Source organism: Mytilus edulis, chromosome 3 (assembly GCF_963676685.1).
Source record: "Mytilus edulis chromosome 3, xbMytEdul2.2, whole genome shotgun sequence".
Lineage (NCBI taxonomy): Eukaryota > Metazoa > Mollusca > Bivalvia > Mytilida > Mytilidae > Mytilus > Mytilus edulis.
The window spans coordinates 13,838,427-13,889,803 of record NC_092346.1 but is presented as its reverse complement, the minus strand read 5'-3'; the positions used below and the strand labels follow the sequence as shown (position 1 = coordinate 13,889,803).

The 51,377-nt window shown below is 32.5% G+C and overlaps 3 protein-coding genes across 4 annotated transcripts in view; 2 read left to right on the top strand and 1 right to left on the bottom strand.

Annotated features, from left to right (window-relative positions):
• Nucleotides 1–6,322: 6,322 nt before the first annotated feature.
• On the bottom strand, nucleotides 6,323–16,933 carry LOC139515847 (tight junction-associated protein 1-like). 2 transcript variants are annotated; one of them, XM_071305575.1, is made up of 9 exons: nucleotides 16,839–16,933; nucleotides 14,650–14,768; nucleotides 11,869–11,909; nucleotides 11,103–11,267; nucleotides 9,861–9,927; nucleotides 8,633–8,740; nucleotides 8,333–8,416; nucleotides 6,867–7,202; nucleotides 6,323–6,420 (listed from the first exon to the last, which is right to left on the bottom strand). In XM_071305575.1, the coding sequence occupies exons 2-9, from the start codon at nucleotides 14,725–14,727 to the stop codon at nucleotides 6,409–6,411; spliced, it is 891 nt and encodes a 296-aa protein (XP_071161676.1). In that variant the 5' UTR covers nucleotides 14,728–14,768; nucleotides 16,839–16,933; the 3' UTR covers nucleotides 6,323–6,408. The 2 variants fall into 2 exon arrangements, with proteins under 2 accessions (XP_071161676.1, XP_071161675.1); XM_071305574.1 differs by lacking the exon at nucleotides 6,323–6,420 and having other exon boundaries at nucleotides 6,662–7,202.
• Nucleotides 16,857–34,567, top strand: LOC139515846 (F-box/WD repeat-containing protein 7-like). The gene is made up of 12 exons (XM_071305573.1): nucleotides 16,857–16,959; nucleotides 19,763–19,910; nucleotides 20,244–20,368; nucleotides 20,822–20,974; nucleotides 21,820–21,938; nucleotides 22,340–22,494; nucleotides 24,753–24,825; nucleotides 25,308–25,419; nucleotides 28,331–28,455; nucleotides 31,158–31,233; nucleotides 32,024–32,139; nucleotides 34,008–34,567. The coding sequence occupies exons 2-12, from the start codon at nucleotides 19,777–19,779 to the stop codon at nucleotides 34,134–34,136; spliced, it is 1,317 nt and encodes a 438-aa protein (XP_071161674.1). The 5' UTR covers nucleotides 16,857–16,959; nucleotides 19,763–19,776; the 3' UTR covers nucleotides 34,137–34,567.
• An 8,142-nt stretch (nucleotides 34,568–42,709) lies between these two features.
• LOC139515845 (extracellular tyrosine-protein kinase PKDCC-like) overlaps nucleotides 42,710–51,377 on the top strand; it is a 10,111-nt gene continuing 1,443 nt past the window's right edge. The window contains exons 1-6 of the mRNA XM_071305572.1: nucleotides 42,710–43,025; nucleotides 44,434–45,440; nucleotides 47,068–47,184; nucleotides 49,930–50,138; nucleotides 50,434–50,684; nucleotides 51,036–51,215. Of these exons, the coding sequence (XP_071161673.1) occupies nucleotides 44,922–45,440; nucleotides 47,068–47,184; nucleotides 49,930–50,138; nucleotides 50,434–50,684; nucleotides 51,036–51,215 (1,276 nt within the window). The 5' untranslated portion in view covers nucleotides 42,710–43,025; nucleotides 44,434–44,921. The remainder of the gene's footprint in view (nucleotides 43,026–44,433; nucleotides 45,441–47,067; nucleotides 47,185–49,929; nucleotides 50,139–50,433; nucleotides 50,685–51,035; nucleotides 51,216–51,377) is intronic.

Here is a 51,377-nt window from a genome sequence, read left to right as displayed (position 1 = left end):
AAAACATAATGGCAGTTAATGGGGCATAAAAATAATCCTAACGACTTCTATGAGTGCAAGACATCTGTAAAAGAATTGTTATAAATACAACAAACAGATTAATTTTAATTGCATGATGACAATTAACATTATAAGGACACGAAACAAATTATATGTATCTTTTCAATTTTTTATTTTAAGACATATTAGATTCAAAACTGACAAATTTTTAATTGTTCTATCCATAATAACACAATTCAGACAAATGATCAATATGACAAACAATGTATTATTGCTATTTTTACAAAATTTTCCTTTGATCTTACTGACTGACAATTTCCTTTCTCAGCACAGTAGTGATAAAAAATTATCACTAGAAACTAAGAGTGCACATGACGTTGTCCATGAAATTAACAACGTCATAGGTAAAATAGCAATAAACAGATAAGCATTGTTCATCTCACCTAGATTGCTTTTCTCACTTTCGCCCTATCAGCTCAAATGAGAAAATCAATCTCGTTGAGATGACCAACGATAATCTATAAATAGTTATATTATCAATTATAAACATTATAAACCTTTTAACAACCAAATCTGTATCCGTCACCCTGTGGATAAGTCATTCTTGGGGGTCTCATTGGAGGGTTCCAACCCCGGATCCCGCTAACTGTTTTGTCAGATTCCCGTATCCCGCTTACACTATGTACGTAAGCAATTCTCATTTTTTTGTCATTTCCCAGGTACCGCAAGACCACATTTCTCGTTTTAACAACACAATAATTTGACTTTCACCTGTCACGCTTACAAAAAATCGGCAATCCCACATCACGCTTAGACCCTAATGAGACCCACATACTTGATCTTGGACCTGTTTACTAATACTTCTTCCAAACAGATTGATTGATTATTAATTGTTTTATAGTAAAATGTCTACATTGCAATGAAACATCAAAGAAAGAAATGTTGAGTCATCTTGACCTCAGACAGAATTGTATATGAGGTGGGTCAATAGATGTAAGAGAATATTGGAAACAAGAGTCAGTGACTCAGGAGGTAAGAATAATCAAAGGAGATTAAAAAACCTGGTATCTATGATGAGTTTATAGGCATATCCTAGAAGTTTTACTAATAAAATAATGGATTTAAAAAGACCCATGATAAAAATCTGTATCTGTAGTTTCAATTCTGGCTTTAATTCAACAGGATAATAAAGAATTTTATTTTTTATAAACAATTCAGAAAAAAATTAACTACTGTCCGGATCAATAATTTTATGCTGGCTCAGTGTCCTTGTAATTGATGCAAGGACCTATCAGATTGTTTGAGATATTGATGGTTTTTATAATGCAATACAATTTCAATATTGCTTCATTTATGCATAATAGGCTAGCACTTACAGTAAGAACATTTTTTAAAGCTTCTTGCATATAATGATGGGTACCAAGAAATGGCTATAGCTCAGTTAGCCGATATTGAATGTGTCATAAGTCAGCCTCAAATAAACCGACAGTTATTGCACTTGTTTCAGGAGTTCAAACTTTAGGTTAATGCATTTCAGAGTATTTATATAGTAAATTCATAAATTTCATGTCAATAAAGTATTTGTGGAAAAAAATACAATACCACAAATAATATGATTCCCTTCCAAAATTTTAAAAGAAAATTGATTACATGACAAAAAAAACCTACAAATGACAACATTTTTTGTCAAAATTCATAATGAACCTTTTCTTCAGTTTATGTGGTACAAACTGTATAATAAGCAATTACTTTAAAATAAAATTACAAGAGCCATCGTCTCTTTCAAAAAAATAAATCTTCAAGATAAAATATTCAGCATTGTACAATGTACCAGAACCTTTGATTAATTTTGATTGTAAAATTTGTTGCAAAAAGAGCCCCAATTGTTATTTATTAGAAAATGTATACATTTTGCACACTTTGAAAAAGATTTCACCAACCATCTGTTTTGGTAAAAAAAAAAGTTTAAAATTAGAAGCAAAATGAAAATACTGCATTATACAATTTTGATTAAAACACCTATTCAGTTTACCTTGAAATTGTGAGAAATTGACCATTTATACATTTGCCATACTTCACATTACAAAATATATTCTAGAATTCAAAACAACAGCAAATCTGACAGCAACAAAAAAATATTGTGTTATGAAAACTGAAGTGTAACAAAAAGTATAAATCATTACATTCCATAAACTAAAATTAGTTCCCTATCACAGGTCAGATGCAGAAATATTCAAATAAAATGTGAAAATCAATACATTCAAACTAAATGTGAATCAATACAATGCATGAATACAACATGTGAATCAACACATTCAAAGGCATTATGAATCATTACATTCAGACAACATGTAAATCATTACATTCAAACACATGGTGAATCAAAACATTCAAACATGTGAATCAATACATTTCAAGAAACATGTGAATCAATACATTTCAAGAAACATGTGAATCAATATTTTTCAAGCAATATGTAAAACAATATATTTCAAACAACATGTGCATCAATACATTTAAAGAAACATGTGAATCAATATTTTTCAAACAACATGTGAATCAATACTTTTAAACAACATGTGAATGAATACATTCAAACCCATTGTGAATAAATACATTCAAACACATTTTGAATCAATACATTCAAACAACATGTGAATAAATACATTCAAACACATTGTGAATCAATACATTCAAACAACATGTGAATCAATACATTCAAACACATTGTGAATCAATGTTACAGAAAAAATTAACAGCCTGATTTCAGTTTATAATGGCACTAAATGAAAAACAGTTATGACAGATGGAAACCAAAAACCACTGAATGAGCACTAATTTTAACCTCCAACTTATGTGAGAGAAATGAATAGTGTAATAGTACTAACACATTATATTTGTTGTAGTTATATTTATCGCTATTTTAAGAAATTCCTTTGATCTTACTGACTGATAATTTCCTTTTTTAGTGATATGAAAAATTATCGTAAGAAATTAAGGGCACACTTGCCTGTTGTCAACGAAATCATCAACATCGCCATTTGTAAAATAGCGATAAACAGATTATCATTGGTCATCTCAACTCAATTGCTTTTCTCACTACAAGCGATATAATCAATCTTGTTGAGATGATCAACAATAATCTATAAAAAGTATTGTAAATAAACTGATCTTTCTAAGTACTTTTTGTGTTTGACCCTTTTTTATCAAATTTTGTGCCTATTTTTTGTTTGTGATTTTCATTCACATATTCAAATAAAAAAAATCAAAGTTTGACATTTTTTAAATGATTTATTTTCTACTTGCAATGGTTGAGTAAATATATCAACCTGAAAATAAGTTGATTTACAGAACAGGGCCAGAAAAGATGTCTAAAAACAGTGAAGCCATACGTATTATACACCCCTTTTTCAAAAGTCTATACCATAGTAAAAGTCTCTGTACCTTATACACCAAAAAACAGTGTATTTGTATTAAAAAATACGTAATCGTGTAGGCATATTTTCTACCTAAAATCTAAATTGATGTCAGTCCAGTATGTTTGATATACATTTCATACACAGCCAATTATACACAATGATATACATGTATGTATACACAAAAATTATAAACATTAAAATATTTTTTGGCACAAAACTAACAAAAGTATCAGAATATTATGCGTTAAAGATATGCATTGAATAAGAATAATTTGATAATAATGTATAAATTAAAAATTAAACTTACATGATGATGAGACAATAGTGATGTACCTGAGCCATCACACAGGGTATACCTCAAGTAAATATAAAATAAACCGTGGTGACAAGAAATTTTTCTTTTTAAAAACTGAAATAATCAATAATTACCTTTTATTAATGGAAATCAAATATCATAGAACAACGTGTAAGATTTCATGTATGATATGTTACAGTAATACACCCCCTTTTTTTCCAACAATGCCCTTGTCAGTCCATAAATCTGTCCATCAAAATTTCCAACTACATATTACTCAGCTTATTTAATACAGGTGTACTGTGTAACTCATTGTCAATTCTGCCAACTTATTATTAAAATTTCCTACAGATCTGACAATGAGTTACACAGTACACCTAATAATAAGTTGGGGTTCAATATATGCACAAAACAGGGTACAAACCTGTGTTTACTGTAAATTTTATTTCATGTAGAGTAGAGTAAGAAAATATAACAGGGTTGTTCAATGGAAACATATATGACACTGATGAAGGCAACCAAATGTATAGGTCAGTGTTTTCAACTACTTCTCAAAGTATAAAGATATTAAAAATGTTAATACTTCAATTTCAATTAAACATCTGTTGTTATTTTTTTAGTTTGAATGGTGCAGCCATTCGGCCTTTCCCTCATAAACACATGTAAAAACTAGCTAGATACACTGATATACTTAACATGTAAAAACAGAATATAAAATTGAGTATATTACAACTTATACATATATTATTTCATAAAACATCTTAAATCTAGTTTTTCATAATCTAAAATAATCAAATTTAGTAAGATTTCTATTAATCAGCATCAATGAACTTGAATTTTACTTGATGAACTGAGGACAACAAATTAGTATGAAGTTTGATTTACCCTCTCAAATTCAACCATATAAGACATTCAATTTCTCAGCATAGACAAATCTTAAAAAGTTAGTAAACAATTGAGGATTACAAATAAATTTTCATATTTGATAATAAATATTCCTATTACTAGCTTTCTCCAACAGGATCAGTAACTCTGCCGATATGACAAACTGGTGTGCTTATATTAAGGTGGTACCCAACACTTTCACTAAAATTAATTTGGCTCGTTTAATTTTCATTAAATGTTGTCAAATTATTTACTTTGACCCTTTAACAAAAATATAAAAAATAACAAATTTTGAACCAACCGTTTTGTCAGAAAAATTACACTGGTTATATACTGATATAGCAGTTTGACAAACACCAATTTTGATCATTGAGAAGCTTAATATTCCCTTTACAACACAACATAATTAAAACGTTTAGCTGACTTTACAGAGTTATCTCCCTGTAGTGTTAGGTACCACCTTAAACTGAAGACTGACAAAAAATAAGATGTAGTATGATTGCCTATGAGGCAACTCTCCACCAGAGATCAAATGACATAGAAGGGGTGAGAAAAAAATGATTCTTTGAATAAAATTGAATTAACGGTGAAGTAATTTTTTCAAGCCTGTTCAGTAACTTCCCCTGTTAATAAAAAATACTTACAAAATTAACATGGGTAATAAGAAAACAAGGCATTGATATACCTTATGACACCAACATTCTCAACAAAGCAATTATTATCACAATCGTCAAAAATAGTTAATATTGTTAATATCTTTATTGCCGGGCTATTAAAAAAAATAATTGATTGATTAATGTAAAATACCACTTCCAGCACTAATGGCTATTTCATAGTGGTCAATTTGTATTGGTGGAGGAAGCTAGAGTGCCTAGAGTGAAGCAAAGTCTTCCGTGCAAAAGCTGACAACCCCTAGGCAATAAGATTGGAGTCAAACACACTCACCGCGAGTGGGATTGGAACACACCGTGAGTGGGATTGGAACTCACCACGAGTGGGATTGGAACTCACCGCGAGTGGGATTGGAACTCACTGCAAGTGGGATTGGAACTCACCGCGAGTGGGATTGGAACTCACCGTGAGTGGGATTGGAACTCACCGCGAGTGGGATTGCACCGCGAGTGGGATTGGAACTCACAACCTTAGTGTTGAAGGTTAGCGAAACTGTAGTTGAACGAATTAAACCACTCAGGCACATTCTTCCTGACAGGCCCAGAGTAAAATTGGCAGTATTAAATATAAAACACATTTATCCAAAATGCTTATTAGAACACATATTAAAATACAGAGATCTAAGTCATAATTACAATCTTCAAACACAACAATTCAATTTTATAATTTCATTGGCACCATTTATCACGGAGTTAAATAGTCGGTGACCATTCTCTGATACCTAGTAACAAAGTCATGAGAGGGGAGTTCGTTAACTTGATAATTCATTTTCTAAATTCTTTAGACCATTTTTCTCTTCGTTATCTATTTTGCACATTATATTTATATTTAAGCTCCCCATTATTCTCTTTTCTATATAACATGAGAACCAGCCTCATTCATAACTGCATGATGGATTAACCTTTTAAACCAAATTTCACTAAAATGAAACATACAAAAAAACACCCAATACATCTAATTTCATATCCTGATGACACTGATATAAAAATGGGTTAAACTTAATGGTGGCTACCATTAATACAATATTTCATTTGTGAATGCACCATATACATTTTCTTTTCTTTTTATCCATACACTTGTTGTTATGTGTGCTCCCATTGTTCCTGATGACTTGGCCATTGCTTGCTACACTGTCTTTCAAATAATGTCCTTAAAAGAAAATACTATCCAATATAAAAAGTCTGGTGTAGGTGTTAAATATTTGCCAATTGGTACTATTTTATGAACCAAAAATGTTTAAATCTTCTTTTTTTGGTACATTGTAGTAAGACATATCTGTACTTTAAATAGCAGGATAATGTATATTAGTTTTCATTCATGATGAGGAACATTCCAGACAACTTCTGGTACCTATCATCAATTTTAGGAAGAAAATGTCAACTCAAAGAGTATTTCTATTTCACGTTGATCCTTCTATGGTAAAAACAATCTTTGATCATGTGCAATCTCAGTTAATGCAGTGTTCAGTGGAGAAATTCTATAACATATACATAATCCAAAATAATAAATAGCTTGTGTCAAATATCTGTCTCTGCAGAATTAGTACGTACTCTAGCATGAGGTCTATGTACTCGTGAGTTACTATGGTTACTTACTGAGTCACGTGACATATTAACTTGCACCTCTTTATCGTAAAATGTTACATCATCATTACATTTGACACACAAGTAAACTCGACGAGGTTTACGGCGAGGTTTATTTGGTGTTAAAACTTTGGTAATGAGATTCATTGGTACTTGGCCATTCGTCTCCTCCTTTTTCTCGTCCTTAGTAGGATTATTAATAGAATACACCATGGCAGTGGGCGGGAATGTTGGCATAGGAACACGGATTAATTGTGTTGATTCATCTGATTTCGGAGCCTCTTCACAATTCAGTCTTTGTTCTTGGGTCATGTGTTTCTTTACTCTTTCTTGAAATTCTATTGGAAGCTGTGAAAGTAAAATAATAGTTGCTTCTTTATTAGGTTAGAAGCTAAAGACAAGCATGGCAATTTAAATTGCAATCAGATGATACATGACAGGGTTAACAGGGGTCCCTGATTCCCACTTCCCAGTAACTAACCCCCACTTCCACTCCCCTTATCTCAGTCAAATCATTTTTCCCAGAATATCCAAATTGTTTACTCCTCCAGTATCCTCCCCTTTTTCTCACCCCCCCCCCTTAACTATAGCTTCCTACCACCTGACATGTTCTTTTACCCCTGTTCAACCCCTCATACACACTACTTTGTTTTTTTTCATCACCTACCTACTTTTCCGTATATTTTTTTCGCACATTGTCTTCTGATAATAAGTACTTTTTTGATAGTTGTGCAATCTATCTATCTATCTATGCAAATGAAGAACTTTCAGTGAATGAAAATGTATAGTAGAGCAGAATAGTAGTGTTGAAAGGTTTATTAAATTAAATAATCAAAAAAATTATCATTGATATTTTCTAAAAGGTGCAATTTTTTTTTTGTAGACAAAACATATGAACTAATTAATTGTATATTTCAGTATAATAGAATATTTTGATAGGCTTTCATCAATCTCCCGTCATTCTAAAATTGACCTTCATTTCAAAATAAAATGTAACATTTGTGATAACATGAGCTTCCATATGAAAGTGACAGGTAATAAAAGAAAAACTTTAAAGAAATTGTGTTTTCTGGATCTTAGCAAAAATATGTAATTATAAGTATTGAATGCTTTGTTTAGTAAATTTTTAGGGTTGTAAAAGCGTTGCCCGTGCACCATTTTTATAATAAAGCGCTGAAGGGTTTCATACAAAATGTACTTTGGTCAACGCTTTTCACCCTTATAAATTTACAAAAAGAAGCATTCAATTTTTAAATAAAATCGAACTAAATATAATATAATTGAAAATAAAGGTTGAAATACAAACATTTCATACCTCAACACCTATTATATTGGGAACGAAGCATATTGTGTGTTATGACACTCATCATATCCATGTAACTTTATATGTAAAAAAAACACTTATTTTAAAGCCTGTAAACAAACATGACAAAAGAAGCTGAAATATTTTCTGCACATTTGGAGTAAATGTAACTTACCGTATTTAATTTATGAGATATAAAATTAGAGGGTCTACATTGTAACAACTGAACAGCTATATTGCAATCTGTTCTGTAACGATCCTGGAAAAAATAGAATAATATGGATATTCAGTTTCAAGCTTTTAATGATCAAAGTCGGAACAGAGGTATGATTTGTACATGCAAGGTTTTAATGGTGTGGTTTTCATTTTGTATAACTAATACAATGACTCTACTGAAACTTCTTTACAACGACATTCATGGTAAACTTGACTCAAACTAGAAATGAATTTTACGGTAAACTCTAGTAAAACTTACATTTTCTTCCTCCATTTCTGTTACAGCTAGCCTTGCTTCTACTAGCTTAGATGTCACTGAGGACATTTCTTTTTGTAATCCCATCTTTTCTGATTCGAACCCAGAAACCTTTAAAAAAGAAATTAACATTTATACTTCAGAAATTATATATAAGATTTCATTAATGCAAATATTGCAACTGGGCGAGTATCAAAATTATAAGAACTCACATTTTAATAAGTGGGTCAAGATGCGTATTAGTTTCTCCATAGGCGGTAATGGTAACGTTTTCTTCTGTTGCTCAGTCCATATCATTAACTTGGATATGTGTGATGGCTCGTTTCAAAGCTGAGACATTTTGACATATGTGGTTAAATTTTCGGGGTACGAGGTGAGATTACTTTTTCTGTAAATTAGCAAACCCCCAGTATCCTTTTGTGATGCAGCTCCTCGTGGTAAAAAAATCCCATTTTTAACACAATAAGGTCTTTTAAAATTTAATACTTTGAACACATTTAGAAGCTCCATAGATTTTACACATTTATTCTGTGTTCCCCTACTCTCTAAATCAACTCAAATGGTTAAGCTCTGTCACTTGTTTATCATAGAAAAGTTTCAAATATCACTACACAGGGGTTTTTGTTTACACATGACTTTTGAGTTCCTCATTTCAAGGAGCATTAGGGATATTGTCCCAAGTGAAACAGATAACTTAATATGCTTAATGCAGATTTTTAGAAAATCAAAATAATTTAGACTCACATTTTTCCAATTGTGAAAAATTGCAATTATAAATGCATGTTATAATTTCTAAATTTACACTTATTAAAGTACTGTTGGAAGTAATATTATCCTCCACATTAAAATGTCAGATTTTGATTGGTTAATAGAAGGGAGGTATTCTACTCTATCCCTTATATCTATCCCCATTCATGGAGACACTTGATCAATTGTGCACTTAAATACATTTTATGGTGGTTTAGTATGTACATGACTTCAGAGTTATTTTTTTAATTTTCAACTCAAAATTCAGAAGACAATAATAACAGAGCATTCAGTAAAATAAATTAAATAATTTGAGAGGGAGAAAGAACAGATTATTACTCCTTAAAAAACACTGTCAATATTGGCTCTGCCTCAAGGCCTACATGCCTGGAATATTACCTGTATAGTATTAGTGAATTTAAGGGGTAAATTCCCTGAAAACAATCTGGTTTACATACACAATCAATAATAAAATAATACTTACAACTTTGAGTAATTTGTCTTCTAGGTTATGATTTACTTTCTGTAGTTTCTTGTGACTTTCATACAATCTGCAACAAAATTGGAAAATATTTTTTTTAAACTTTACAGTTGACTGAGCTCTGTCAATTAAAATTGCCAAATATAAATATTTATTCTCCAGCCTATAATCCAGTGGCTAATTGTTGTTCATTACTGTAACTTAATATATTTGTTTAATTCAATATATCGGTAATGTAAATTCAGAAATTTTTGAGTGCATTTATATTTGTAATTTTGTCTTTTGGACTAAAATGCAAATTTAATTTTTGCGATATTGTGAAAAATCCTATTTAATTCATATGAAAAAATTCAAAATGTGAGTTTAAGTTATTGCAATTATAACACTGTTTTTTCGCAATAATAAACCCATTGCAATAATTTCTAAATTTTCAGTATACAACATATCTCCCTATTTCACATGATCTCTTTTAAAATTTGTTAACTGACCTCTGTTCTCTTGGTACATTGTTTCTAATTTCATTTTTATTTATAATTTATCTATAATGTCAGACTCTCATTTATTTTTAATTTTTAGCTGATTTATATTTTTCATGTAGGCTGAATATTTTTTAAAGTCAAGGTGTAATTGCTTAATCTCAGTTCTACTTTGGTCCAAATTCCATTGGAATGAAAAATTTTCAAGCTTAATTCTCTAAATTATTCTAATTTTACATTAACAGTTGTGAAAATAAATGGGGAATGTGTCCATGGGACACAGATGATGCCCCTACTTGCATACAAAATTATAAAAATACATAACTTAAGAATAGTAACATTGACACTTTCTTAATTCAAACTTGATCTGTGTATTGTGGTAATAAACATTGTGTATAAGATTCATACATTTAGTTGAGTTGAGGCAAACTAAAGTTACAGAACAGAAACGGAAAAATCAGCAATTTTCCCCTTTGTAAATGGACATTACTCTAGTATGGTAAAAGTCAATATTTGATTACCGGTATGTCTCCAAGAAAAAACAGATCTTTGAAAAAGAAAGACAAATCTTGACTACAGAAATGTATCATCATTTAGTTATTAAAGAATAGATTCCACCAAACTTACTTGCAATTATGTGATAAGATATTTCACAACTTTTGATCTATCTATACATCTACTTTTAGTTTAATCTTATATATCAAACTGTCCTAACAGGAGAAATATTCTATACATGGTCAAATCTATCCAAGTATCCTAGTTTTCCTACCTATCATATCGGTCCCTCAGTTTGTTAAGTTCGTCTCTAAGTTTGAGAACTTCACTCTCAGCAGCTACTTTACTGTATATTAACTCATGCTCAATCTCTGAGAGTCTAGTATTACTCTTTCGTAACTGGCTCTCTAATCCTTCAATCTGCTGGTGCATGTCCAGACTATAATAAGAATGAAAAATACATTGTCAACAAAGAAATGCTTTAAGTTTTTCAAAGTTAGTATAAAATCTCTGTCAATATACAACTTTTGAGTTGATGCATTTCTGTAGAAACTTTGGTTTTAGTGAACATCATTTCATGCATTTAGGGGCATCGTCACTTCTGTTCCTCTGTTGAGCAAGTGGTTGGAAAAATATGATGCTATATTGCACTACTTGTAATAATTAATTATTTATCAAATTAAATTCCTATACGTGACAACAAGCACTGCTGTCATTAGGAAATTGTGATTAAGTACCTACAGGACAAATATTATTTTTAGAAAGTTTATCTTTCACAATGACAATCACTTAAGACACTGGATAGTGCAGGTAAACAGACTCTATCTGGTAAATGACGTCATAAAGGTGCACATAATTGTGAGGAAACATAACTAGAGAGTGGTCTTTTGTTGGAAATCTTTGAAGAAATGGTTCTTGTCTCTTTTTTATTTTTGTTTTTCATTTTTTCTGTTGTTTACATTTCCGAACTTAAATGATTTAGAGCAAGGTGCTTTGCAAGTACAATATAACTTTATGTTTTTTTTTTTTAATTTAATTACCTTGAATTACTTGAAAATCCATTACATGTACAACCACATTCCTGAAATACAATACAACTTACTTTAAATAAAGCTAATACTAACCATGACCACTGCCCTTTTCTCGATCTTGATATCTATATCACTAATGGAAAGCTGAATACTAAAATTTATGATAAAAGGGATGATTTTTCATTTCCTATCGTTAATTATCCGTTTTTAGATGGTGACGTTCCCTTGTCACCATCTTACGGTGTTTATATATCTCAACTTGTACGATTCGCTCGTGTATGTAACAATGTTTTAGATTTTAACGAGAGAAATTTATGTATTACTGAAAAATTATTACACCAAGGTTTTCGATATCACAAACTAGTCAAAACATTTACTAAATTTTATCATCGGTATAAAGACATTATTCGTAAATATAGCTCAACATGCAGACTTTTAATATGTTCAGGTATTTCACATCCAATTTTTTATGGTAATATTCTTTATAAAGCACAAAGGTGTCAGTATTCACCTCAAAAACTTACAAAACCTTTGAATAGACTTATTAAGAAGGGATATAATTACGATACTGTTGTCAAGTCATTAAAGATTGCATATTTTGGCGTTAATATTGAGTCACTGATAAGGTCTTTGCATCGGAACTAAACACATTTATTCTAAAAACAGTTGTTGGCATGACACGGGTTATGTTCTTCTCATATATGTTATGATGGTATGATACTAAACCCCTAACGGGAAGGATTGTGCCTGATGTTCATATGATGAAATCATAATCTTTCAGTCAGTTTAGTTGAAGTCTGGAGCTGGCATGTCAGTTAACTGCTAGTAGTCTGTTGTTATTTATGTATTATTGTCATTTTGTTTATTTTCTTTGGTTACATCTTCTGACATCAGACTCGGATTTCTCTTGAACTGAATTTTAATGTGCGTATTGTTATGCGTTTACTTTACTACATTGGTTAGAGGTATAGGGGGAGGGTTGAGATCTCACAAACATGTTTAACCCCGCCGAATTTTGCGCCTGTCCCAAGTCATGAGCCTCTGGCCTTTGTTAGTCTTGTATTATTTTAATTTTAGTTTCTTGTGTACAATTTGGAAATTAGTATGGCGTTCATTATCACTGGACTAGTATATATTTGTTTAGGGGCCAGCTGAAGGACGCCTCCGGGTGCGGGAATTTCTCGCTACATTGAAGACCTGTTGGTGACCCTCTGCTGTTGTTTTTTATTTGGGCGGGTTGTTGTCTCTTTGACACATTCCCCATTTCCATTCTCAATTTTAATGTTTAGAATACAATATAAAATACATTACATTTGTACCTTCTACTTTTGAGTCAGAGATATAAAAAAAAAAGGGAGATATGGTCATGATGGTACAATTTCCAAGAGGCAATGCCATTACTATGGATTCATTATTATTCGTTGGATACCAATTTTTGTGGACTTCATGGGTATAGGTGAACCACAAAATTAAATGTCCAACGAATGACAAATTTTCTAAAGGCTTGTATAAAGAATTCTGCAATACCACGAAATAAAATGTCCATGAATATGCAGGTTTTCTGTCATCCGCGAAAATTGGTGCCCATGAAAATGAATGAATCCACAGTATCTCCATGCATAAACCAAAAATTATGGATGTAATTAACTACAATTATCTTACAGCCTTCAACAATGACCAAATTATATCATACATATACATGTAGTAAGTCATAAAAAGCCTTGTATGACAAATCTAAGAAATAATGGTTTCATGTCATGCACTATGCTCATTTTAATAGGTAACTACAATGTAACAAGATGAAGAGCGGATAACTTGCAATAGTACAAAAAGTCAGAACAAATTATTAATTGTACAAAAAGTATGTACAAATTATCAATTGTACTAAAAGTCGACTCTGGACAGATTATCAATTGAAAACATATCATTTTCTTTCTTCATATACATGTTTATATATGAATATGTTTAAACAAGAAAGAGTAGAGATTGGGACGATATATATTTATCAAAAAATATGAAATTGTGTATTTCCCATGTTTTGTATTTTATGGTTTGTTTTTTTTTATATTGCAGGTCAAGAGACCAGCAATTTTATGATTGTTTTGAAGCATTTTTCAGCATCATTTTTGACAATTTTGTTACAAAGAAAAACAAAGATATATACACTTGACTGGACAAATAAATAAGTCTTTGTTTCACAGACTCAAATACATTCAAATATACAATCATTCTTTTATCCAATGGTACACTTGATTAAAATAACACATTCACAAAATTAATATGCCAAAAATAATAGACAGCTGCGCCATTAGCTCATGAAACGCCTGTCATCTTGTGTGTGAAGTTTTATGCAATAATCATAAATAGTTTCTGAGATACAGTCATGACAGTGCGACATGTGAAAACCCTTCCTTTCACATAATTGTTCACAATAAACTCAATAACTCTAAAATAAAATTTTGAATCATCACCAAAAAGTATACAGATCTTGAGATTAATATAACTAAGAAGTGTGTAAAGTTTTAAGCCATAATCATAAATTATTTTCAGATATGGCGCAACATGTGAACCCCCCACCCCCCTTTTTTTTTACAAAAAAACTCAATACCTTTAGAATAAAATTTTGAATCATAACCAAAACATATACAGATCTTTAGATTAATATAACTAAGAAGTGTGTAAAGTTTAAAGCAATACATGTACTCATATATAGTTTCTGAGATTAGGTGTGACAAGTGAAAACTTTTATCATGGTTATTGTTGTAATTTGTATTATCAAAAATGACTTACTTTACAGGCTTTTGACATTTCCTGTGGCTGATTAAGACTACTAAGTATTAAATCTGCTGATTGTTCTCTTCTATGCATTTTTTAAAACTGAACTTTGAAATATCAATAACCACTCAGATCTGTAAAAATAAAAATAAATACTGTAAAAATATCTTTCTCAAATTTTTGTGTTATTTTCACATTTTTTGATCGGTGAGAGAAAAAAAAATTCTCCTCACTAGTGAAATATCTTTTCTCAGCAAATGACTGGTCGAAATTTAATTATGCTGTCAAATTTTCTTGGTTTCTCCTGAATTTTTTTCTATTGTGTTGACGTCATGAAAAAAGTTGACTTTGTCAGACAAAAAGTATTTGATTTAAAAATTTTAAATATAAAAATAGACAATATTATACATGTACATTGTTATATTAACTACAATAACATAAAAAGTACACAACTTTCTTCCAATCTTTAAAACAGAAGAATAAAAATTTGGAAGAGTTCCACAGAACCTAGTGTCTCATCTACTTTTGCTGTTAGTTGCAACTCAGTGGCGGATCCAGAAATTTTCATATAAAGTGGGGGCCCACTGACTGACCTAAGATGGGGCCTGCTCCAGTCACACTTCAATGATTCCCTATATAAGCAACCAAATTTTTTCCCAAAAAGGGGGGGCCCGGGCCCCCCTAAATCCGCCTCTGCAGCTTGCAGGCTTACAAAAAATAATGGGGAAAAAATTATTAAAAATTTTCCTCTAAATACTATCTTTTCATTCATGTCATTATAAGAAGCTACTATCCAAGTTTTAATTTAAAAATTCATATATATTATATTATATATGGGACACACTAAAATTCTTTTTCTGGCTAACAATGGCATACATTTTACTTTGAAATGCATTAACGTAACGGTAGACAGAAGTATTATTATTACGTATTAGGTTTTCAACATAATTGTACCCATGCCAGCGCCTTTTTTTTTAGCAGACAATTTGCAGAAACAGTTTGTTTTTTTATCTTAAGCTAGAGTGGGGTGCTCATTTTCGCCGGGGACACAATTTCGCCGTTTAAGGATTTTGAGGTGTAAAAACTTCAAAGGATGGCTGAAATGGAAGAAATGTACCCGTAAATTATATTTTTATAACAAATATAATATTTTTTTAAACTGAGACATAATTGCGGCTCCTACCGAAAATGACCCAAAAACGGACAACGATTTTCGGACAATTTTCTGAATAAAAAACACGATTTCAAAGAAGTATTTCTAAGTAAATATTTGACTGAATGCCCTAATTTTGAATTCTTTATACCTTTGAAATGTCTACTATTCATCTATAATGCAATTGATTTGATAAAAATTGTTAAAAGCTGCGGTTATTTGGTTTTAAATGGATGTGTAAAAACGGCGAATATGTGTCCCCCATTGACAAAACATCCGGAAATTTCAAACACCCTTTAATCTAACTTTTCAGATGATTTTCTTAAAACAAACCGGTTTTCAAGCTTAAGTATATTTTGCATTTGAAGTTATCTTCATATAGAAATACCAGTATACTTCAAAAACATTTAGACCTGAACATAAACTGTAGAAAACATGGAAAGATGTGGCGAAAATGAGCACCCCACTCTATATGTTTCCTGTGATTATTAAACTTCATAAAGTGTACATCATCAGTACAAGTAAGTTGTAACTACTATAGCTAACTGTAAGTATAAAATAGCTACAAAACCATACCTTTTTAGGTCCTTATGTTATTATTTGACTATAGTGAGTATTTGTCGACTATAGTTGTGTGTGTGTGGGGGGGGGAGGGGGGATGTAATTATAAGAGGGGTCTGGATCCCAAAATCCAAGGCTAATTAAACGAAATCCTGAGATCCTGAATTTAAATAAGTTAAAATCCTGACATCCCAAATATCGTAATAAAGTTGTTTTTTTGTACTGGTATCTTTAGTCTTTGATTATTAAACTTCATAAAGTGTACATCATCAGTACAAGTAAGTTGTAACTACTATAGCTAACTGTAAGTATGGATAGTAAACCCCACATTGACAGAAACAAGTGCCTGTGGAGTATGACGCCCGACGCTAAAGGGCATTGAAACCCTCCCTCATGTCATAGTTGTTACTACTGTAGCTATTATCTAGTGCTCTTGATTAACAATATCAAATAGAAACAAAGTCAATCTTAATGATATTATGTTATTTACCAAATCTGACAGATGCCACGAACATCATCATAAATAAGTTATTTCCCTTGGATCCACACTGCATTTCCGCTTTGTTTCCCTCTCTAAAAAGAAGGTGCAAAGCGTCATTAGCAACTTAAAGGTGCGAAAGATAAAAGTTACAAAAAGTGTCTTCATTTAATATCCCCCCCTTACAAAATGTTTATGCCTTTGCAGATTCACGTTTATATCAAGGGTTTTGTAAATGATTAAGGTTAAATTATGGTCCGCAAGTTCACAGTCGTATCGACCATAGTTCACATTTTTATTCATATTGTACCATATGCATGTCTTCTTCTTCTTCTTCTTCCATATATAAAGAGTTGGGTTCCTTGTGTAATCGGAGAGCATGTATCTACTCTACAAATTTATATCGTCACCACCAGGATTCAAACCCTGGTTGCCTGTGTGATAGTCAGTGCCTTAACCCACTGAGCCAAAGAATAGATTCCCTAGCTCAGTTTATTTAGACTGGCTTTATATGTTCGACCTGTACTAAGGAGTGGAAGCAACTCTCTACACTATTCCCCCACCACAGGGGCGGATCCAGCCATTTTAAAAAGGGGGGGTTCCTAACCCAGGACAAAGGGTGGTTCCAACTACATGTCCCCATTCAAATGCATTGATCGTCCAAAAAAAAGGGGGGGTTCCAACCCCCAGGACCCGCCCCCTGTGGATCCGCGCCGGCACCCCAAGAGTCATCCTATCCTTATATATGACTCTTACAACACAAACCCTGGCTATACTCCAGATAACCATCGTGGATTTTTTAGTCGGGTGCCAAATGTAACCGGAGAGCATGTATCTACTCTACAAATTTATATCGTCACCACCGGGATTCAAACCCCAGTCGCCTGCGTGACAGTCAGTGTGTTAACCCACTGAGCCAAAGAATTTTTCCCTAGCTCAGTTGATTAAGACTGGCTTTATATGTTCTACCTGGACTAAGGAGAGGAAGCAACCCCACTTCACTTGAATGAAACGTTAAACTCTGCGGGACTACACATGGTGACATTACATATCTAGTCCCCTAAGGCTATATACAGTATTTACAATAAAATCAGGTTGTTATGGTTATACATGTACGTACCTGGTCAGAAGTATACGTTGCCTGCATTTATTTGCTATATATATATATATTTCATAATTCATATGCTAAGATTTTTACTGCACATATGCTGAATAACTTTTATAAGCACAGAAATTAAACTTATTTGTGCACCTTTGAAAAAGTCCATTTGTCATTTGATTCTGTTATTACACACTTTTTAAACAAATAACTTCCCTTTATCAGTCATAGACTGATTTTATACCGGACAAAATTGGCTTTTGCAAATGCAAATAGATATAGGAAGATGTGGTATGAGTGCCAATGAGACAACACTCCATCCAAATAACAATTATAAAAGTAAACCATTATAGGTTCTATAAAGTGAAAGTGTTGTATCAGAGGTTAAACTAAAATTTCATGAAAAATATTTACTGATTTCAAAAATCGTTAGCTTAACAACAAATTAGTGTAATTAAAAGATTTGAAAACCTAAAGACTACTCACATTACGCACAGTTAAATTTGCTCTTCCTACTAGCTCTCCATTGTAAATATAAATGAATTTCCCTCATAAGGGAGACAACTAAAAAGGGGATCTCTAATAACAGGGCCAATCACGGGAATTGGCAAATTAGACTTGATGACCATGCATTTTATCTTATGTTAATAGTGTTGGTTTTTTTTTAATTGATAATTTTTTAAATTTTTGTTGATTCATAGAATTTGAAAAAAAAGCTTTATAAGGGGGATAACTCAAATAATTTAGTTTAATATATTAAATTTCTGTCCTGCATATCATTTTGGTGTTCTTTTTGTTTGAAATCATTTCATAAAAAGATATCAGCTCTAAATTAATTCTGAATTCTACTTCTATTATTTCTTGTCATAAATGATGCATTTTCCTTGTAATCCTTGCAAAATACATGTATGAGATGTTTTATAGTTTTTAACATAAACTACATTTTGGATAAGTTAAAATAGGTATGCTTTGTTGTTTTTGTTTACAAAAACCTGTTTAAACTTGTCTCTGTGAAAAGTAAATACACCATTCTTGTTTGAACAAGGCCCTAAATAGCTTCAACTAGTTTTGAAAAGTTTTGTAATTTTATCTGGATAGTAATATGTTGCAATTTTTCTTTTCTTTTGTAAAGCTTCATACTAACTACTATAGTTTAACAAAATTTTAATGATACTTAAAGAAGCTACATGTACATGTAGCATGTGGAAAACCAACAGGAAAAGTTATATGATACTAGTACACGCTAGATTGCAACTAATAATTTAGTAAATTACAGTAGTCAGTTTCACAAAAAAACTTGCATCTAAAATATTATGTAATGATTGTAAGTATATATTGATTTGTTCATGACTTATATATGATCAATCTTAGTCATAATATTTTTTTATGAAACTAACTCCTGGACCAGTACTTTATGATAAACTACACTTTTTATGCCTCCCCGTAGTGAAGAGAAGACATTAAGGTTTTCCATCTATCCCTTCATATGTCCTGAAATTGGTTTCCATTCTGTAATGTAAGTTGCCTCAATCAAATGTTAGGAAACTTTATATACACAAAGCTTATTCTTTACTTCAAAACTCAGACAGATATTGAATTTGGGTGGTTTCACTTTTATTTTCCATTCTGGAGTTATGTCCCTTTATATGAATGCTAGGAATCATCTGTGTCCGATGGACACATTCTTGATTTACATTTTAAAAGAACAGATTTGTTTTTCAAATATAAAAGCTAGTGTATACATGTAGTCTCTAAAAAGCCCACGAAACACAGCAGATTGACAAATGAAGGCCTTATTAGCAATTTTAGCATAAAGAAATTACATTTGTTTTTGTAGAAAGATGATCAGAAATGTCAGATTTTACCAGATATTTACCCCCCGAGTTGATAGACAAAGTTTTGTCCTACCTGAATGTAAAGGAGATTGGATTCTTCTCACAAGTCTCTGTTAATTGGAGAGAAGCTTCAAACAGGGACTCGGTATGGTAAGTAAATTGAAAAATCTGTATTACTTGCCAAAGTTGGGGGGGGGGGGGGGGATTCCCTCTAACCGGGACTCTGAATGGTGAATTTCTCAACAAATCTGTTTGGATAGGCTGAGTTATATATAGTAGATGAACTGCTACGACCACTTTAAGTCACTGAGACCCCTTTATCATGTTTTTATATGATTAGAAAATTTAAAAAAAATCAAGGAAAAATGGAATGTCACAAACTTTAAGGGAAATATCATCATGACCAACTAAATAGCTTGATTTATTTAAAACTACTTACAAAAGATAAATGTGAATACATATGATGTATGATTTTTATCATAGGCTCCACCATTGTATGAAGAATGGTTGGATGAAGTATGGTATTTCAGGCAGCATTTTACATGAGGAACCCAGTGCTAAACCAACAACTAATGTCTCAGGAACTTCTCCCCATTTTGATCTTTATGGTGAGTATCTTAATTTATTATGACCCATGATATATATGATATAAAACGTTTGACTGCATGATCTATAATATGAAAATAAGAAGATGTGGTATGATTGCCAATGGGTCAATTTTTCACCAGAGACCATATGACTTTAAGGTTAATTAAGATTTAATTGTGTAAAAATTTTAGTTGTGTGTAAATTTTGCATTGGGATTGAAACTGTATATAAAATCTTGATATACATTGTTAAAAAGACAACTCAGCTGTAAGAAGACTAAGATTCTTTAATAGCAGAATACCACAGTGTTTTGCCCAGTGTCATTGAGCATCTTAGTAATTTGGCATTTATTTTAGGTCTTTTTTTAAGTTAGTTAAATAAAGGGGGGCTGTTTGGGGGTGGGGGCGAGGGGTGGTGTTTGTAGAGGGAAAACAAATCTTTGATGACACAAACCTATGTTTATTTCATTTCAGTGCCATTTGATACTCGCTTATCACCAATATGTAAATGGAAACATGTATACCTTAGAATGTACCATTTGACCAGAAACTGGGAGAAAGGAAGATTTTATGTGTCCCCTACCTTACGTGGGCATAGCCAAAGAGTAACTGCAATAGACAGCAATGGTAAGGAATTTTAATATTTAATCAAGTAGTACTGCCTTTTAATTAGGATTTGCTCAGCAAACCTGACATTCAGAACATTAATTATATAAGGGCTAATAAAAGTGGCTTAGCAGTCTATCTACTGCTTCTAGTGACACTTTACTTTGATGAACAAAATGTATTGTAAGATATACATATTTGCTGGAGGTTTGTGAATTAGCCATCGTCTTAGTACCGTCAGCTAATAAATATGGCTGCTCAAATGTTTGTATCCACATCTTGAAATTATTTTGATGTTCTATAAATTCAATTTCTAGTACTCAACCTGGATATAAATCAAAATTTGATAATTTTTGTTAAAATGTTTGAAAATGAACAAACATTTTCCCTGAAGCAAGAAATGTTTATAGATATATCATAAATAGATATAGGAAGATGTGGTATGAGTGCAAATGAGACAATTAACTCTTCATCCAAGTCATAATTTTATAAAGTAAACCATTATGGTCAAGGTACAGTCTTCAACACTGAGCCTTGGCTCACACTGAAAAAGCAAGCTATAAGAGGCCCCAAAAAATTACTAGTGTAAAACCATTCAAATGGGAAAACCAACGGTCTAATCTATATAAAAACAAATGAGAAACGAGAAACACTTATGAACCACATCAACAACAAGTATAAATAAAGGTTTAATTTCTGATTATTGCAAACAAAATATGATGCTTTTGTATTTTTTTTAGTGTGTTTAATAATTGAAGTCTTTTAAAATGTGTAACACATATAGACAGTTACATAGGTCTTTAAGTAAAGCTTATTAATAATTAGCTGTAAATTGTTATTAACTAAGATACTTTTTTCCTTTTAAGGTACCTGCTTAGTGAGTGGTAGTGAAGATAAAACATTAGTTACTTGGAACATGCATACAGGTTCTAAAATATACAAAGTACATGGTCATTCAGATGCTATTACTGCTATTAAAATTCAGGTACAATGTAATCCAATTCTTAATAATTTGTTTACTAGTCTAAATGAGTTGAATGTAAGCAATTAAAGGTTATTGAACAACCTTCAACAATGAGCAAACCCCTTATCATGTAGTCAGCTATAACAGATATGACATAAAAAAAAAGTGTGAAACAGTTCAGATGAGAAAATCAATGGCCTGATTTATAACAAAACAATGAACTAAAAATCAATGACAACCATATAATTACAGGCTCCTGACAGAACTGGCACTTGCATAATATGGCAGGTTTAAATATGATTAAATTACATGACTTATATTAAACAATTTTAGGAAAAATACGACGGTCTGTTCTATGACAAAACAATAAAAAAAAATATGACAAAGTGAAACAGCAATCTTCTACTTTGTTTATTTTTTAGGGTCATTACATTATAACAGGCTGTGCAGACAGTGCTGTACGGGTATTTAGGATAGACAATGGTGATCTAGAGTTTTCCTTGTTTGGTCATAGTGGTAGCGTTGATCATCTAGGAGTCATAGATCATGATTATATTATCTCTGCAGGATCGGACAGGTTAGATTAACAAATTGTGCCACTTATGGGCTAGGATAGTTCTGGAATCAAAATTTGTTCTTGACATGCCAAAAAAAAAAAGACACCATACATAATTATTGTATATATTCTCTATTCAAGCAGCCTTTAACCCTCTCCCTTTCACACCGGTACAGCTTACAGGTGAAACCAATTTCAAGATTTTTTTGGGACATTTAGACTTGTTTAAACGCCATTTGCTGACGTACAGATGTCACCGTCACAGACAGGTTAAGGGCTCAAATTATTCCTCAGATAACCAGCAATGCGATTTCATATGCATCAAACCTCTATCATTATTAGTTAATAAACAAGTCGCCCCTTACTGATGTGTAATTTTTCTGTAAAAACCATTTATTTTTCTTTGAATTTTGAGGAATATTCTCAAAAAGAAGTGCAAAGAAAACTGTGCTTTTAAGAGGATTTATGACTTTTTTCAATAACTGTGCAGTGAGGTTTTGAAGAATAGTATTAAACTAATAGTTCTAACTTATACACTAGTTGCAAATGTAATTTTTAGTGTAGCAGCGCAATCACAAACTTGAAATACGCTTAAAATCTGAAGTCATTTCTTAAAGATATTATGAGAAAAGAGACAAAAACAGCTAAAATATTCTGAATTTTTTTGGCAAAGTTGAAATAGATGTAACAAAACATGGTTTCGTAAGTGTTGTGGTATACTAAAGTTGAAAACAGTTTTGTTTGAATAAAGGAACATGTATATTTCAATGATAAAATGACAGTTTAAAGAGTGGATTCCTCCTAGATTTGCGTAAAAATCATGCATTTGGCAACAAAAAATTATCATCTGAACACGTAATTCCAAAAAGAAAACAAACTGGGTGAGAATCTTTATATCACTTTTTTTTTTTTAATTTCTCCCGTAGTAGAATACTTAAGTACTTAAATTTTAATAAATTCACTACAATGCCAGTGGCGCAGGGGTACGATGATCTATCCCAAGGCGCTAAGATTGAGAGTTCGAATCCCACTGCCGGAGTTGGAAAATTAATTTCCTATATTAAATGTAACTTAACTTAACTTTACTTCAATTTCAAAAAGGAAACCTACGAAATTTTTTTAAAAGAATGTGTGTGCAAAATTGCCTCCCCCCCCTTTTTACCCCCTTTGCTCCATCGGGCTCTGTCAAGGGTGTCCCAGATCAAGCTAGCATTGGTAATTCAATGAATTTTCCCTTGTAAAAACAAAGTTTAGGTTGCTGATTGATTAAAAACGAATTAGACAAATAACTAGGGTCCAAGTTTGAAATCGGACAAAAAGAGCGTCTAAAATCAATTATTTTGAATGTTACGGACATCGATATTTCAAGGCCTATAGCACATTATGCATCTATTTATACCACTATAATAACTTATATGGCTTCAACAGACTCGAGGCATTGTGTTTCCACCAAAACCTGACCCTATTAGCACACCAAGATGTCTCTGCATGTTTTTTTGCCCAAGGATTTCGTATTTTTTCACTTTTTCTACAACAGTCACGTGACTTTTAGAAATATACCACGTGACCAAAAAATGACGAATTATCTTCAAACTTAATTTTTTGAAATATTTTATCAATTATCTTTCATTTGAGCCCAACATGACATGTGTATGACCATTGATGCGAATGCTGTATTCATTTAAACTTCGATAATGTATTTTTGATAAGTAAAGGTGTAAAATGCATGAAAGGGAAAGGGTTAATGTCTTGCAATCATATTCTACAACGTACTGTCATGGAAAAGAACAAAAACCATGAAAATACAGACAACTCTCAAAACACTAATAATTTAGAAAACTAAAGACTGAGCACTAAAACCCCACCAAAAACCAAGGTGATCTCAGGTGCTCTAAAAGGATTTACTAGATTCTTCTCCACATGTGACACTTGTACTATCATATTAAATGACTTATTTAACTTATTTCACCATAATCTTTAAACCTTTAAAAACATCAATGGACATATTTTTTTCAGACTACAGTCAACCAATTTGTAATCTGTATTCATAGATAAATCATGTTTTTAGGATAAGAGAGTTAGATTTAGCAAGAACATGTTTAAAGCCATCATATTTTATGTTTGTCTGAATCAGATAATCTAGTATTGTGTTGTTTTGATACATGTTTTCTCTTTTGGATGCAAAAGTTATTAATAATTGGTGCCTAGACATTAAAAAACATCTTATTTGTTAAACAGTTTTGTAGTTTTAATGATTTGATTATTTTTAATCTATATAGAACAGTGAGGGTGTGGTCCTCTAGTGAGAGAAAGTTAATTAGGATGTTCCATGCTCATACAGATGAAATAGAGGTATGACCAATACTTTAAAATGATCCTCATCAAAATGTATAAAGATACAAAAATTGATTGTTTATTACATAATATTTTAAATCACACTATCCATCATTATTATTAATATATCCTGTAGAAACAATAATTATTTCTGAAAATGAGCAAGTTCAGTTTAACCCTTAATTGATGTGATGTACATATTTAGTCTTGGAAGATAATCTTTTTCAAAGTGCCTTTTATCAATATTAACTATTTTAAATATTTCGTCTTCAAAATATATATTTTTAATTTCATAATAGAAAAGAAAGGATATGGGGTATCCATTCATGTCACATTATCAATAAAAGCACAACCAAAAAGTCAAAACACAAAGGGTCTTTGCTTGTATTGCTGTTCTTAGTGAAGCATTAATTATAATTCAATATGGCGCAAAAAACTCACCTCAGTCTAAGACAGCCCAAAGCAGTTCTTTCCATGATATTACTAATTGATACTTTCAGTGTATGCATTGTTGTGGCCATATGATTTTAACTTGTTCCTGGGACAAATTGATGGTTCTGTACCATGTAGAAAATGATAATCCAATCCAAGTCTTTGAAGGTCATTCTGAAGGTCAGTATAATATGCAGTCATGGATGTATGGTCATATTTTTTTAAGTGTATGTTTTGTTGCGTCTGTAATCTGAAAATTATGTTTTTGTTCTTGTATGAAATAAAATGTGGGGGAAGGTGGATACCAAGGGAGTTACTATAAACTGTCCATTGAAAAAAACCATCAAATCCACAAAAGAAAAACAAGAAAGAACTATCAAGTGGTCCGAGAACACAATTAATTCGTAGTGCATTTCTTTTAGAACATAAATGAAAATAAAAAAAATCCCACCTGCGCTTTCTCAAAGAAACTTTTACAGTGTGTTGTACTACTTTTGGGACAAATTATATCAAATTTATAGAAAACTTCATCGCCTCTAACTCAAAATATGGCCAATTTTATGTTTAGGGCGTCTTGAAATCTTTTGACAGCTTCCGAAGTGCTCATTTTCAACCTTTTTCAGCTGGACCAAATCACTACTTTCCTTTAAAATTCTGGACCCAAATTTTTTTACAGTGTAATTTCAACCCCCTTCTTGCAATTTGAGGCAGTGAACATGGAGAAATAAATTTGGAAGGGGTATAAAAATTAATGGCAAGTAACCCACTGTCAACACTAGGGACTATATTTGTGAACAACGAAAATCAAGGGACGACAATGGTGGTCTCGGACCTAATAGGGTAGAAAGAGTAGACAAATCTTAAAAAAACTTGGTATGAACAAAGCTTAATGTATTATAACACTACTTACAAAGTTTCATGACAATAGGATGTATATTATAGACATTAAGTTTAGTTCTATACTCATCTTTGCGTGTAAAATTTTGACGTTAAAATTGAAAAATTTCAACTATCAACATTTGGGGCTTTAAAAATTTAAATATTGCAAAAAAATACTTGTTAAATGCCTTAATATATAACTTATCATGTACTAAAAGCAATAGAGTACTCATTTGATTTATCAGACTTGGCATAATTATTCATAAGTCAAATTTATATGAGCCTGCGCCTAAAAATTCAGGTTTTTCAATGAAGTGGAGCCTTACATGAAGATGTAATATTTTCCAGCAATTTTAAATTTGTGAAGCTTTTTGGTTATAAATAATCCTTACATATGTATTTAAAGTACTTTAAATGGAAAGAAAAGTTACAAATAACATATCATATTAGTTTAAAAGGGTCTTAGGCCAAGTAAGACTGGAAAAAATTTAGGGTCAATTAAGGCCGTGCCACATATTTACATTTAAAAATGCATATTGAGGCTATAAAAAATAAAAATGTGTGTCTTTTTTATCATTTCTATACTCATGTGACATGATACAACAAATCTGAGCACAAAAAGACTCTTGCAAATAACTTTTCTTACAAGCAGTATGGGCTGAAACAAAGATTTTTGCCTTTTTAGGGAAAAACTTTCATGCAATTTATTCTCAACAGGCTTATATTTAAACCACTTGCTATCCTACAGAAGAAAAGAAATATAGTATGTGAAATGGAACAGGTACAATAGACATTGTAAAGTGCATTTGATACAAATTTAGTGAAGTCTCTAATATGGACATCAAATTTTATATACCAAGCTCCCCACTATTGCCTTCATCCAAACAAGGCGTTAGACAAGGGTCATTCATACAACACATTTTGCACATTTTATCTGAGATAAACTTCTTTTCTGTAGATTCAGAGTTCATAAATAAGTAAAAGAAGCAGGTAAAGGCATAGAAACACAAATATTGACACATAAAAACCTGTCAGATAGAAAGTCAGGATGCCATTTATGCATCAATATTGAAAAAGTTATAAAATGCCTATTTTGACCATAAAATGTCAAAATTGGTCGTTTTGGCAGAAATTCTATAAAATAAAAGTTTAAATCCTTTAGTTTCATGCTATTTGACAAGTTGACACCATCAAATCATTTAGGGAAGTTGCCAGAGTACAAATTCTATATTTACAGATTTCACCTCTTAGGTCCGAGAACACAATTAATTCGTAGTGCATTTCTTTTAGAACATAAATGAAAATAAAAAAAATCCCACCTGCGCTTTCTCAAAGAAACTTTTACAGTGTGTTGTACTACTTTTGGGACAAATTATATCAAATTTATAGAAAACTTCATCGCCTCTAACTCAAAATATGGCCAATTTTATGTTTAGGGCGTCTTGAAATCTTTTGACAGCTTCTGAAGTGCTCATTTTCAACCTTTTTCAGCTGGACCAAATCACTACTTTCCTTTAAAATTCTGGACCCAAATTTTTTTACAGTGTAATTTCAACCCCCTTCTTGCAATTTGAGGCAGTGAACATGGAGAAATAAATTTGGAAGGGGTATAAAAATTAATGGCAAGTAACCCACTGTCAACACTAGGGACTATATTTGTGAACAACGAAAATCAAGGGACGACAATGGTGGTCTCGGACCAAGTACTTCATAGAAATTAACCATTAGGAATCCCACCAAAATCTGGGGTTATTACTCAGCGGCACTAGAAGGTTAGCAGTTCTTGCACCACCAATGACCTCTATAGAGGTGTTGCTTATGGTGATTAAAGGTCATTTAGAAGATAAGTATAACATGTTGTAATGGATACCGATACATTTTTTTTTATGATAACTTGTTTGCATGTTGGAGATGTTTTTGTCTCTCGCAATAAACTAAATTAGAAAAAAAATTGAGAGACAAATTGTTCTTAATTTTTACACATAATCTAAAGCTTTGAGCAAAACCTTGTAACAAACTTTAGTTAAACAAGGGTCGATCCCGAGAACAGTGAACTGTATTTATCGACTATGGGATATCTGTTATGTTACTTTTAGGTAGATCCTTTTGAATAAGCCAGACTTCTATAAATGTGCTTTTACTGATATCACCTAGGTCTCCATGGCAGTATTAAATCAAGTTACAGAATAAATCAGTTTCCTTTATATTTCAGCTGTGAGTTGTTGCCAGTTTGATGAGTATAAAGTGATCAGTGGAAGTGCTGATTCAGATTTACGCATTTGGGAGACAACATCTGCTTATTGTACACATGTGTTAGAGGGACACACAGGAGAAGTCGTAAGTATATCAGATGGTTACCCATCTATTGTCAGATTATTATATCACATATTATGTATTTGTTTGATTGACACACACAGGAGAAATGGCATGTTTCAAATTCAAGCATTCAGGCACACCAGAAAATTTTGTATGTATATAAATCAGATTTACATATGTTTGGAAAATTCAAGGTCACTCTCACAGGTAGATATGGCAAAGAACATATTCAAATCAACATGATTAATCCAGAATCCAAAATGTTTAGCCCTAAACCAGGAATGGTCCCTAGCAGTTAATAGTTAGAATGGTTGTAATTTTGTAAAATGGCATAGGTTCTTTTGTTTAATCTCAACTTCAGGAAGTGAAATCATCCATTACTTTTAGCAATAAAACAAGTTATAGGGTGCAATCAACAGTTTTTTTCTATGACGCCATGTTTTGAGGGACCATGCATATGTGACCCTTACTGGTGGACTGATTAATAAAGATACTTGTATAAAACTAGATATCACTGGAATCAGAATGTTCTCTATTTTATAATGAAATAAAAATAATGTGTACTTTTAATATATTATAAAAATTTCATCCAATGAACATGGGGGAAAAAAGGTATAATTTTAACATAAAAAACTTGAAATCAGGTCATGTGCACACCCATGAAGACATGATCCATGCACATTTTTCATAATCAAAACTGTATGAATTTTGTAGGTTTTTACCTGGCCTTTCAAAAAAATCTTGAAAAGAGCTACAGTGGCTGCAAATAAGTTTATAGCACCCATAAGGAAATGAGATCAAAACCAAACGACAGTAAAATAAAATAAAAAGACATTTTGGAGCAGTGTAAATTTCTTTATTAATTGACAGGTGTATATAAACATGTCAAGCTAACATCCCAAGCCTCTAAAAGTGAATAAATAACACAGAAATTATCAAAGATTAGCCTTTAACAACAATTGATCCAAATAAAAAAAAAGTTGACACTGTTTACTCCTATCACATAATTGTTTAAAGCATCAAAACCTCATATTTGCATGTTTTATTTTCTAGAAAACACACCACTGACCCAAATACCAGCACTATAACACTTCTCAAACCATTGCATTGCATTTTACTTGTTCAAAATTGTGATGTCTTTATAGCTCACATGCATATGGCCTTCTGTACATTCTATTGCCAGTATAAAGGACCAAAAGTTTTCATAAATGAAAAGTAAACCATTTTCAGTTATCATGGTTATGTTAATTTAGTTTATCAAAAACAAAATCAATATAAGGGACGACATCAAAAGATCAATGTAGGATAAAAAACTTAAATCAAATAGTTTTGGGGTGGGGGTTAAAATTCTGCAAGTATTGTATATTTAAAATCAATTTTTACATATATCCCTATTGGTAAATCAGTTTTTCCCAAATTAAGTTAAGAGGGGGGGGGGGGGGGGGTGTCAGTGAAAAAACTATGTGAATTAAGTTTTTTATCCTACATTGAACTTTTGATGTCATCCCTAAGTATCCATGAAAACCATTTAAAGATCTTACTTAGGTGTTAATTAATAAAGTGGTTTCCTTTAAGAATAAATTTATTCAAAGATGCAATAATTTAACATTGATTGTATTAAAATTTACATGCTTTATAAACAATTTACCATAAAAACTAGGATTTACACTGTTTGTTTGTTATAAGAATTTTTAAGGTACAGCCAAAAATTTAAAACCAAATCTTTGTATCTTTGAAAGTATTTAATAAAAATGTTAAATAGTTTTTATGATTTATAGGAACAGCATTCCAGACTTAATAATTAAAAGTACTAGCTATATGTAGACCTCATCCATCCAAGTATAAAACGTAATTGTAGACATGTGAAAGACTTACAAGTTGTCAAATATATACACATCAGAAGATAGGACTAAAAGAACAACACTGCTTTAAAAGGAAAATTAAAAATCATGATAAATTGACAATACAGCATGAAAAAGTGTTTGTTTTGTTGTAATTTTATTTTAGCATGTTAAGCAGAAATGAAATAATCAAAAATAGAAAGGACAAATATTGATGTTAATATAAGATGTATGCCTCTGGTAAATTTCTACAGAGTTTTCTTTTCTATTCAAATCACAAATATCATAAAGGTAATGGTTTATAGTGGTATTATATTTATAAATTAAATTCAGTTTAAACATTTATTTATAGTGGATTGGGAAACAAGTTTTGCAACTTATATTAATCCCTTTCCACTTTGCGGGTGCGAGTGTTGCCTTGTAGCGGCATTAGCCTACTCTTTTTCAAAATTTACAAGGGTGTCTTTAACGTGCAAGAGAAATGGCTCTCTCTTAATACGGGTCAGCCATTTATCGTCCCCTTAAGAACGAACTATCATCGTTTCCTCAAGACCATACTCGCAGATGGCGTCAAGGGAGAGCCGAAAATTGAGTTCCTGAAATTTTCATCCTAAACGGGAATCGAACCAGGAACCTTTGTATTAGTAGTCCGATGCACTAACCACTACACCACGGCTCTCATAAATTAAATTGAATTTAGGGTGATCTTTTTTTTAATTTGGCCATAAACTGTGATCAACAAAATACACGAACAAGTCTTCTATTAAAAGGACACAGTTGGTGCCCATATGAATACCTACACTACATATCAGTTTTATCACTATCAACCAAGCATGCATGTTATTTGTTGTGTATGATCCTAGCATGTATATTTCTTTTCAGTACTGTCTTGTATACAACAAGCATGTAATAGCATCAGGAGCTTCAGACAGCACTATAAGAATTTGGTCCCACTCAGGTAGGATTACAGCTCAAAGTATATGGCCCCCATCCCTAAAACAATTAACCGACACCAAAGAACAAGGGCTAAACATCACCTTTATTTACTAGAAGTTTGTCTCCATTTTGTCACATTCACATTTTTGCATGAATATTGCCCTTCATTCCTTCCAAAATACACACATGCATGCACACAGCGATTATATATCATAGATTATCATAAGTGTCTTAACATACTTGAATTTCAGAAAAGTCAGTTAAAATCTAACATCACAAATTGACTACATCTTGAGAAATGATTCAATCGTGTTTCCCTTTTTCTAACTACATATCATGCCAGGATTTTTTCTTAGCTTTTCTTATCCCATTATTGTATTACTTCAATTAATATGCTGTTTGTGTCTTTTCCTGTAAGAATTTTGTTTATCATAATGTATTTTTTCAATTAGATATCAGAAGATGTGGTATAAGGGCCAATGAGACAACTCTCCATCCAAGCCCTCAATTGTAAAAGTAAACCATTATTCGTCTATATACGGCCTTCTAAATGGAACCTTGGCTCACACCGAACAGCAAGCCATAAAGGGTCCCAAAAATGATAAGTGTAAAACCATTCAAACAGGAAAACCAACAGTCTAATCAATATAAAAAACGAGAAACGAGAAACATTTATGAACCATATAAAAAAACGACAACTACTGATTTCGAACAGGTGCAAATAAATGGAGCATGTTTTAACTGCATTTCTTGTTAGAAAGAGCATAATTATTTAAAACAAATTTTATAAGGCCTTATTATATTTTATTTAGGTGAATGCCAGTATACACTGACTGGACATCTTGGTGTAGTTAGATGTCTTTATATCAATGATCATAGGCTTGTTAGTGGTGGTGACCAGAAGAAAATTGGTATTTGGAATTTTAAAGTAAGTATTAACTAATCACTAAAAGCTAGAGTGACTACATAAATGAAAGTATATACATATGAGTAAAAAACAACATAAAAATGAGTATCAGAGAACAATTTTTAAAAGGTCTTTCTACATTTAATTTCTTAGTAATTGATTAGAAACTTCTTCCATTTTACTCAAATTAACTATTGGTGTCCAAACATTATTAAGTTTTCTTTATATTGATTAGAAATATAGCATGTCTGTATACTGATTTGATTTGATATGTGGTGTTTTAACGCCACTTTTAAGCACTGCTTTTGGTTTATTTCGTGGCGGCCAGTTTTAATTGGTGGAGGAAGCTGGAGTGCCCAGAGAAAACCCCTGACCTTCGATAGGAAAACTGACAATCCTAGTCAATTAAGATTGGAGTCTAGTGCACCCACATGAGCGGGGTTCTAACTCACAACCTCAGTGTTGACTGGCATGTGATTACAGTAGTAACTAATTGGTCCACTTGGCCACCGAGGCCCCTATTTTTGTCTGAAATAAGAGAGATAATTTTGGTAATTTCTGTTGAGAAAAGGTCATTTCCAATCTCATATGATAGCTTAACTCACACAGCTTTCACAAATATATGGGTAATATATACTTTTGCCTAAAATAAAGGAGAAAATGTCACTTCTGTCTCATATAATAGTTTTATTATTTTCATTGATTGCAAAAACATATGGTTTCAATATACATTTGCCTGAAAAAAAGGGAGATCATTTCCAACTTCTTGTTTAGAAATGTCACTTCTGTTCTAATAGTATTGCTATTTTTACACTGATATCAATGTTATATGGGTTCTATATACTTTTGCCTCTTATAAGGGAGACATTTCAGGTCTTGTCTCAAGTGATTGGTTTATGTTTGCTGATTAAAAAAATATGGTTTCTATGTCCTTTTCCTTGAAAAAAGGTAAAAATGTCTACTTCTGATTTACTCGAGGTCACTTTCAGCTGACATTTTTTAAAGGTCATATGTCTTCCAAGTTTATGCAAAAGACCCTATATAATGGTTTTATCCTATACTAAGTTGAAGTAATGATTCAACAACCATAAATTAAAAAATATCAGGGGCAATAACTCATAAGATCTCATTGGATTGTTTCTCATAACCATCACAATATAGCAAACAATTAGCACTAGTTCCTTTATATATATCTTTAAAAGTATCAGAGAAGATACAGGAACAAGAAAAAGTCAAAATTTTAAACATTACTTTGACCTTTGACATCAATTTGTTAATGCTAAAGGGCCTCAAAGAAAAAAATGGTAGGTCTATATGACTTACAGATTCAGGCTAACAAAAACATACAGACAAATCAATTGTAAAGGTTCTAATAAGATGTCACTAGCTTTCTTTGATCCAAATCAGAAAAAAATTCTGAGGATGTTATAAAAAACAAAGTATTTGGTTTGTACTTGGTTACAAATGAGATACAATAACAAGAACAATACTGATTGATGAAATAACTCTTACATTTGAAAGTATCAGGCTAAAAAGATGAGTTTCTAAAGTGCATCAACTGTTCGATGCAATATCTAAAACAGCTTAGTGACAATTTGAGAAACAATCAAAGTGAATGAAAAATGTTTGGTGGAAGTCGAAAAATACTAATCAGAACAAATTCAAAAAGTGAATTGGTATATTGTGGTCTTATCATGTTTATCTAATTATGTTTTTTGGGGTTAATAAGAGGTATTCAAGTACTTACTGGACACTGGTATACATCTGTTGCTTTCAAAGTTTTATGTTTAAGCATTCCTGATGAAGGCATCTCCAGATTTAGAAAAGCCCTTTGAAAACACCAAATTTATTATGTGTTACTTTCATTGCTTATTTTTTTATTATTTCAGACAGGGAAGTTAATGAATATGGTTCATAGATGTCCTAATTTGTTACACCTGATGTGGGTTGGAGAAACAAAAATTGTCACAGCATCGCCAGAATCAACGGGGACGATCACTATTATCAATTTTTGGTGAAGTCAATTAGAAGAACACACGACTTAAGACAACTCAAAAATTTCATAACCATTGCATCATGACATCACATGTAGAGGTAACGCCAGCATCAGAAGAATTTGTTACATTGAGGAGGATAAAATTTTATTTTATGTGGACTTGCCAAATACTAATATTTTAAGGAATATTTATGTGTGATAATCCCTTCTAATGAAACAGAAGTTGCCATAAATTTTGTTACATGTGTTATAGGTTAAAACATTAAGACAGAGTAAATAATGAGTAATGTAACATGATTCTTTGGGTTTTTTTATGAAACTAAAGCTGGAGAGTTATCATACAATATTGTGAACATTGAAAATAGTTTATATTTATGATATTTGTTATGACCTATAACACAGAAAATAAAGAGCGAGAGCTTTTTAAAAAGACTGCTTTCCAAGGGAAAAAAATTGAAAGGAGGATAGAAGCTATATTAGTAACATCGGAAAGGGTATAAGTTCACACAAACAACCCACATTTATAGACATAGATATTGATTATGGTGGCATATTCTGATACAATTATATCTTTATAAGTTAGTTTAGTTTTAACATAGTTTAGTGTTCCAAAAAGAGACAAATGGATTAGACACAAGTTACTGTTATAAGTAGATATGTTGTACATGACAAGCGAGATTAGAGAGGGAACTTATGATTTGATAAGTCAAAAAATGTAATGAAATTTGATCTACTCATGACAGCAGAGAAAACAGAATTTTGAATTTGAACTATTTTAACCTGTGCCAATATGACAAATATGCTATGTCTATTTAAAAAGATATCATAAAAGTTTGAATGAGTTAATTAAGTGTAAAAAGAATAGAAAATTTAGATGTGGGAAATATTATAGTTGTGCTTAAGGTGGTACCTAACACTACAGGGAGATAACTCTGTAATATCAGCTAAACGTTTTAATTACGTTGCCTTGTGAAGGCAATACAAAGCTTCTCAATGATCAAAATTAGTGTTTGTCAAACTGCTATATAACCAGTATAATTTTTCTGATAAAACGCTTGGTTCAAATTTTTAGAATTTTTTATATTTTTGTCAAAGGGTCAAAGTAAATACTTTGTCAAAATTTTATGAAAATTAAACGAGCCAAATTAATTTTAGTGAAAGTGTTGGGTACCACCTTAATGTTTATATATGTACCTGTATGTGTTTGAATGTGTAGTACATGTATTATAATAGATAAATTAACAAAAGTTATTTAGATATTTTTTAAATTATCATATTTGTTTGACTTGTTATGTTATTGTTTATTTAAATGAATTGATGTGCCTTAAATATTTGTGCCAATACCATTGGTGTATGTTTTTTTAAACAATGCTCTACGAGGTGGTTAAAAATAATTGAAATGACATATGTTCGGTTAAATTGTCTCAACCCAATAAACCAGGGCCTATTTTCATGAAAATCTTACAAATAATCTATGGATGAAAAAATGCGAGAATGATAATCATTTCAGTTTGGTTAAAAAAATTTAAAAATGTTTGTTGGGTAACATTGTCTCAATCTAATAAACCAGGCCCTAGCTAGCTCTTTTCACAAGAAAATCATATGAGTAAAAATGCTTATGATCGAGTCACGCTCATTTCAGTTTAACTTGCAATCAATTTCAATAGTAATTTTTTTTGTGTAAAAAGACACAGCTACGTAATTGGCTGCGGTTGGTAGCTAATTCCTTGCAATTTAACTTAATAAGTAGTTTAATTGACAATGACTTTCTAATTATTGATTTGTTTTGTAAAGGGTGTCCTTTGCTTCAAGTTTTTGGAATCATTCATTGATAGAAATAATGCATAAAATGTAAAAGAAAAACAAGTATTTGAAACTATTTTGTCAGTAGTATATTTTTTTTAATGGATGTTTTTAAATGATATTGTGCCAAATTTGGAGTTTCACTAAAAGATTCATTTTTCATATCTATAGACTATTCAGGTTATATTTTATTATACAAGTTGAGCTGAGTTTTAAAATTTCATTATTTACAGTGTTAGTTTTATTAAAGATTATTGAAGATATTTTTAGAGAATTTGGTGTTGATGGCTTATAGCAGTGCATGTCTGATAAATTTATTCATAACTTATTTATACCCAGGCGCGTAGCTCCCTATATGCTAACACGCAGTTGCGTGCACATCAATTCGGCATGGAAAAAAAAGGCAAAATAAAAATTGATAAATTGAATGTTAAAGGAAACACCTATGTTGTCATTTTTTTTAAATTGATGAAATATCATTAAATAACGGCATTTGGTTTCAAAATAAAAGTTTTATTGGAGACTATGACAAAATCAAATAGTAACTTCACGGTATCTTTTACAAGATTTAATTTTGTAATACTCATTCTAAGACATGTAGTTTTGGAGCACATTTTACAGTGTACGGTTCATCAGTTTTGAATGAGATGTACCAATCGGCATTAAAATTATCAAACCCTTGGATATCGTTGAAAATATGCAGAGGCGATCTGGTCGACAGATTACCGGAGCCAATCACCCTGCAAACGCGCCAAAACAGTATTGATAAGTCTCATTTTTTTTGCGTTTATAGACCATATGATAAGGGAACCGTAGAGTGGAGTCGCGTCTAGTATTATCAGAAAATCGCTTCTTTACGCTGTATCTGCTTCATCATGTTGTAAGAAATATAACAAACAAACAAATCTCAACATTGTCTGAGACATACGAAACTGACACAACATGTAATTTTGACGATTTTTGACAATTGGGAGGTCGCTGGATGCCGAACACATACGCTGGTTTATAACATCCCAAAATTTTGGGAACCCTTTCAAGTTATGCAGACTAATATTTTTTTCGGTCTATCAGTGTACTACGTATGTTGAAAACAAATGTATGATCAACAATGAACATTGACAGTTGCTAGCATTATTGCATATTCATCGGGATTTCAGTGTGAATATTGACAAAGTAATAGGGAAGTTTGTTTCTGCCTTGACCCGAAGAGCAGATTTTGGACAATTTTGAGTAAATTCTGTATCACAAATATGTGTTGTTTATGTAATACTACCAGGGGCGGATCCAGCCATTTTAAAAAGGGGGGGGGGGGGTTCCTAACCCAGGACAAAGGGGGGGTTCCAATTACATGTCCCCATTCAAATGCATTTATCGTCCAAAAAAAAGGGGGGGTTCCAACCCCCGGAACACCCCTCTGGATCCGCGCCTGTACTACTCTATTCAGAAGATTTATTTATAGTTTTGCATTCATAAATTTATAAATTTAAAAAAAAAGTCCTATCTACATATAGCTCTTTTAACCGTCCTATGACCGAAAACCAAAAAAAAAAATGTGTCTGCATAAAAAAGTTCTGGACAAACATTTATTGTAGTTGCTTGCACATCGTTTCATTCTAACTACACCCCTGATACCCATGGTGACTAGACGTCTCATTTAATTTGTTTTGTTCTATGTCAATCACTACATCAATAGACAATGTTTACACATAATGATACTCCCTGTGTGTGAAATATGAGGGATTTCATTTAGTTTGCTGGAATTCATTTAGTTTGATGCATACAGTGTGTGCTGTGGTGCCTGTGCTTGTCACTCTGGCCTTCTGCCTAGCTTGCTGTAAAAAGGAAGCAGAGTGTGTAAGTCTTCCCTGTCAGTCATGGCCTCTCTTGCAGTAAGAACAATGTAGCCAGATATGGAATCCTTCTTGAGTTGGCAAATGGAGACTATGTATTTAAATCCCAAATAGAATCAAAGGGTCTTGGAGGAGACTCTGAGACTAAACCCCCAGATGCATGACATGTAGGCCAACCGATGAGGACATTCCCTGATGTCTGCAAACGTAGCCCCCATCTATGGGATTAATAGCATAATATGAAGATAAAAACAATTGACAACCTCTCAGTGAACAAGGTTCCTGGCATAGAATTGTTTCATGCACATGTGACAGTGTTTGACTAAATTGTTATCTTGCTTGCATAGGTACTACAATTTGGCAGCAGTGACAACATCTATAGAGTAAACTATTTGTATAAATCTTTATGCTTCAGAGGGAAGAAGACCTGCATGCTTTATTCCTTGTTCGAGATACCTTTCCGTTGTCCTTGACCTCATTTTCATGGTTGAGTGACTGCTTGGAAATGAACTATGTTCAGTTATAAGTTCACCTGCCCCAAAAGGCCATGTGAGCTTTTCTCATCACTTGGCATCTGTCATTTATTTGTACAAAAATCTTCTACTCTGAAACTACTGGGCCAGATTTAACCAAACTTGGACGAAATCATCATTAGGGTATCAAGTTTAAAAAATGTGTCCAGTGACCAGGCCAACCAACCAAGATGGCCACCATGGCTAAAATAGAACAAAGGGGTAAAAGTGGATTTTGGCTTATATCTCTGAAACCAAAGCATTAAGAGCAAATCTGACATAGTAAAATTTATTTAAGGAAATCTTGCCATGTTTGGTTATTATCTTGAATATTATTATAGAAAGAGATAATCTGTACACAGCAATAATGTTCAGAAAAGTAAAATCTACAAATAAGTCAAGATAACCAACATGGGCAGTTGACCCCTTAAGGAGTTATTGCCCTTTATGTTCATTTTTTCATAAATTTTTTATATCTTTTACAAAAATCTTCTCCTCTAAACTACTGAGACAAATTTAACCAAACTTGTCCACAATCATCATTAGGGTATATAGTTTTAAAAATGTGTCTGATAACCCCACCAGCGAACCAAGATAACTGACATGGCTAAAAATAGTACATAGGGTAAAATGCAGTTTTTGGCTCATATCTCTGAAACCAAAGCATGCCTGAAGAGCAAATCTGACAAGGATGAAAATTAATTATTAGGTCAACATCTATCTGCCCTGAAATTTTAAGTCTCAATCAGGCAACCCATTGTTGGATTGCTACCCCTGAATGGGTAATTTTAAGAAAATTTTGCAGCTTTTGGTTATATCTTCAATATTATTATAGATAGAAATGAACTGTTAACACCAATAATGTACAGCAAAGTGATATAAATAAGTAAACATGACCAAAATGGTCAATTGACCCCTTAAGGAGTTATTGCCCTTTATAGTAAATTTTTAACAATTTTCATAAATTTTGTAAAACCACTGTGCCAATTTCAGTATAGATAGAGATAATTGAAAGCAGCAAGAATTATCAGTTAAGTAAGATCTACAAACACATCATCATCACCAAATCACAATTTTGTCATGAATCCATCTGCGTGTCCTTTGGTTAATATGCACATAGACCAAGGTGACAACGGCACAGGCTCTTAATAGCCTCTAGTTTACTAGTACTCTATTATTATGAGCATGTGTAATAGGATAAATATATTTAATACATGAATATAGATTCCTTGCAACATCTACATGTCTGGGGTTCACCTGATTCGTACCCCATTTTACGGAGCAGTGACCAAAGATAAGTTTCCGGACCAAGTCTGTATCTTATCTAGCATAATAGATTTATTCAAAGTTGGTTATACATATAACAATACAGCATAAGCTCTGTAGAGCTTGTATCCGACATATCCCAAAAACTTCAAGCAATAGGTAATATTATGTGGTGTATCTTAGAATGATTGTGAGGTGTACATGTCAGACTGGACCATTTTATCTGACCTTGACCTCAATTTAATGGTTCATAGAACAAGGTTTTTGTTGTTTGGTCTATTTCTCATATACTTTAAACGAATATGTCAATTTATTTTTGGTGTCCTGATTGTAAGGTCTACTTGTCTTTTTGGAAGGTTTCATCTGACCTTGGTGTTAGTCTATTTCTGAATATTATAAGCAATACAGCTGAGGTCTATTTCCATTTGATGAACGGAAGGATTGTAGGGTGTACATTTTTTTTTTATACAAATAAGGCCGTTAGTTTTCTCGTTTGAATTGTTTTACATTGTCATATCGGGGCCGTTTATAGCTGAATGCGGTATGGGATTTGCTCATTGTTGAAGGCCGTACGGTGACCTATAGTTGTTAATGTCTGTGTCATTTTGGTCTCTTGTGGACAGTTGTCTCATTGGGAATCATACCACATCTTTTTTATATGTCTGTCCGACAGGGTTCATATGACCTTGACTTCGTTCTCATGATTCATTGGTAAACTTTATCAGTGTATCATATACCATCAGCAATAGGTCATCTATAATTGATGTATGGGATGATTGTTAGATTAGCATGTCTATCTGGCAGGGTTAATGTGACCTTGAACTCATTTTCATTGGTCAATGTTTAGATTCTGTGGTCTGCTTCTCAGGTATTGACATTTAGCGGTAGGACTACTATATTTGGTGTATAGAATGACTGTAAGGTGTACATGTCTAGCTGGCATGCTTCGTCTTACGGTAAGGTGTACATGTCTAGCTGGCATGCTTCGTCTTACCGTAAGACGAAGCATGCCAGCTAGACATGTACACCTAGTTACCGTGACCTTATTCTCATAGAACATTGCTAATGCTAAGTTTATGACTGTGATACATGTATAATTAATACTTGTAGTAAAAACTTAAAATTAAAGACTTGCAGCATGAATTTAATCATAAGCAAAACAGGCGAGACATTTTTACGAATTCACTTTTGTTTTTAAATCTCGATCTCTACCCCCTAATCAAGATGAGTTTACTTGTACTCATTTCTCTACCTACCTTCTAATCACCATCAGATTACTTGTAAACGAAAAGTACATACAAGAAGGTAGGCCTATTCTATCAAAAAGAGGAAAGGAGGAGGGAATATATACCTTTATATAACGAGTATATAGGGGGAGGGGGTTCTGACACGAGTGCCTGTGTACATTTAATATAAATTCGTCTCGATCTCATCAATATCGCGTCTTGATGTCGTCACGGCGATATCGTCGATTTCGGTATCTGAAGGGCATACGATACAGTTATAATCCCACGGATAAAGTTTGATGAAAATAATTTACTTTGCATACAAGCTTCTTTGACCAGATGTCGATATCAATCATGAATATTATTTCTTTATCTTTAAAAGACAATGACACAAGATAAAAAAAAATACAAACAAGACATATCTAGTACATTTGTAGCTGATCAAATTAAGACCGAAAATAAAGATTGATATAGGATGAGATCGTATTAATTATAAACATTTTTCCCCCATTATATCAAAACTAGAAACCAAGTGGTCACCTCTCCATATTTATTATTTTACTGTATTCTGTTAAACAAAACAAGTTTTATTTGGTTATACAACGTTTACATGGTAACTTTAGGTGACAACTATGTAAAATACTATTCCCAATCCATTAATTTATTCTATTGAGGTATCGTCTTACAATTGAAGAACTGTTCGAGGTTGGTGTCTTACACATACAGACAAATATATGTCTGACATGTTGCAAACAAATTACTACCCATTATTTCACCGAACTAAGTAATTTTCCGCGGTCGAAATCCAAACATGTACCGCTCGATCTAATATTTATGTTCCCGCTTTATCATAGAGGTAGTTGGGGACAGGACAATTTTTAAAGTGTATTTCTTCTTCTGTATTATACGAACATAAATGTACTACAAATAACTGTATTTGCTATTAATTCCAAGTCTACTATCCACAGCGGTAAGTGATATTTTAGGGGGGAAAAGGGGGGAGGGCAATATTTGTTTTATCCTGTCCCCAAGTACCTAGGCACTTTATTGTACCTTGGCGACTGCATATATAGCAACAACATTCAGTTTTCCATTAAATTCAAATTTAGACAAGATATTTCCCAATCATGCTTGCTAAACATTAACACTTAAGTGGTATATCGAACAAGTATTTCTGTTCTCTACAGCCGTGAATCACGCATTTGTGTAATTTTTCTGGTACGCTGTTAGTACGAAAGTATTTTTTTTCTTGACAGCGATCATGCATTTGTTTATTTCTTCTGTTAACGATGTTCATATGTACAGAAAGCAACATGCATTTTTCTCGAGTTTTCTGGTTCGTTGTTAAAAGTAATATTGATTGATTATTGTTTGCTTAACGTCCAGTGGCAAATATTTAATGTATGTTCAGGACGATGTTAAAGTTATAGATATATTTTGAAATTTAAAATCGACAAAATCGAAAATAGGAAATGCAACACTTAAGAGTCTTTCGAGATAAACTAGATGTCATGAAATTTAGTTGTTTTTTTTTTTTAAAGAAAAACGTACTATTTCAAATTATGTGGTTTTTATAGATACAATCTTAAAATTTTTCTTTGTCATTTTTGTTTTAATTATGGGGGTGGGGTCACTGGGGATGGGTGGGTTTGTAGTTTTTTTTAATTTAATTGAGGGGGGACCGATATTTTACCTGATCTATTTTCACTAAATGCAGGAAATCAATGTTCAACTGTTGCGGGAAAAAAATGTGAAAATAAAGTTTGTTAAACCTTTTTGAGACCACAGGAAACTGCAGCGACAAATATACTTACATCGATTTCTGATGCATCAACTTGTAACTTGTCTTTACTAAATAAATATAAACGAAGTTAGTGTCAGAAATATTGTAAATTTCACCTGTCAGTAAATGAAAAAAATGAATCACGTTTAAAGATTAAGATATATATTAAATTACTCTCAGGTGATGATAATTAAAACCACTCCGACACAAGATGAATCTGATAAGGATTTTAATAAAAACAACTACTCAACAAATGTCAAAATTAAATGTTTTAAAAGTTATTAGACCGTGAATGTCAAAAAACAAGCAAAAAAACTTTAAAATGTAATTGAGATAAGAAATGAGATAAAACTTTCAGTTTGTAATGAGATGGACGTTATCAAGGAGCTAATCATGCATGTGACCTTTCAGTTTTATAAATGGATTACAAGTATTTGTTATTGCAGAAAAATATATTGGAAACCAACCAAGGTAAGTCTGTGTAATGAAAGTTTTTCTGCATTGAGAATTTTTGCCATTTTCATAACTTGATTTACAAGTACATTCTAGACTTTTTTTTATATTGTCAACTGTGTTTTTTACTGTTGAGAGGTATACCATGATAATTAATACGTTTACGTTCAACCGTATAGCGAGTCTCAGAGTAGCGAGTATACATATTCATCCAATTTTTTTACTTCAATGATCGATATAGAACTGGTGTTATTCAAATTTCCCGGGGCTCGAGCCGACTTTCAACTTGCCGTGCTGTATAAACATTTCTTGAAATAAAATGTATTTTTGAGTTTATAAGATGTAATTTTTTTTAGGGGGGGGGGGGGGGGGTCGCTAAGTTACTTTATTGTTGGGGGTATACCAGATAACTCAATCTATTCATCTTTAGTGAGTAAAAACTGTCTTTCATCGAGGCTCTGATACAAATTTGCGTTAAATATCCGGGATATGTCTGGTTTCAAATTTCTTAATCAAATGCTAAATATACAAGTAGTCAGATGAATACCGTCATACATGTTGTTTATAAAGGAGAGGCATGGTGGTACCACTTTGTTTTGCGTTAAGAATTTTAAAATATCATAAATCTATCACACATAAACAATATCAATCAATGTTCACAACACATTAGTCTGACGAGTATCAATATATAATGTATTATAAAACATAGTATTTTTTAATTGTGTATTACAAATTTACTTTAAGTTTTCACACTACATGAATCCCATGCCAAATTGCAAAATCTACCAAAATGGTCTCATTTTGAGATTGACAGTCATTTAAGTTTAGATATGATCCAAGCTTAGGTTTATTAAATGTTGGTAAAATATGGTTTAAGGTATAGCATACGCTTCTAACTAAGTTTACCATTTTCCCCTGAAAAATTACCCTTCAAGCACAGGCGCTTTAGAAATATCCCCCCCCCCCCCCCCCTTTTTCCATTATGTATTTTAACCGTTAATCTGGTAAATATTCTTCAATATTTCAACTTTTTTAGTGTGTTCTTGCTCCTATCCATACAATATATTACACTGACAGTACTTTTTCTGTTGATGCCCCTCTTTTTATATTTAACGAATAATTTATAGCACAAACAATGTAGGAAGAATTGCGTGTTTATTATTCTGAGATTATTCACGTCCCCTTTTTTTTAAATCCTTTTCAATCTTATAACAATCTTGTAATTCATAAATCAGCTACATCCTTTCAGTTTTAAATACCTGTGCTCGGACTTTTATGATCGATAATGCATGCAATATCTGCCACTGGACGTTTAGCAAACCTAAATTAATCAATTATTTATGGTCGATTTTTATCAAAGAGATGGGCGTATATCATGATCTTGGTGAAACTGTTTTACATTGAACTATTTATTTTCATTCTCCAGGTAAATTAAAAGTACAGATGCAGGATATTTTAAACCGTATAATTACACACCATCAATCAATGCGGAATAAAATCGTCTGTTAACCGCTAATTAGCTTTACTGTGCAGTTAAATGATTAGCTTGTGGTTGTCAATGCAATTATTGGTGACAGGTATGAAACAGTGAGAGGTTTGGAATTATCAATTCTATACATCTATTGACAGAAGCGAAAAAGGCACAGCGGGTGACTACCACGGAACTTAAAACCAGCAGAAATTACAAGCAATCTTCTATGTTGGATATTGACATTTTTTAATGTGGATGTGTGAGTCAGAAAAAAAGAGAAAGTCTGTCATAGTTATGACAAAGTAGACTGTGTCACAACGAACATAACATCATCATGGTGCCTTGAAAGTTTTAACGATTTACGGGACGTCGTAAATATGGTATGCTCGTAATAGATAGGATCTGGCGAGCCGGGATTGTCACGATACTATTTTAGCGAGAAAATGACTAAATATAGAATGGAAACGCGAGTTTTTCTTCTCGCAATAATTGTGATATTTATAAATGTTCTGATTTTACACAAAACATTTAGTGGATTAGAACGAGAGAATATGATTGATCCTGGCGGAACAAATCATGGTCATAGTGTTAATTTTCATTCCATGGATAAGTATAGTATATTTGAAAGTAGACTTCGAAAACTAACAGAAGTCTCTATTGATAGGAGTGTTCATTTGGAACATCTCTATCCTTTATCAAGAGATAGTGCTACTTTAGGGTGCCAAGATATAGTCCGAATGACAAACTATCGTTTTCTAGCAACTGGGTGGACAAAAGCTGTATATAGCGCAAGTTACAAAAACAAGACATATGCTGTGAAGACCGTGTTTCCCCAGGGCAGAGATATATCATCTTGCTCAGAAGAAGGTTATTTGTATGATAAGTGTTTTTATAAGGCCGCTAAGAAACTGATCAAAGAGATCAGCCTGCTACAGAAACTATCTCATCCAAATATTATCCAGGTAAGTCTACCCTCTTTTGAAGTTAAATGGGTTGTTCCCTAAGTCTATGCACAAAGAGACGCAGGTTGTATGTTAATGAGACAAGCAAGTCAATGGTAGTGGCACAAAACATTAAAATATCATCTATAAAAAACAAGATGTTTTATGCTTGCCAATAAGACAATTGACTATCCTCTAAAGCACAAAAGACCCGGATGTAACCAACTGATATCGATATGCTTTATAAAAATGAAAAGATGTGGTATGTTTGCCAATGAGAAAACTTTCCACCAAATGAGGTAGAAGGTTAGCAACTATGTGTTACTTCAACTATTAGCAAAACCCATACCACATAGTAAACTATTAGAAAATTTAAAATAGAACATAGCGACCTGATTAATGTAAAGAAAGAAACGTAAAAAAAGTATGATAAAGGGCAACAAACGACAACTATGCTCTAAATTTGGCTCAATTTTTTTTTTTAATGTCTATAGTATCTATATATATATATATATATATATATATATATATATGTATCTGTCTATTTTATTGTTTGAAAACGCCTAACAATATCTGAAGTAGGGCGCCACCAGTTTCTTTAGTTATTCATTCGTAACTCGAGCCTAATATGTTACTGTACTGACTTTCAGCAATATTTATAGCGGTAATCAGTCATTACTATTATTACCACTCAATCTAAGATTATTAAGATTATAGGGAATACGTTATAGGTTTTTTCTTTTATTTATAGGGTGTTTTTCTATTTTTCATGGGGCCTCAGTGGCCGAGTGGTCTAAGTAGTACTGTAATCACTAGCAGCCAGGTCAACACTGGGGTTGTGAGTTCGAACCCCGCTCATGCCGGTGCACTCGACTCCAATCTTAATTGACTAGGAGTGTCAGTTTTCCTATCGAAGGTCGGTGGTTTTCTCCGGGCACTCCGGCTTCCTCCACCAATAAAAACTGTCCATCACGAAATAGCCTAAATGCGGTGCTTAAAAGTGGCGTTAAAACACCAAAAATCAATTCAAATCAAATCTTATTTTCATTATAGGGTGTTTTTCTTCTTCTTTTCTTTGCTTTCCCATCACCCTATAAGCATTTAAATAATTATCTAGAGTTAAACGAACATAAAAAAAAACATGAAAATACGGGTCTTTCTGTATATTGTCACGGTTATTTCGCAGCATACCTAGGAATTGTGTGTTTTTTTTATTTATTTCCCACACATATGCCATCCTTCAAATGACAATTCTTTAAAAAAAAAAAAAAAGAGGAGAAAATAGGGAAATTTGAAGCAGGACGAAAGAAAAACAGAGAACCTGGCAAAAAGACGAAAAAACAGACAAACATGTCTACAAAATATTACACAGAAAACTATACTGATCAACACGTTACCTGCAAAAGATCAGAGGTACACTCACGTGCTCCGGAAGATTATAAAGTTGTTGCTGCAGCATAAAAAATAGATTTGCCATGGACTTTTTTCTGTTACGCAACTGACGAGTTACAACTCAGCTCATCAGTTGAGTAAGGGGGATGTCATCAGATGCATCAAGTGGGTAAAGGCACAGAAAAGGTATTTAAAACACGAAATATCAAAGAATCATCGGAAGACAAAAAAGTGATTCAAAAAGTTTATTTTGTAGGTGTTTGGTTTCTGTATTACAAGTGACAATCTGTTCGATGTCTCCATGGTAACAGAATTAGGGGATCCTGTAGAACTGATCAGACTTTTACAAATGTCATGGGAGGATAGACTCAAGGCATGTATATTAAATCATAGGTACTTGTGGACATGGAGACTCATTTAGTATATCAGTGACCGCTGTGGATAGTAAACTTGGAATTGATAGTAAATAGCAAATACAAGTTATTTGTTGTATATGCATGTGCTTTTAAAACAGAAAAACGCGAAAATAATTGAAGTTAATAGAATACGAAAAAGTAACGGATTTTGGAAAAAAAACTGAGGGGTAGGGCAAAAAAGAATTGTGCTGTTCCAAGTACTTATGTAATAAATCTCTCCCTCTATCGATATAACACGATGAACCTAGTTGGATATTTTTTCAAATCAACCCCAAACCCCCGCTTTTTTTTCTGTCCATCTGCACTTTGTATTTATATACCATGTATTCGATCGGATTTTTTCCTTTACCTGTTATTTTAATACCTTGACAGACACAGAAATGTCAGGTAAGAATTGTAATCAGTAAACATGGAGTCTGGCATGCATGCAGTTGCATTAGAATACATCGATCTTTCCTGACATGATATATAGAAAGTCTCACAAGATTACGTTTTGTCTAGCACATGTAGCATGTGCATATTATCACAATTTTAAACTCCCGTGTCAAAAATATAATTGATGCGTACCACGTGGAAACGTTAATCCGAAACAACTATTACGTAAGAGCTGTCTTTAAAGAATTTAAATGTCTTTATAATGACTGTTTGTTTTTATTATTAATGAGTTTTTGTATAGAAGTCTGTTGTGTTAATCTTGTAATTTCAACAGGAGAAACACTTTTGCTCATAATATTAGGAATTTTTTGTACCTTTAACTTCATGTTATTAATCATTCAGTGTTTGTTCGTTTATTAAAAGGTTATAAATATATCAAGCTAAATCGACCTTGGGCAGTCTAACTGATATAATCTTGAGCTATACTTAATACTTATATATATATATATATCTCGATACTTTGGTTTTGACACCCACCTTCGAATCCGTTCCCTTAATTCCCAAACATTTGACCTAAGAGCACCCGGTATTTAAAGGTTATTACGGAAACACATGCCTTGTACCTGACATCAGAATACATTAAATAAAAATTGAAACTTGCAAACATCGATTGTCTCGGTGACGAACCCATGCATGTGTTCCGGTAATTGAGACCCCCCCCCCTTTTTTACGACCAATGGTTTTGAAAGGGAACATGAATATGGTTTGAACACTCACTTCTTTTCTCCTTGAATGGAAACCCTACTCTTTTAGAAATGAATGGATCCGTCCCGCGGTACTGTCAGCGTATTTCATAACTTGGCGTTGTCGTCCATTGTCCGTTGACCTTTTACAAAAAAGCCATACCCTTTAAACTATTGATCCCGGCTTATTGGGTGCCAACTGGAACTGTACTTGGCCACACTAATTATTGAGTATCTACTAAGTTTGAAAAAAATGTGTCGGATGATTCGGTTTGCCAACCAACATCACCGACATAATTTAAATTTAAATAGAACAAGAGTGTAAAGTTTTGACAATTCTCTCGAAACCCACTATAAGTTAACTAGCTATAGAGAAAATTTGAAATGTTAAGAAAGCTGGGAGATAGTCTACTTTTCGTTTACACAACAAACAAAAAAAAAAACAACTTCAGACGACATACAGATGTGTTATATTGTCCTTCAACGACGAAGTTTAGAATTTTATTCAATTTGCTTATTACGACGTAATTACGACGTAATTACGACATTGACTGGCTATAGCCCTTACACGGCATAGGCGGATCCAGGGGGGCCCTGGGGGGCCCGGGCCCCCCTTTCGTGGGAAAAATTTGGTTGATTATATAGGGAATTATAGAAGCATGACTGGAGCGGCCCCCCCTTAGGTCAGTCAGCGCCCCCCCCCCCTTTAGGAAAAGTTCTTACTTTAATAGATATAGAGAAACTCGAAAAAACTAAAATAACCAGCACGAGATGCATGAACTACAAATGAGTCAAATGGACGAACTTGTCAGTCGAGTTCTTATTGGATTTATTGCCCTTTGTTTATATGACGATTTTTACCAATTTGTTGCTCTTTTGCTGTTTATCTTGAAACTATCAAACTAATACAGGGGCGGATCCAGCCATTTTAAAAAGGGGAGGTTCCCAACCCAGGACAAAAGGGGGGGGTCCAACTATATGTCCCCATTCAAATGCATTGATCGTCCCAAAAAAAGGGGGGTTCCAACCCCGGAACACTCCCCCTGGATCCGCCACTGTAATACTATCATCATGATCATATTAGGAAAGAAGCAATATGTGACCAGCAAGGCAATATCTCTTAATTAGCCAACATGGCCTAAATCGTCTGTTGACCTTGTCGAAGTTATTTCTCATTAAATGACGATTTTACAATTTTTCTTGGCTTATATATTTCCTATTATTATTAAAAACTATAATAAATCAAGGAAAACTTTAAGAAAGCAAAAATTATTCACGAATCAAGATCTACGAAATTAATGAGTCATATTTCCGAAATCATTGGCTAACTTTTTATAAGAGTTATTTCGCTTAAAGCCAATTTTACCGAAATATGCCTAAATTTTAAAAACTAATATATATAGATAAACAATTGATTGCAAGGAGAGTTAAGATGAATAGCGATTTTTATAAGTTATGTCCGTTTACATTGGCGATAACTTTCAATGGTGTTTTTTTTAACGCGTTGTAGACGTAATTTATCTCTGTTTAAACACATGCCATGTGTATTATATGTGTTTTAAATAGTTAATTTTTTTTTCTCAGGTTGCGTACGACATTACAAAGTTGTTGTATTTCATGTCACACAACCAGTTTGGAACAATTTCTATCAATGATTTCCGGAGGCAACAGTTTGTCAGGGTAAATGGTCAAATAAAGTTGTCAGATGTTGATGATATAGGTTTCGGCGACCCAATTTGCCAAACAGATGACGATTGTGCTGTTAATTTTCCAAATGTCAACTTCTCTTTGAGGTAAAACTATTCCTTCTTTTATCCGAGTTGCAACAAAACAAACCCAATTATAAATCAGTCATAAAGTTACGAATCCTGTTATAAGCTCCAATTCAATAAAAACAAAACACACATTAATATCCACCATAAGACAGATAGGGTTACTTACAGGTACTTCCCTCAAATCTTTGTATTTTTGCCAATTATTCGCTATTTAATATGTAAAATATCTACCCATATACCCTCATTTATTACATTCATCTATGTAGTATTCTGAATGAAATATAATAGAAGAAAATGCTTTAATTTATTTCAGAATATCTTGTCAGAATTTAAAGTGTGTTGGACATAACGAGAAAAAGAACATTTTTAATGCTGGCAGACATTTTACTACATTCCTTCTGCCACATGGTGTTCCGATAGGTCTACAGCCAATAGTTGACAGAGTTGTACATGGATTCTCTAATGTTACTATGAACACCAAACAACTCTTGCATTTGATGGACAAAATTGTGCTAATGTACGGGAGTGGTAGTTACTTGAACCGGACTGGTACACACATAAAAGGTAAATTGACAAAATTGAACTATGGTTGAAGTTCCTAAGCATAGGTACAAGACGACATGTTTCTAATGAGGGCCCTCATGGGGTTTTTGATTATGTGATTACTTGGCCGTTTTTTAATGATTATTTGATTATTAAGCCAAATATTTTTTTTTCTAGACGGTTTTCTTTATTTCATGTAATGTTTTCAAAACCGTTTGTTTTGTTTTTCGGGTATTGTTTTGTCACCTTACTATGTAACGGTGAAACCGGTGTTTATAATTTTTTTTATACAAGAACCAACGAGATTTATTATCATTTATACATTACCTAATAATGCAAAAAAATAATAATTTCATTGCTTATCATTTTCAGTTCTTTACAACAAAATACCTTACCAAGATCTTCCTGGAATATATGATTACCCGTGTCGGTTATCATTGACAGGATCCGGATGTACTGTATCGGTCTTTGACCTACAGGAAGCGGAAGCGCTTTGCAATGCAGATGAACAATGTCTAGCTTTTGTTTTTTCTAACAAACAATCCTGGACAGGTAAGTTTCTGTTTATTTGAAGGCAGATAAAACCAGTTTCTTTTCTGATCTTGAAATCTTTATTCTTAACTACTGTGTTATAGTAGACTAGTCTCAGGGTAAATGTCATATATGTGAAAACATGTTTTGTTAGCTGAACCGTTTACGCACTTAAATTATTGA

What these genes read in the sequence shown, in the direction of transcription:
- LOC139515847 (XM_071305574.1), bottom strand. Translation starts at nt 14,727, where the DNA reads ATGCATAGAAGAGAACAATCAGCAGATTTAATACTTAGTAGTCTTAAT. An exon ending in GGATTTTCAAGTAATTCAAG is followed by an intron (nt 11,268 to 11,868) that starts GTAATTAAATTA and finishes TTCTTATTATAG; the next exon opens with TCTGGACATGCACCAGCAGA. An exon ending in TATCTCATAAATTAAATACG is followed by an intron (nt 7,203 to 8,332) that starts GTAAGTTACATT and finishes TTACTTTCACAG; the next exon opens with CTTCCAATAGAATTTCAAGA.
- LOC139515846 (XM_071305573.1), top strand. Translation starts at nt 19,777, where the DNA reads ATGTCAGATTTTACCAGATATTTACCCCCCGAGTTGATAGACAAAGTT. An exon ending in ATCTCTGCAGGATCGGACAG is followed by an intron (nt 22,495 to 24,752) that starts GTTAGATTAACA and finishes TAATCTATATAG; the next exon opens with AACAGTGAGGGTGTGGTCCT. An exon ending in CTTTGAAGGTCATTCTGAAG is followed by an intron (nt 25,420 to 28,330) that starts GTCAGTATAATA and finishes TTTATATTTCAG; the next exon opens with CTGTGAGTTGTTGCCAGTTT.